The 72,089-nt window shown below is 36.8% G+C and overlaps 1 pseudogene; it reads left to right on the forward strand.

The window, feature by feature from the left end:
• Positions 1–25,050: 25,050 nt before the first annotated feature.
• LOC129511200 (U4 spliceosomal RNA) lies at positions 25,051–25,182 on the forward strand (annotated as a pseudogene).
• The last annotated feature ends 46,907 nt before the right edge of the window (positions 25,183–72,089 follow it).

The raw sequence follows: 72,089 nt of genomic DNA on the forward strand, positions 1-72,089 counted from the left end.
TCCAAACTAAAAGGAGCCAGAAGAAAGACTCACCTATACCACAGACTATTCAGGCAGAAAATCTACTACTGAGACTACACAATTGGGCAGCCAGAACTGGGACTCAACACATGAACCTATATCAGACCTGCCCCAGAAGATCCAAATGTCCCCAGCATCACTCATTAGAGAAGAACTGACCTTTCCACATACAGCTATGTCTCACCTGGCTCTTCCTTTTCTCATTATGTCAGCCCAGGAGAACCTTGACCACATCCGGAACTCAAGAGACACATGAGCTTGTGATATACAGTTTCTGCCTTTCTAGTCTCACATGTCCACAGAGGCATGCTTAAAAAAAAAAAAAAGTTAGACTAGACCTTGCATAAGCCAACACAAAGTATCCGCCTCATATTCTGTATAATTTTTTGGCAATTTTCTCTTTCGATTTAATAGCTGATGTTTTCCTAAGTCAGTACACTTAAAGCTATGTGATGGTTAATTTTACGTGTCAACTTGACTAAGATATAATATCCAGCTGTTTAATCAAACACTAATCAGGGTGTTGCTGTAAAGGTATTTTGTAGACATCTTAACATCTGCAGTCAGCTGGCTTTAAGTAAATGAATTACTCCTGATATTGTAGGTGGGACTCATCCAATCAGTTGCAGACTTTAGAACAAAACTGATAAACATTTTTCACAACAAATAAAAGCTCAGGTGCATCACACAATAAATGATTATTTCTTAACGGTGTAAATCTGACATGGGTGGGGCAGTCCTCCTCCATATTGTAACTATGCCCTCTGGGACACACTCCCTCCAAGGCCCACATGGCAGAGGAAAAGAAGAATGGGAAAAGTCACACCTCTACCGACTGCCTTTACATGTCAGTCCTTTTGCTTACATTCATAGGCCAGGAGTAGTCATGTGGTCTTAAGCTAATTGCAAGGACATTTGGGAAATGTAAATAATGCTATGGATATTTGAAAACACCATGAAGTTCTGCCATAAAACCTTTCATTATGGAGGGACATTTAATTAAACCATGTTAAATGCATGTTTCTTTAAAAAATACATTTTTTTAACATGAAGGGAGAAGGAGGAGAGGGGGGAGAGGAAAGAAAGAAGATAGGATTTTTTTATATAGTTTATTGCATTCCTATAAGGTTATATTTCTAAATGGAATAATGGGACAAACTATATTCACATTTTAAGTGTAGTATTTACTTGAAAAATAATTTCTGATAACATGTAACAGGTTCACCCCGACCAGCAGTAGGAAAGCACTTGTTTTTGCACACCCTCATCATCACTGGATCTTACTAATATTTCAAAAGTTTTCCATTCTGATATTTTCAAGTTATAAGTGTTTATTAGGTATAACATGTCTTCATATACTTATTACTTAAATTCCCTTTCTGGAATTTCCTGTACATACAATTTCCCCATTTCTCTATTTGATGGTATGATCTTTTCTTACTTTTAGAGAATAGCTTTATTTATTTTATAGGAACTGATCTTCTGTGTATTATTTTGTTGCAGATATTTTCTTGCTGTTATATACCTTTTTTTGTTTGTTATCCCTGGCAATCCAGACTTTATTTTCATCCGCTCAAATCCATTACATTTATCGTTTATGACATGTCCTATTTAATTTAGGAAATTCAGTCAAAACCAGAGTTATAAAAAATAGTCTACTATAGTTTTTCACATATATATTTCCTTTTTAGTTTTTTAGTTTTCCTCTTTTAGTTTTTTCACTTATTTGAAATTTATTTTTAAATTGTATGAGTTGAATATCACTTTATTTTCTTCCAAATCAATGGTCAAATAGCTAAAAATTTCTATTGAGCAACCATTCTTTCCTCTACATAATGAGATAGAAACTCTAACGTAAATTTAATTGCCGTATATACTAAAGCTTATTTGGGGTCCTCTGTTCAATTCTCTTGCTCTGTTTGCTTATTCTTTTTCTTAATCTGCACATTTATTGCAAATTTTAAAATCTGGAATGAGACAAGTCCTCTTCTGTTACATGTTGTTTTCAATATTTTCTTAAGCAATGTTATACTTGATTTTTTCCTATGGTGGTGGACATCTGTGTTTCTCTCTCCAGCTTCACTTGCCTCTCTTCACTACCTTGTTCTATATCCTAGAAGTCTGGCATCTGTGGACTGCTTCACTCTGAATCTCTTGCCTGTTGCCATTTGGGTTTGGTCAAGGAGAGGTACCCACAGGGAGACTGAAGGACAGATATGGCATTTATTCACTCAGCCCCTTCTCAGTCCTCAGTCACTGCCAACCAGTGGCCACAATGTTCTTCTGAGGTGGTCTTCTCCTACAGCTAGAGTTTGAACTCCCTGGATGCCCTCTCTCTCTTCATTGGTTTAGGACTGATGATGGTAATGTGAGTCTAGGGCTTCACTGTCTCCTGCAGGTTCCACTTCACCCTACCAAAACCTTTGTAAATCATCCCTTTATTAAACTTTGCTCAATTACTCCCTTTGAAGTTTGAATGTGCCATCTATTATTTTCTGCCACAAAGCTAATGATATACTAAGGAAATGTGAATGGAACGCAAGAGATACCACTGGGACTATTACTAGAACCATGCAAATGCATACACTAATTTGGGAAGGATTTATGTTTATTAGTAAATCTCCATTGGGAACATCATCACTTTTCATTTCATTTGTCATTTAATAAATGTTTTCTTTACACAAATTTTTTAAGATTCTTGTTAGTTCATTCCTGTTGATATTGGGATTTTTTAAATTTCCATTCTAACAGGTTTTTGTTACTATAAAGGAAGTCATTAAACTGTGTATTTCTCATGTATCCAGGTAACTTAAGTTACTATATCCTCTTATTATTTATAACAATTTTTTCTGACTGGTGGAATTACCTAGCTATACAAACAAATCAAATGAAAATCATGATAATTTTATTTCTGGTTTTCAAGTATTGATACAACATAGCTTATTCTCTTGTTATGCTACACCAACCAGAAAAACAATATAAAACTGAAAATAATGATTTATTGGAACCATCCCTCTCTTTTATTTGATTTTAAAATCAATGAATTTACTATTTCATCATTTATTGGGATTTTTCTTTTTTCTGAAAGATAATTTTTACCACTTTTATTCTCAATTTATTTATTGTTTTACTTTAAATCGGTTGTTTTACTTACATTATTCCCCAGAATCTATTGATACCAAGAAGGGTTTTTTTCCTACAATTTAATATTATAAATTGTATAGCTAGGTCTTAGCTTTGAAACATTCTTGAATCCTTGTAATAAACTGTTTGGCCACAGTATAACATTAGTGTTTTTAAAACACTCCTGTGATTCCATTTGCTAAGGTCACAGTTGGGATATTTCCATCTATATTCACATGTGACTAGACTAAATTTTGTACTACATTTTCAAATTTTTGTGCGAAGGGTTATGTTCACTTTATAAAATGAATTTTTGAAGCTTTTTTCCATGCTCTGGAAAATCTGAACACATAAAAAATGTCTGTTTCTGGAAGGCTAACTAGAACTTAACTATAAAACCAGCCAAGCCTTATATGTTTTAGTGGTAGATTTCTAGTACTCTTTTACACACACACAACACAAATATACATATGGCTATTAGACTGTTAAATATTTTATTTCTTCATGAGTAATTTTTTTATTTTACAGATTGCTACAAATCATTCACATTTATTCATTTGCTTTGACTTTCAGTGTTCCACTCTAGTTTTTGTTTTTCGATTATTTAACTTTTAAAATTTTAATATTTTGCTTTCTTTTACTTTTCTTTTTCCCTAAGTTGAACACTTAACCATGCAAGTTCTCTCCCTTTTGCTAAAAATAAGCTTCCAGGTTATACATTTTTTAAAAATTTCAGCCATATCCCATAGATATCAATAATTAGTGTTCTTATTCCTATCAACTTCTAGATTATTTCTAATTTCACTTTTGTTTTTCTCTTGACCCAGAAATTATTTTAAAGCCTTCTTAAGGGGCAGCCCTGGTGGCGCAGCGGTTTAGCGCTGTCTTTAGCCCAGGGCGTGATCCTGGAGACCTGGAATCAAGTCCCGCATCGGCTCCCTGCATGGAGCCTGCTTCTCCCTCTGCCTGTGTCTCTGCCTCTCTCTCTTTCTGTCTCTCATAAATAAATAAATAAAATATTTTTAAAAAATAAAGCCTTCTTAATTTCAGTTGCAGTTGTTTTAAGACTTGGTTAAACTTCTTAGTTATCTCATTCTTGAGATGTTATTATTTTTGTTTATATTTTTGTTTTGTAGCCAAATAATGAGATCCTGTAAATAGCCACATTTTGGAATTTTTAAGATTTATTTTTGTAGTCAATCTCATGATAATTTTATTGTAATTCATATATTTTCTGTATGAAATCCTTTTAATAGGGAGGCCTGGGTGGCTCAGCGGTTGAGTGCCTGCCTTCGGCTCAGGGCATGATCCTTGTCGGGGGATCGGGGATTGGGGGATCAAGTCCCGCATCAGTTTCCCTGCGGGGAGCCTGCTTCTCCCTCTGTCTGTCTCTCTGCCTTTCTCTGTGTGTCTCTCATGAATAAATAAATAAATAAAATCTTTAAAAAAAAATAAAGAAATCCTTTTAATAGAATTGCTTTTTTTCCCCCAATGTAATCTAACCATTCCCTGAGGGATATTAAATTTCCACTGTTGTCCTTGAATATTCTGCTAGCTATCAAGTTCTTGTTTCTCAGCTCCTAATGTACCCTTCATTACCCTATTGTAAAATGGGAGCTGGAATGCTATAAACGGTTCTCCTTTGCACCTGTCACAATATTACCCTTTGTCAGTAGAGGGTGGTGGAGGGACACTGCAGGAGAAAGGATTTCTCTAGTTCAATGAGCTTCCCTTTCATTTTGCTTGGCTACCTCATGCAGGGCCTTCTCACCCCTCATCCTCCTCATCCCCCCAACCCTCATCCTTGCTCCCACTGGCCCTGGGCCAGCATTAGCTGAGTTCCATGTAAGTTTCACAGGCACTCTAGACAGCTTCTAAGCAACTAGAAGTCTGCATGGGCAGCCTTCTGGCAACTTATGCTGCTATTCCAACAGGCAGTTCCTGCTTGCTGGCTGCAGTCTGCCATAAGGGTACCATGGTGAACTTCATCCAGGGGCTTTAGTCACATCCTTTCTCATGATATCTAAATCTTAGGCTGGAGTAAAAGGTAGAGTGAGGGAGGTAGGTTTCCCAAATTTGTTCTTTCCTTAGGTACTTAGTCTCAGCCCTTGGGTGGTAGCTGTTCCCTTTTTATCTGCCCTTTCTGCATTCTTTAGAGCTCACTTTACCTCTTAGTAGCTAATCTCCTGTTACTAGCTAAAAACTCTTCATATTAAATTTTCCCTGTTCGAATTGCAATGTGATTATTATCTCCTGATTGGACCCTTTCTGATATATATACCAAGTAGTTTTGCAGCTTTTAAAAAACATACTATTATGTGATGTGTCCTTGCTACATTTGATTCTTTATTTTTGTGTGGAATTCTCCATTTTTTTATATCATTATGACCACCCCCTTTTTCTTTGCACTTACTGTTTACATCTTTGCCCTTCCTTTTATTTAAAACCCCTGTGGTTGGTTTGTTTTTAAATTTCAGTTACATCTCTTAAAAAAAACAGACAACTGGACTATCTTTTTTTTAAGATTTTATTTATTTATTCATGAAAGACACAGAGACATAGGCAGAGGGAGAAGCAGGCTCCCTCCAGGGAACCTGATGCAGGACTCAATCCCAGCACCCCAGGACCATGACCAAAGGCAGATGCTTAACCACTGAGCCATGCAGGGACCCTGGACTTTGTCTTTTAATTGGAGAAGTCAGCATATTTACATTTATTGTGAAAAGTGATATGTTTGTTCTAATTCCCATCTAATTTCAGGTTAATTTCTTTGTTATACTCTCCTTCTCTTATGCTTTTCTACTTCCACAGGCTTGAACAAGTTGTATGCGTGTGTATGTTTGTGCTCTGTTTATTTTGTTTTGCATTTCGGTTGCCCTGAACAATAATTTAGAAATAGTGATATTTCTCTATTTGGTAGTTCATTAGCATGTATTTCAATCAGTCATATTAAAACCTATACTTCGGGATCCCTGGATGGCTCAGTGGTTTAGCGCCTGCCTTTGGCCCAGGGCGCGATCCTGGAGTCTGTAGATCAAGTCCCACGTCAGGCTCCCAGCAGGGAGCCTGCTTCTCCCTCCTCCTGTGTCTCTGCCTCTCTCTGTCGCTCTCTCTATGTCTATCATAAATAAATAAATAAATCTTTAAAAAAATAAAAATAAAAAATAAAACCTATATTTCTCTGAGATTTTATTAGAATTAATAGTCCTATTACCATTCCCCACAATGATGGAAACTTAAGAATATTTTACTTTCTCATTCATCCATACCATTTCCAAATCCTAGATTTTCTGAACTGCTTCAGAAATGTAATTTCGTATTATTTTTCACTTTTTCCTTTAGGATATGTCTTTTCTCAGTATACTTATTCAACAGTGATATTACAATTTGCAATCACTTTATTCTTATCCACATATTTTACTAGATTCATTGCTCATTGCTATTTCTTTTATTTTATATTTTCCACTTGCTTTAGATTTCCATTCAAATTTACTATCATTTATGCTGGAGTACATCCTTGAGTAATTTTGAATAGGAATATGAGTAGAATACTTTGAGTCCTTACATATGCAAAAAAAATGTCTTTCTTTTGTTATCATATGAAATGATAACTTTTCTAAGAGTAGGATTTTTATGGAATAGTGCTTTCTCTCTCAAAAGTTTATAAACATTATTCCACTAGCATCTAGTGTGGCATATAAGAAGTCAAAGTCAAACATTCCTTTTCTATTGCATTTAAACTTTTTTATCTGTCTGAAATGTTTTTTTCTCTTTCCATGGAGACCAGAAATTTTACAAAGATATGTCTTGATGTGTGTGGTGTTCCTTTTTTTCATCACGTCTGCCTGACATTTAGTAAACCTTTTGATCTTTAGATCAGGGAGTTGAAGATTATTGCTTTGATTATTGATTCCATTTCCATCTGCTCTTTTTCTCTTGGAATGCTGATTATTTGCATATTACTTCTCTTAGGACTGTCCTCCATATATCTTATATGTTCAGTCATGATTTACATTTCTTAGTATTTCCCCTTTGTGTTGAAATTTAGTTCTTCCATTTAACCTTCTGATCACAAACTCAGTTTTCAGCAGTATTGATTCTGTTTTTCACTTTTGAATGGTGGAATCTCCCCAATCAGAGCCAGTTTCCATTTTTCAGCCTTGTCTCCTTCCTGAGTTTTGTTTACATACTCCTGTTAGAAAGTGACAGTCTCATCAGCATGGGATTTCACCCTAGCTCTTCAGCAATGGTGGGTTGTCAGGCAGTGAAAGGTATGATAAGATTTTCTCCACCAGAAGATAGGAGGTGATAGGGTTAAATCAAGTCCTCTCCACTGGAGCTTGGGCAGGAGGCTCTTCCAGTGTAGAGAACCATACCTCCCAGCTATATGGAAAAGGAGTAATTCTACCCTCCTACACATTTTTCCCAGACAACTAGTATAAACTGGCAAAATATTTCTTCTGGAGACTGCATAGCGTAAGAAGATAGGTTGGTTCTTCTCTCTGTGTTAGCTCAAGTCCCCCACCTAAGTGAGCTGTGAGGCAGAAATTTTCACTATGGGTTTTGCCACAGGTGCAGAGCCACACTGAAATGACTGTGTCTTCGGTCATCTCAGCACTGACAACAGTAATGCCCTGACCTTGCATCTTCTCATCAGTGAATCTGAGGCCTCAAATGTCACATGTAGGATCTCTTCCACCTTTTCCAGTTTTAGGCTATGCTTAGCTTAGTAATTCAGTGCCTTAACAGAAGGGAAGTCATGGTGATTTATGCTTATGGGCACTTCCCCGTGTTGATGTCAATCTTCATTGTTTTGGTAATGGTTTATCTCTTATTACAAAAGAAATTATTCTTCTTGTAAAAAATTCAGACATTTAAGAAATACACAATACACTATGGGAAAATTGCTATAATCTCACATCCCATTTTACTCCATCCCAATCATCCCAAATCACCATGAGTGATTTGGTAGGATTTTTCTTCAGGTTCCCTTTCTGTATATATGCTAATATGATAAGTATAAAATTTATAATCAAAATCCTAAGCAAATTCTCTTCGTTTTTAAAATCAGTTCATACCTGGCTCTGAAATCCCAGCTTACCTAGTATGAATGTATTACTCAGATCAATTTCAGGATTTCTTGCAATCGAATACAATGATTTCTTGATGGCTTCAGGTTTATGAATCAGTTACATCCTAGATTCATATTCATTTCCAGGATTTTCTCTACATCTACCTATTCTGACTTGCCTATATAGTATCAGTTGGGTTTCTCCAAAGTAACAGAAACAATAAAACATATAGAGAGATATATAAAAGGATATTTATTATAGGAATTGGCTCATGTAGTAGTAGAGGCAGAGAAGTCCCATGATCTAATGTCTGTAAGCTAGAAAGCCTGAAAAACTGTTGGTGTAATTCAGTCCAAGTCTGAAGGCCTAAGAATTGGGGGGCTGCTAGTTGAAGTCCCAAGCTGTGTCCCAAAGTCGGAGAAGCAAGAAGGCAAGAAAAGATGGATGTCTCAACTCAAACAGAGAGAGCAAATTTGCCTTTCCTTCATCTTTTTGTTCTAATCAATCCCTCAACAGACTGGATGATGGCCACCCACACCTGAGCAGACCATCTGCTTTACTTAGTTCACCAACTGAAATATTAATCTTTTCCAGAAACATCTTCACAGACACACTCAGAAATAATGTTTTTACCAGCTACTTGGGCATGTTGTAGCCCAGTCAAGTTGATGCAGAAAATGAACCATTTCAACAACAAAAAAGAGATCATTTTTAGAGTTGGGCCATTGTTAGGACTCCACAGATATGCCTCTCTCATCTGTGCCTACACTTCCTAGAGCTTCCTTAAGCTTTCAGCCCAGCTGGTGTTTCCTGGAGTAACACTTCTTGGAGATCTCCACCACATATGCTGACTATGACCTAGGATGTCCTCTCCTCACACTGTTATGTGGTGATTTTCCCCTCACCTTACACTTCTTCAAATATTTGCAGGTCTCCTGGCATGCTCCTCTGCTACTTCTATATTCCACTCAGACAATTTGGCTCTGCCCATTGCTTTTGGAAGCCAAAAGAAATGCTCTCCTGTCTTTCACTCTGCTATCTCCACATGCCTCAGAGCTATTTCTTCTGCTTTTCATACTTTATGCTGGAGTACTCCAGCTAGCTTCCTACCTAAATAATTATACAGATTTTCCTAATCTTAGATATTTAGGTCTTCTCAAACAACAAGAGAAAATCTAGTTTTCTTCTCTCCTTCCTCCCATGAGAAGGGGGTGTTGGAAGGCAGAAAAAACCAACCCACTTACTCTATTTCATCCCAATTCTTCCTCCTTTTCTGCCAAATTCAGCCAAGGCTTCCAAATGTGTCTTTACTTTCACACTAGGAAAGAAGAACAAAACTAGCAGTTGTCATAACAAATTATTGTTATCAAAGTATTAGTCTACCACAAATTAAAACCTTACATAGCAATAAAGCATATCAACATTTTATTGTTGAACACCCGGATGTGCTGGCCTCCTGTGGATATTAGCTTTTTTCTTCACACACCTTAAACATTGCATGGGACATACTTATACTGAAAAATTGTTCATCGTTTATCTAAAATTCAAGCTCAGCTTGGTATCCTGTATTTTATCTGGCATCTCTACACCAATCCCTTTCAAACGGCTAGTCAGCCTCCTAATCTGTCTGCCTTCTCAAGAATCAGCACCTTCCCCCTTAGCATAAACCACCTCTGAGTGCTGTCTTTTTTTTCATATGGCACTGCCCTCCTCAGGATTCTGGTTTAGTAATTTATCATTAGTTTATATGTTTGTTTGTTTGTTTGTTTTTTCAGTACCTTAAAGTAGATTTTTAAAATATATTTTATCTATTGTCTGAGTTCAGTGAGAGAGTTGATTGATATAAATTGCCCACCATATTTAAAAATAAAAGTCTCCATGTTTATTTCTGAACCTGTCACCTACTGTGGTCCACAAGATGTTGAAAGGTTTGGCTGCTACTCAGGTGACATCCAAAGTTTTATTTTTGACCTGAATGACCGTCGCAATGTAAGGTTCTATCGGCCCCACCAAAGCCCCTGTGCTAGCTATTGATCACTTCTAATTGAGGGGATGTACTTCCTAGGACATAGTCTGTGTGACAGTCAAAGGGATGATCACCTCTGGACTACTTACAGCAACTCAAGTGAGCACTGAAGTTTCAATGACCAAGTACCAAGGGAGGGCCTGGGTGGGTCAGGCAGTTAAGCGTCCAACTACTGGTTTCAGCTCAAGTCATGATCTCAGGGTCATGGGATCCAGACCCATGAGGTCAGGCTCCGAGTTCAACATGGAGTCTGCTTGAGAATCTCTGGCTCTCTGTCTGCCCCTCCCCCATGTGCTCTTACTCTCACTCTCCAAAATAAATAAATAAACCTTAAAAAAGAAATTCTACTTGGGATTCTCCCTCTCCCTCTGTCCCACCAGCTCGTTGTCTGTCTCTCTCTCTCTCTTTCTCTCTCTCGCTCTCGCTCTCGCTCTCTCTTTCAAATAAATAAAATCTTAAAAACACAAAACAAAAAAAGACCAAGGACCGAAGACAGTTTTGATTCCCAGAATAATCAATAAAACCTCCCTTTCTCCCATCCTACAATGTTTCACTAATAATGGGAATCTAGGTGCTCCTCCATTTTCTGGCAAAGTACGAATTTTTTATTTTATTATTATTATTTTTTTAGTATGAATTTTTCCAGTAAGGCTCTGACCTGCTCCAGTCAGACCTAAATCTCCAAGCTCTACCCATATACTTTGTCAAATGGCTTCATCCAGACATATGATATAGTTAAGGTGGGTAGCCTCCCACGTTATATATCCTTCAGCAAAGGTTAGACATTCAACTGCAGAAACAAAGGAACATGCTGTTATAAAGCCATGTTCAGTTTCCCAAGTTGCACTCTGAAGACTTCTATCTGATACCTACAAACTGGTAACATTCCAGGGGTATGTTTTAGCCACAGCCTATTTACATCAAGGAGATCATATTATACATACTGTGTTGCATTTGATTTAATATCTCTGTGAAATCCTCTTGTGCAAGCACATACAGTCCTATCTTATTCTCCTTAATGTGTGTAGTATTCAATTGCGTTAATATGTTATGGTTTATTTGTCATTATTTTAAAATTCAAAATTAACAAAGCTTTCCTTATACTCTTGGGGGGAAATAGCCTCACTGCATCTATTTAATTTAATAGAGTAATAAAAAGTGAGAGAATGGACCTTTTTTAGCTCCGCCCCTCAAATTAATATCTGGGTGTATTTAAGCATTGACAGCCCAGAGGTTGCTTCATCAACATTCACCCTAAAATTATATCCTGGCTTTATAGCAAATCTGCATGGATTTAGGAACATGACAATTGCTTATTATTGCTTACCTTGCCCCTAACCACCCCCCTTCATGTTCCCCATGGGCTGCTCTAAGATGTTATGGTCCCTTTTAAGCTTGCTTTCCCAGCTATTCACCATAAGTCATAACATTACGATGTGCTCCGCTTAGAAAATAGAGGTATTTGAGTAGAATTTTCCTTACCTTACCTTACTGCAACCTCTGACTGACCTAAAACATTCTCATCCTTTCTCCTAGCATCTCATCTCACACAGATATTTCTCTTCTCTACTTGGACTCCACAAGATGATCAGATGTCATGTGAGTACCCAAATAAGAATACATTTGGTACCCAGGGGATTAAACTACATGAAAGTTTAACATGTGTGCCTGACCTCCAAGGTATGAAATAGAAGGAAAGTGTACATTTAAAGGAAAAAAATGGGAGGGGTTAATGTGCAATATATTAATAATACAACAACTAAAACACTGAGTTTTATGATACTGCAGACTGACAAAATTATAGAACAATATTTCGAGTAAAAATTCAATCACAGCTCTTAAAGTCTATTAATACTTAACATTCCTGACAACATTGTATGATATTAGCAGTAATTTTATAAGATGGAAACAATAGGGGGACTTCACAAACAGACAAAAAGCATCCTTTGTCCCGTTCAACTCCTCAAGTTTTGGGGTTCCCTGGGTAGCCCGCGCAGCGGTGTTTTTTGGCGCATTCCCTGCCGCTTTGGGCACAGGGCGCGATCCTGGTGACCCGGGATACAGAAATCCCTGTCGGGCTACATCCGGTAAGCTTGGAGTATGAGGATTAAAAGGGCTTATAAATTTTATATCGTAGAGATTAAAATAATCTTTATAGGATTAAAGAGAATAGGCACTAGATAGAAGGAAAATATAGAATCACAAACTCAAATAGCATTCATTCTTTTCAAGTATATCAAAACACATCTTTCATTTTTGCCAATGTATATAGCCCTTTTTATTGCAAATCATTTTTCTGATCTGATTATAATTGTTTCATGCTCCCTTTGGACCATTAGCCACTCACTAATGACTATCAATGGTCATTATTATTATACTGTTGGAGAAAAATGTATCTCCTTTTTATAATCACTTGTTTCAATTTATTAAAGAGTATTTTTCCTTTTAAATTAGGACATTTATGATGTAGAATATCTTCAAATAATAATAATTCTCCTAATAAAGTATATAAACATTTTGCAAAATTTAATCAGACATCACAAGATCATATGTATTTTTGAGTATGCAAACTGTATATTACAATCTTTACATATTAAAGGAGTGGATTTCACTGAAGTATCAGGAATTTAATGACTGGAATGTTCCATTTGAACAGGTAAAATTATGAGTCATAAACAATTTGAGCAAAGAGTATTCTTTATACAAGTTTTAAGTTTATTCAGTGACTGCCTGGACAAAAAATAGTTGTTCACTCATGCCTTGAACAGTTCCTAAAGAAAGCATTTTGCGGACGCTTAGGGAACCCGTGTGAGGAGTCATTTGGGCTTACTGCTAAAAAAACAGAACTATGAAATTAGACAAACCTGGATTCTAATCCCAATCAGGCCACTTGTGCACTGTACAATTTTCAATAGATTATCCAAATTAAACTTCCTCAAGCCTCAAGTTTTCCATACATACACAGCAATGAGAATACCCACTTCATAGCATTGCTGTTGAGGAGATTAAATGAGCGAGCACGTGTAAATAACACAGCTTCTCATAGAATTCCTTCAATAAATGGTAGGGACTATGACTAGCATAATCATTATTTAAACTGATGTCATTCGCGTATGCCTTGTTTACACTTGCTCCAAAAATTTGTTTAAAATTAAAGGCTTTTCTTGAAACATTTAAAAAAAAAACGAATTTTGCTACATTTACTAAATGTAAAATGCATATTTTAACCCAATCTCATTTGGATAATGAAAATTTATAAGTTTATTTATTTTTTTAAATCTTGTATTGTTATGGAAAAAATACTGCACCATGGAAGCAGAGAGCTCAGGAAACCTCAGAACTTAGTGAGAGGTATAGGGAATTAGCAAGAGAATAGTAGCACCATAAAATAGTTCAAGCCATGGTGATGCTGAGGGTACATTCATTTGGAGGCAATTATGTTTCTTCTTATTTTGTTTTACTTTTTCATGCTGCCATCCCTGGAAGTATAAAGAGCTAATAAGGCCTTTTAAATGGCTGGTGCTGGTAAGTAGTCAAATATTTAGAGGCCAAGGGTCTTTAATCACCTAAGTGCTTTTCAATGAATACTGATGTGACAAAGGTTCATATTTAATTGATTCCAAAGTGACTTTATGCTAAGTAATGGTTCGCTAAAGAATTTGAAATCGTAGCTACTCCCAATTAAAAAGTATACATCTTCTTCCATGTCAGAGTTGTTACCAGACATGTCAAAGCAAGTCACTGGGTCACTGAGACTCAGCAGACAGATAGTAAATATAAGCATGTCTGTGTGCACTTGTGCAGCTGTGAGAAGAAAATGAAGGAGGAGGAACTTCCAATTATTTTAAACTTGTCTTACGAATATAAGTGAATTTCCCTTGAAGGTCTCTAAAGACACAGCTAGTAGAACTGATAAAAATATAATATTTTGAGAATTGAATACAAAAACACAAGAGTAATCTAAGTTTGCCAATTACCAGGACTGGAAATAAATGTTTTGTTGCAGCAAAACGAATCCCAACAAGGCTTGTGTAGATTTCTAATTTTGCTAGAGGGCACATCTATATTTCAGATACTCATAAGTATTTCTTCTAGTATTAGAACTTTTTTATTATTGCGAGACATAATGTAAATCTAAGAAGCTCGGTGAGCATTAATGTATAAAATTACCATCCTCTCACATCGACTTATCACTGCAATCATTATTCTAACTAGAAGCATGCTAGAACAGTTTGAAAGCCAAAAGAGAGTAATCAGTGATTTAAATCACTGGTCTTATTACCTATTAACAGAAACCACCAACAGAAGTTGATTTTTAGGAGAATCAGAACAGCTGGAAAAGAAGATAAGGGCAAAGAAACTTGTGTTGAAATCCTATTTTCACTGAGCCCTTCTGTGAAGTTTAATGAGAAAGATGCTGTACTCTGTAAAGACATTTTAATCCAACTTTCATAAAGATGGAAGAGAACATTTATAATGCCATGTCTTTAACAAATACTCTACTTATGATAAATATAAAATTCAGCCAGTGTTGCCAAGAAAGCATCCACACAGGTGATGCATTACTATTGTATTAAGCAAAGTTAAGAGATTTTAATTGTCTTGGGTAATAATGGAGCCGAATTATCTTGAATCACATACCTGTTGCCTATTTCCCAGCTACTTACTGCTTCAGTAATTCCAGCTTTCTCCCCTCATCTCCCCAGCAAACATGTAAACCAACACAGACATAAGAATATAAATACATATATCAGAAGTACACTACTATAACCAAAAAGTTTGGTTTTGCTGTTTACAAATGAGTATAGTAGTTTTTGAAATGCATTTCTGTAAAAAAGACGATCATTCAAATCACCCAATTGACAATCATAAAGTGATGACTAACTATATCAAGAAAGGGGTCATGTTGTTTAGTCTCCTTAAATTTTCTGCTTATTAAGAAAAAAAGTAAGTGATGGCATTTTAAAAATCGATATTTTTGTTAAGAAAAATCTTTTTATTTCATTCTATTTAATATAGGAGTTTCATAGACTTAAGTCAGACTTGACAATATTTTTGGCACTGCAGAGGCTCTCTAACCCTGAAGAGCCTCATATCTGTTGAGAAAAAAAATAATGCAATAATTGAAGCACAATAGAAACTATAATATTCATGCACCAAAATGATTGCAAATATCTCACAATTAGAAACAAGAAAAGTTGCCATTATGGGCACTAAGGAGGGCACTTGATAGGATGAGCACTGGGTGTTATACGATATGTTGGCAAATTGAATTTTAATAATAAATTTTTAAAAAGAAGAAGAAGAAAGAAAGAAAGAAAGAAAGAAAGAAAGAAAGAAAGAAAGAAAGAAAGGTTACCACTGAGTAAAATTGAGTACTTAAAAGTCTGTGAAGAGAAAGTTGGGTTCAAACAGCTCCTTGAAGATTTAGGATTAGGAAGTCAGCAAGAAAGGATGGCATACTTCCTTCTCTCAGAATTACTAAGTTTCTAGAATATTTTCTGTTTTCCCAGAAAACTTATATTCACAATATTAGTACAAACTAGAACCAATATACCCTCAACATTTGAAAGAGATATACTGGAAGACTTTTGATCCTCGATTCACAAATGCTGTGCTATCCTAAAAATTTCTCCATAAAATAAATAAATTAAAAGTTGCCTTTTCTGACTCTTAATAAGATCTGCTATATAGAGAAGAAAACTCTGGAGCTGGGTGTAGGAAGACCCAGAGCTAAGACTTCTCTTCTTAGCTCAAAGAGAATGGGACCCGTTCACACAATGACCTCCATGAGATAACAACTGGCCTTTGGGGATGTTTGAGAATTCAGGAGAATCTCTAAGTCCCAAGGGTTTACTCTATAACCTAAAGTGAAGACTTTCACTTTGGGCACACTTGAATTAGGTCTAGAGCTCCTAGACAAATGCTTTTGCTCCCTTCTGGGGGTTCTGAGGAAGACCAAGGCATCTGCATTTTTTATAATTTCCTATATGAGTCTGATGTCCAGCTACTGGAACCACCTACTAGAGTTACCTGGACAAAAGTGATTCAGTAAGTCATATTAAAAACCTGTGAGTAATTTACTCCAATGTCTCAGAATTTCCTCCTGTAAATATTCCTGAAACATGAAAAAATAAATTTTAATGTCTGCATTGAAATATTTATTTGATTATCAAAGTAAGAATTGTAAAATACCAAATGCTTACCAAAGAAGAGTGTGAATAAAATGCCAGAATCTTCAGTTATGATGTCTTTGTGAAAAACACTATTTCAGTCTTTAAGAATTATTTTGGGTATACTCTAATGCAGTGTTGTTGAAATTATACTTTAGAGAGATAATGCAGCTTTATATTTCCATTGATTCATCATCTGTAATCATATAATGAACAAAATTTGCTCACAGAAGAGGCTTTCAAAACAATGAGATAACTTGGGGGAAATTGTACATTTATCTCTTAAGCTAACCTCTTTTAGAGAACCAAATTGTTGCTCCTTATATAATATTATAGAAGTTGACCTGTTAAATGCCCAACTCCTGCCAATCTTAATGACACTCATATTTCCTCTGTGTTTATCTACAAGAAAATCACTTTCTAAAAAACATGTTGCTGATTCTCTGAAAAATGAAAATCTCTTTCATTGGAAATATTAGCACAAGAAATTTCTCAAAAGGCTACAAAATTGTACTCAAAAATAAAAGAAATATTTTCAGGGCACCTGGATGGCTCTCACAACCATGAGTTCAAGCCCCATGATGGGCTCCACACTCAGGGTGAAGCCTATTTAAATAAAAAAATAAAAATAAAAAAAAGATATATTTTCTTGGAAGGGAATATTGAATATTTAAATTTTTCAATTCTTCAAATATTAATGAATGACATTAATAAAAATTCAAAAACATCTCAACTATGTTTTATTAAATTGACATATTAGTTCTCTATGGCTACTGTAATAAATTACCACAAACTTGATGGTTTAAATCAATACACATTGATTCTTACACAGTTGTAGAGGTAGAGATCCAAAATCAGTTTCACTGGGCTGAAATCAAGGTGTTGGTTAAGACCATGCCCCCTGAGAGGCTCTAGGGGATAATTGCTTTTCCCAGCATCTACAGCTGCATTCCTTGCATTCCTTGGTTTCTGGACCCTTGCTTCATCTTCAAAGCTAGCAACACAGCATTTTCAAATCTCTCTCTGCTCCACCATCACATGGCTTTCTTCTCTGTATTCAAATATCCCTCTGCCTCTCATTTAAATTCTCATGACTACAACTAGGGCCTGTCTACATAATCTAGGAAAATTTCCCCAACTCAAGGTCCTTAATTTAATTTCATCTGCAAGGGCCTCCCCCTGCCACCCACCCATAAGATAACATTCACTGATCACAAGGATTAGGACCTGGATATCTTTGAGGGCTTTAATTAAGCTAACCAGAGTTGACAAGATAGCTCTTTATCTGAAAGTATAAAACAGCAAAAATAGGTGAAAATTATTTGAGAAAGGAAAGTAAGGAGGGGAAATTTGTCTTGCTAGATATTAAAGTATGATTTAAACCTGCAGTAATTACAGAAAAAAAGCACCAGTGTAGGCCTTTACCTGGCCATTTTGTATACATGAGAACAGAATATGTGGTAAAACATCATAAACCAATAAGGAGGAAATCAATTATCTGGAAAATGCAGAGTATTTTCTTTCTTCAAAAAAGAAAAATTGGGGATCCCTGGGTGGGTCAGTGGTTTAGCGCCTGCCTTTGGCCCAGAGCGTGATCCTGGAGTCCCGGGATCAAGTCCTGCATCAGGTTCCCTGTGTGGAGCCTGCTTCTCCCTCTGCCTGTGTCTCTGCCTCTCCTTCTCTGTGTCTCTCATGAATAAATAAAAAAGTCTTTAAAGAAAAAAGAAAAATTAAAATATATTGTGTGACACCATACCTCAGGATATATTTTAGATGGCCTAAAGAGTTTAATTACAAGTGGAAAAAAGGTAAAATATGTCCAAGAAAAATGATAGGTATTTAACTGATTTAGTCATTTGTCAGTACCTGCTAAATTACACAGGAAGTGAGGCCATAAAAAGTTTGGTCGACTTGAGTGTACAAAAATTCTAAAAGCACGTCCAACAAAAATATAAACAAATTTAAGATTTAAGCAATAAATTGGAAAAATATTTCCAATAATGTTGTAAGCAACTGGTTAATATTCTTAATATAAAATTTGCTTTACATATTAATAAGAAAAACATAAAACCAAAATGAGAAAGTGAACAAAAGCCCACTGCTAGAATACAAATATCTAATAACATAAAAATATGATTACTCCTGATTAATCAAATAAATGCAAGTTATAATAAAGAATGCTATTTTTTGCCTATAAAATTGCATTATTTATAAAGAATAGAACTCATTTTTCTTAAAAGTATGTAAAACAGGTGTTTGCAAACACTGTCACAAGAATATAAATTGTTATAATTTCTCCAGAAAGAAATTTGGCAATATATACCTGGTCTTTATTTTTTTAATAAATTAATTTTTATTGGTGTTCAATTTACCAACATACAGAATAACACCCAGTGCTCATCCCGTCAAGTGTCCCCCTCTATACCTGGTCTTTAAAAAGGTATAATCTCTTTAATTCTGTAATTCCACATTCCCATAGTGTTCCCTAAAGACATAATCAAAGGTATAAATGGAGACAAATGTACAAACATATTCATAGCAATGTTTCTTAAAATAATTCTCAAATAGTGAAAGGAAGATAGGCAGTAAAACAGAAGTGGTTGAAGACGTGATCCATGTGACCAAATAATATACAAACATTAAAAGTCATAAACATATTTTTAATGATCAGAAAAAATATCCACAGTAAAATGCTAGGTTATTAAAGCAAAATCATAAATTAGATATACATATTTTCTTTGTCCTTTTTTAAAGATTGTATTTATTTATTCATGAGAGACACAGAGAGGGAGGCAGAGACATAGGCAGAGGGAGAAGCAGGATCCCTGCGGGGAGCCTGATGCGGGACTCAGTTCCAGAACCCCGGGGGATCACAATCTGAGCCAAACGCAGACAGTCAATTGCTGAGCCATCCAGATGCCCTTAATATACATATTTTCAACACAAATGCACACTATATACACACTGTATCTCAGAATACTGCCCGGCAAATCTTATGTGGATTAATGAATTGTACTCAGTAAATAATAAAATTTTAATGACAAACTACAATATTGACTATGAAGAAATGGAGACTAGTAATCGAGGGTAACTAGAGATGAAGGGTGTCTCCTTAGATGGGGCAGGCACCAGAGACCTCTGTGAAGTCATGACATTTAACCTGAGACCAGAAGGAGGGAAGGAAGGAAGGAAGGAAGGAAGGAAGGAAGGAAGGAAGGAAGGAAGGAAGGAAGGAAGGAAGGAAGGAAGGAAGGAAGGAAAGGAGGGAGGGAGGGAGGGAGGGAGGGAAGGAAGGAAGGAAGGAAGGAAGGAAGGAAGGAAGGAAGGAAGGAAGGAAGGAATAGTGGGAGGGAGGGAGGGGAGGGAGGAAAGAAAGGAAAGAGGGAAGGATCCAGCAAAGAGCCAATTGCACAATATTCTAGGCAGAAGGACCAGTGTCTGGAAAGGCTCTGTGGAAGGGAAAGTGCTTAGTAGGTTCAAAGCTTTTAAAAGAGGCTAATGGGTTGGGAGGTGGGAGGTAAGAGAAAGAGGGGCTTGGCACGCAGTTAGTAGAGGTAAAAGTGCTCAGATGGTACAGTCATTGAGGTCACAGTGGTACTTACACCTAACGTTAATATCTCCAGGTATTTATTTAATATGCCATTGTAAATATCTATATTCTTCAACTACAATCAAGATTGAGCAATATTTTCAATGTTAAAAAAAAAAGCCTCGCTTTATGTTTATGATTTCCCCTTTTATAAGTGAGGAAACCAAGGCTTTGGCAGTACCAGTATGTAGCTAGCACATGCCAGAGTGGGATTTGGTTGGGCGGGGGGCGGGGGGAGCCACTGCAGTTCCATGCCTGTGTGTTCGCAATTCTTTTATACTGCTTTTCTGGAACATTACTCATTAACACATAATTTATAAATTGTGCATTTGTGATAAAAAGAAGTAAGTACTAAACTTCCAGTTGTAGGGGATCCCTGGGTGGCGCAGCAGTTTGGCGCCTGCCTTTGGCCCAGGGCGCGATCCTGGAGACCTGGGATCGAATCCCACGTCAGGCTCCCGGTGCATGGAGCCTGCTTCTCCCTCTGCCTGTGTCTCTGCCTCTCTCTCTCTCTCTCTCTCTCTCTCTCTCTCTATCATAAATAAATTTAAAAAAAATTAAAAAAAAATAAATAAACTTCCAGTTGTAAGATAAATGAGTACTAGAGATGTGATGTATAACATGAGGACTATGGCTAGTACTGCTGTGTGACAGACAGGACAGTTGTTAAGAGATTAAATTCTAAATTCTCATCACGAGTTTTTTTTCCCTTTTTCTTTCACCTTTATTGTATCTATATGAGAAGATGAATGCTTGGTGAACCTATTATGGTACTCATTTCACAATATATGTAAATCAAACCACCATGCTATGCCTTCTACTTATATAATGATGTATGTTGGTTATTCCTCAATAAAACTATAAAACTTCAAATGAGGGTGTGAGTACTGGTCTTTGCACAGCCATTCACTAATTGTGTAATCTTAAACTACATATCTCTGGGTCTCAACTTTTCTCATCTCTAAAGTAAGACTGATTGGGGCCCCTGGGTGACTCAGTGGTTGAGCATCTGCCTTTGGCTTAGGTCATGAGCCTGGGGTCCTGGGATCGAGTCCTGCATCAGGCTCCCAATGGGAAGCCTGCTTCTCCCGCTACTATGTTCTGCCTCTCTCTCTGTGCCTTCCATGAATAAATGAATTTTTAAAAAATCTAAAATAGGACTGATTATCCAGTCCTTCCTACTTTATAAGCCTCTAATATCAGACAATATATGCAGTTGTTCTTTGTAATCTGTATGTGTAGGACACTGTGATATACCTCTGAAAGAAACTAGATCTACTCAGCATATGGTCACTATATGAGGAAGCTCAGAGAAGAAACAATATGCATGAGATAATATAAAAATTCAAGAAATAAGTTCACAGTAATAATTCTAAAGACGTCCTTCAAATAACAGAGCTCCATTAAATCAATTGTAACATTTCTGTTATTACCACATTATATGACCGTAATGAACATAATAAATACCTGGCATTTACAGAGTTTCTTTCGTCTAAATATTCCCATAGAGCTCAATCAACTTTATGTGCAAATTGATTATGAGCTATATATACAGGTGATACAAAGCAAGTAGCATAAATCACACTAACAACAATGCAGATCTCTCTTCTTTCCACCAACTCCTTTTATCCAAGCTTACTAATTGGTGTAAGAACAAGAGCCAAATATTTTTTAAAATAATGAAAATGGAAGATAATTCTAAGAAGCCTCTTATCAATGGCATATTCTAGAGAAAGGGCTTGGAAAATAGAGTGAATAATTTGATAATATAGTTATCATCATTTGCATTTTATGCTTAAGGCAGGGATATACTTTTAGAAGACAGGTCAGCTTTATAAATCATCTGTATATGAGAGAAAACACAGGAACTTTCTTCCAGTCTAGTTATAATAATGCCGGTCTATTCTATATATGTCTCCTTTCACTTTCCTCATCTACAAGAATCAGATGCCCCATTTTCTCATGCTTTCATGATTTTATTTTCTAAAGGGCAGTGTCTAGTTTTCACCTCTTAATCTCAATAAAATAGTACATAAACCCCAATAAGAACCAATAACTGCTTAATAATATTGGCAGTTACCAGGACGCCTGGGTGGCTCAGTAGTTGAGGAGTTGGAATTTCTGTACTTCCTCTTGATGGTAGGAGTCACTGAGACAACTCAAGGAGCTCTTAGCCCAGGGGAAGGATCATAACATATTTCTAATGTTGACTTCATCTATGGAATGGTCCTTCCATATTTTTATTGTTATCCCACTCTCACCATAACCGAGCCCATCCTTCAGCCTCCAGACCTTTACCTTTTCTATTTCTTGGCCCTTACCTTGCTGCCATCCACTTCCTCAGTTCTCCTTACTAGCATTTTCCATGAGCTCTTACTCATGAGTCCCAATAACTCAACCATAAGCACTTATTGAGTGCCCCACAGGAATAGTTGAAAATCGTTTTAGTTCTTTCCAAGTTCTTAAACTTTTACCCCATCAACAGTTCGAGAGAAATGTAAGGCTAGTGGATCTCTTAGCTCACTTCCATTCAGCCTCAAACATTTTCTAAATCATTCCTTTCTGCCTCTTTTCTCCATTTGTTCTGCCTCATTCCAAATCCAATGACTTTTTCTTTACCCATGTTTGTGACTGAATCTCCTTCCTCACCCTAAGTAGCTTCCGGGTCTCCTAACTTCATTCTCCCCATCTGATGATTACATTTCCCCAACCCTTCAGATGGAGAAGCCCTAGTCTTCCTGGACTCTGAGTCAGAGCAGGCAGAGTGACCTAAGCAGCAGGTTTTTTTGGCTTCTGTGACCTAGGTCCCCTTTCCAGGGTGCGGGGGAGTCATGCGTCCCTGCGGCCCAAGACTCACTCCAGTCAGTATTGCTGACTAGTAAAACAGTAAGCAACCTAGTTTCATAATGACATGATTTCTAATTGAATACTGATTTCGACCAGGATCAGAGTGAAGTGACAAGCCTGCAATACCTGGATAATCCCAGAATACTAACTTGGAGTCATGTGCTTCTGCTAAACCCAAACGTCTCCCTCCTTTGTTCTCTTGCTTTACTCTCTCCAGGCTCCTGCTGGAACCATATCAGGCCACACTTCCTGTCATTATCATGTCATCATAGTATGGGGAGTGGTTGGTGCCCAGGCTCCCAAGCTCAGCCCCTCCTTAGTCCTGCCTTGAAGATAACCCTGTTGCTGGTTGGTTTCCCTCCAAGTGTGTGCACACCACATGTGACCCAAACTGCTGTGATCAAAACTACTTAAGAGCCTAATATCCTTTTCTGGCAGAGTTCTCTGATGCCCACTGATGTTAAATCAACCTGTTTTCCACCGTTCTCATCTTTGGGTCTGTTTTTTGCCACAGGTCTTCTTTCATTTGCTTATATCAACTTATTTCTACAGCATGATTATTATTAATTTTCTATGTAGTTTATTTTCTGTGCTGATTCTTTCATTCCTTCTCCTTCACCTAAAAACACATTCAAAACATTATTCCAAGAACCAGCCTCTTTCCTCTTTCCTATTTCTCCTCAAGCTCCTAACCCATTTCTCCTCTTTTATTAACTCTTCAACTTCATAAGATCTGAGTTCCACTCTATTTCTTCTAGGGAAATTATTTTTCTAGATCATTAGTATATGCCTGATTTGCAAATTCAAGACTTCAAATTCTTTATCTACTTAATCTGTCTGCTATTCATAACTCTCTCTCTTGACCTCCTAGTTTTGTGTTTGGGCTTAGTCACCCAGACTTTTCTTCAGCCAGACTCTCTATAGGTATCTGTAAGGGTTCTAGGTTCTCTCTTTGCATCTTCCCTCTCCACATCTTAATTATCACTATAATAATGATTCCCAAATATGCTCCCTACTCCTGATTCAGACCATGCATCTTTAATCACCTGTGGGATATCATTTCGTAGATAACTTATAGGCATTTGAAATATAATATTTGTACCACTAAATACAACATCTTCAGAAAGCCTGGGTGGCTCAGCAGTTGAGTATTTGCCTTCGGCTCAGGTTGTGATCCTGGAGTCCCGGGATCGAGTTCCTCATGGGGCTCCCTGCATGGAGCCTGCTTCTGCCTCTGCCTATGTCTCTGCCTCTCTCTGTGTGTGTCTCTCATGAATCAACCAATAAAATCTTTTTTAAAAACAAGCAACAACAACAGAATACAACATCTTCCTCCACTAGTTATTCTTCTTTACCCCCCATTTCCTCTATCTGTTACATTCTGAATCTCAACAAATCACCATCCCTCAGTATGTTAAGCTCAAAACTTTGGAGACATCTTCAATAACTTTATTTTTGTATTAAAGTATTTTCTTTCTTCATCCCATCCCATTCCATGTCTCATTCAAATCCTGTCAATTGGTTCCTGAGATATCTCTCACCCTCAGTTCTTCAATCTGGTCTCCTTGCCATTGTCCTGGATCCTGTCATCATTAGGTTTGTCAGAGCATTCCAACGGTTTCCTGAGTGCTCTATCCTCTTCTATCTTGTCACCAAAGTTAGCTCCAAACCCAAACTTGATCATGTCAGTCATTCCCCGTCTGAAAACATTTAATGGCCCTCAATTGCATATAAAACAAAATCAAATATCCTGTACAAACTGGCTGTGGCAGACTTTCCATGATACCTCTTATATGCCACTCCCATTTTAACTGGTGCTGTGGTCACACATGTGATTCACCACATCACAAACATTTCCTACAGTTTCCTGACTCTGCCTTTCCCATCATATCCCCGGAGCCCTCAATACTCTGACCTCATTTCCCCCTATTGAATTGCTGCACAGTCTTTAGGTAATGCTTCCTCTATCAGATCTGCTAGGGATTCCTTTCAGACAAAACTAATCTCTCCCTCCTCTATTATTGCCCTTTCTACTTCCACTCTAATTCTTAAAGTAGGTTGCAGTGTTTCTTCTCTTTGCCCTGCTCTCTCCACTAAATTGTGAGTCTCATTCAATTTCATTTCCCTCTTACTCCTCAAAGTAAGTAGATGCATAGTAAACTTTTCCTGACTTGTTGTAATAGAAGAAACTAGATTATGAGCTTTGCGCAGTGGCAGTATCGTAGCCAACAAGATTTATCTGAGGCGCGACTATTGCTAATAGAAACTGGATTATAACAAAAGGCAATCTTTCCTTAGAAATTATAGAATTCTAAGAAGAGTTCCAGTATTTGCCAAACTGGCCCAGGTAGGGAATTAAGGTCCTTTAAAGCTAAAAAGATATTCAGCGGTCCTGAATATAGCATAGCTCTTAGATATTAGAATTGCTTTCCATTGAAGAAAACTGTTTAGCTTTTCCTCTACTCCCTCTTCCATTCTTCCTATTCTTCTAAGTAAAAAATGAAATTGTACAAACTTTTCAAAAGTCAGATTAAAAAATGAAAGTCGATACACGTCCTATAGCTAAACTCACAGGGGTTGTCGTCCTTCAGATAACATCCAGATTTCTTTTCTATTTTATCATTTTTACATGCTCAATCAGCCAACACATATCTACTAAGGACACAATGGGATCATAGCTTTATGCTCAATGTTTTGATGATTAAAAGAAAACAATTACAGACTCAGGTAAGAGTTTTTAAGAAAGCTTCCATGGAACTGGCCTTGGAAGGGGGATCTCCCATGGGAAGATACATGGTAAACAGAGAAAATGGAAAGAGCTGTCCAAGTGGGAAAAAAGAAAGAGAAATAATAAGCAAACACATGCAAACTATTGCAACGTGAGCACTTTTGAGGGATGCAGACAACACAGTAAGTAATCTAACTAGAAAAGATGGTCTATTTTAGAATCATAATTTTCAAATATATTAGTCGCTGATTCCTTCCAGTGGAATCAGACAAGGGAGCACAATATGTAAAATGAAACCACCTCAGTCAAAGGTTGGGGAATGAAAGATTGGAGGCCCGGCTGCTGAGTTGTCTCCCCATGATAGCTCCTTCCCTGCAGGCCCAGACTTCCTTCTCTGGAGCTCCTCTCAGTAAATTTAGAAAATCCTTAGCCACATGAAAAATAGAAAAGAAGAAATAAGTAGGATGGGGGCCAAAGGGTAGAGTGCTATGTCACCTGACCCCAGCTCATATTCATCATTTATGCTTCTTTCTCACACAGTACGTAGTCCACTGCACATACAGGTCCTTTATAATTTGTAAGCTAAAGAAATCATTTTTATGTCCACATGGCTAGTTCCATGTTTTGCACATATCTGCACCCAAAATTATTTTAGAAATTTTGCAGTGAATGGACAAATAGAGAGCTGAATGAATGAATGCCAGTCTCTGCTAAAATAAAAAGTTTCTCTCCAAAGTCTTCCTCAATAGTTCTCCTTACTCCAGTTTATCCCCACCCATTTCCAGTGGGGAATTAAGCTTTGAATGTGAATGCACAGCCTCAGGCTAGCCAGCCTGAACAGAAGACTTTACTGTAACTCCACCTCTATCAGAGTTTAAAGATGCACATGCAAAGGCTTTATGGTAACTCCTGAAAAAAGAGAAGCATCCCAAAGCACACTTCTTTTTCATTGCCTTAATTAGTAATTCACAAGCTTCCTCAAGGTGCAGAGACCACATGGGCTACTTTGCAGATCTCAGAAGAAATGGCAGGTCCTTTATTTAGAGTAAGAAATACTCTAAAGGCACAATGCGGACAGAGGTTTAGCCAATTCTCAGCGCATGCAAATACACTTACTATATGGAAGGGACATCTGGGAATGGACTTGAAAGGATGACAACAGGCTGTTTTCTATTATGTCCTTGTAACCTGTTGGGCCATAGCATACATACACTTGTGTTCTTTATCTTGGGGATAATACAAGTAGAGAGGCATCATGATTAAGGGAGCATTGCACATGGACAGGCTGATTAAAAACCACAGACTTGGTATTTCATCTAAATAGAAAAACTGGAAGAAAAAAAAAAACCTCCTGGATGTATAAGGGAAATAAGAGAAATAAGAGCAGCAGTTTGATTTTTTTTAATGAAGATATTAAAAAAAACACTGCCAGAATTTTTAGATATCCAAAATTTCCCTTAAAGTAGCTATTACACCCCCCGAAATGTTCCTTAAGTGTGAGAAGAGTGTTGCTCATTGAAAATGATAGTTTTCTTTTCCTTGTCTCTTTTTCCTTTGCCTTATATCTAATTACCAGTTAGAGTTCTCTAACTATATAGCTCACAGGCCCCTAAATTTCACTTTCTGACAAATAAATCTCATTATCTTCTAGGAAAAGTATTTCTTTAACACATTTTTATGAGGCATCTACCTGGTGCCACACAGTGTGTCAGTTGCTGAGGATGTATTAATTAAAAATAAGTGAATAAATAAACAAGCAAGCAGGCATGCAAACCCCTCTTCAAATTTAGAATCTAGTGTGAGAGACAGACATCAATCCAATACTAATAAAAATAAATGTAATGTTACAACTTTCACATAAGATGTATGATATTATGCAAGGATAAAAGGAGAACTCACCTCTTTTGTAAGCTCAGGGGAACTTTCCCTAAAATGTGACAGTTGTCCTGATAGTGGAAAGATAAGTAAGAATAAACCAGGCAAAGGGAATTAGAGAAAATGAAGTGTGGTGGGGATGAAGATCATAATTAGCAGAATAGAATGTCACAGACAAAGCTTTCAAGGCTCTCAATAGGACTAGTGGGGTTAGTGCAGACGGTGTTAGGGGCATGGTTCCAGATGAGACTGAAGTAGTAAGTAAAGGACAGCCATAGAGAACATTGTAGGTCATGATAAAAAAAAAATAAAAAAAATAAAAAACACTTTGATTTTAAGCACAACGCATATCTATTGGGAAGTTTTCAGGAAGTTCTGGGGATGATGTTACATGATTAGATTTGCCTTTTGAAAAGATTGCTGTGATTGCATCATTTAGGAGTCAAGAGAGCCTTGAGGTGATTTAGAAGTAATGACAGATTGGACTAGGTAGCAGCTATTAAGATGGAGAGTAGATAAATGGAAAGATATGTAAAAGGAACATCTGCAGAAAAATATATGATAGAAGCTAAGGAAGAGAAAAGTGTTAAAGAGGACTGAAGAGTCTGCCTCGTAAAACTAGATGGATGTCAACAAAGAGCTACCACTACATTTCTGCTAGAATGACCAAAATCTAAAACACTGACCAAATACTGGAAAGAATATGGAGCAATGGGACCTCTCATTCATTGCTGGTGGGAATGCAGAATGAAATAGCCTCTTTGCAATTCAGTCTGGCAGTTTCTTTCTTTCTTTTTTTTTTTTTTAAGATTTTATTATTTATTTATTTCAGACAGAGCAAGCGAGAGAGATAGTGCGAGAGCAAGAGAGAGAGCACAAGCAAGGGGATAGAACAGAGGGAGAAGCAGGCTCCCCACTGAGCAGAGAGCCTGACATGGGCTCAATCCTAGGACTTTAGGATCATGACCTGAACTGAAATCAAGAGTTGGATGCTTAGCCAACTAAGCCACCCAGGCACTCCAATTCAATCTGGCAGTTTCTTACAATGCTAAACATAGCCTAACATAAGATCCGGTTATTATGCTCATAATTATTTATCCAAATGAGATGAAGAATTAGGTCCACACAAAAACCTGCACACTAATATTAATAATAGCATTTTAATAATTGCCAAAAATGGGAAGCAGTCAAGGTGGGCTTCACTATGTGAATGACTAAACAAATTGTGGTCATCCATATATTGAAATATTATTTAACAATAAAAAGAAATGATCTATCAAGCTAGAAAAAAGATTTGGAAGAAACTTAAATGCATTTTGCTAAGTGAAAGAAGCTAACATTCTGTATGATTTCAAATACATGACATCCTGGAAAATGTAAAATTATGGAGACAGTAAAAAGATCAGATCAATGGTTGCAGGAGAGAGGGGAATGAGCAGGTGAAACGGGGGATTTCAGAGCAGTGCAAGTACCCTATATGATCCTGTGATCATGGATACATTTGGCAAAACCCATGGAACTATTCAATACAGTGTGAACCTTAATGTAACCAATATAATTTCATTAATCATATCAATGTTAGTTCATCACTTGTAACATATCCACCACATCAATGCAAAATATGAACAATGGGATAAACAGGGCAGGAAGAGAGGAAGAATATGGGAACTTCCTGACTTTCTACTCAATTTTCTTTAAACCAAAAACTGTTCTATGAAATTAAGCCTATTATTTATTTTTTTAAAGATTTTATTGGAGGGAGAGAGAGAGAACAAGAGAGAGCAAGCATGAGCCGGGAGGAGGGCAGAGGGAAAGGGAGAAGCAGGCTTCCCACTGAGCAGGAACCCCCCCCCCCCAATACAAGGCTCAATCCCAGGACCCTGGGATCATGACATGAGCCAAAGGTAGATGCTTAGCTACTGAGCCACCCAGGTACTGCTAAGTCTATTAATTAAAAAACAAAACAAAAACAAAACTTCAAAAACATATTTTAAAAGGAAAAGGACAGTAGTGATATTTATTTAAATATGAATGCCTGGAAAAAAGTCAGGTTTGGGAAAAGACCATTATTTTGGCTTCAGATATATAGAGTTTAAAGTACCTTCCAATACATAAAGGATATGTCAAGGAGTAATTGAATATATAGGTCTTGAGTTCAGAGGAGAGGTCTAAGCTGGAACTATAAATGTTAATCATTTGCAAATAGAGATAATTTATGTTAAAATATTGATGGAATCTCCCAGGTGAAATATAGATCATGCTTTGGCATTGGTTACTAAAAACATGGACAAGAAAGGAAATAAAGGAGGATTGGCTGCATTTGGTATTAGTTTTGTTTGGTTTATTTTGCTTGATTTTGTAAAAAGTGGGTGTTGGAGAAATTTTGGAAGCAAGTATCTCAGAAAATGGCCAAGAAATAAAGAGAAAAAGATGATACTGGGAACCAGAAACATCTTTTTCAGGCAAGTAAAAGTCACAGAGGAGAGAGAAACAAGGTGATAAAGATCAGCAACAGTTAAGAAGATTAAGTAGAATAATGAGATGCCTGGCTGGCTCAATCAGTTAAGCATCTGCCTTCAGCTCAGCTCATGATCCTTCAGATCAGGTCCTAGGATCAAGCCCTGAATCAGGTTCCATGCTCAGTGGGGAGTCAGCTTGTCCTTCTCCCTCTACCCCTCTCCCCAACTCCTGCTCCCTCTCGCTCTCTTATATAATAATAATAATAATAATAATAATAATAATAATAAAAAGCTTAAATAGAATATTGGTAATTCATTCAAAACTGTGTAAGTTCTGATTAACATATTACCTGTGGATTCTTGAAAGGGGGGAGGAAAGTGGTGGATTGAGGGTTCTACAAACCAATGGAGTGATGAGAGCCAGTGATAGTGGAAAAAGGAGCAAGAAAGTTAGCCAGAATAGATTTCAGTGGATATTCCTATGCTGAGACTTATGATAAATATGAACAGCCCTGAAATAGTTGTCCTCTGAAAATATATTCAGTTTGACTTCCAAATGGAGCAGAAGTTGGTGCATAAAGGGATTTTTGGAAATTTGGGAAGATAGGCAGCCTGGAAACAGAAACAAGTTGCACCTCACAGTTTGACATACCAGTTTAGGAGTACTTACATAATCATCTCAAGGTAAGGTAAGTAGAGTTCACATAAAATCTCAGATTTCCAGGGTCTCCCAAGTATCTAAAGGTAGCCTGTACGATTTATGTCCCACAGCTAAGTTTTTTCTATGTGAATAAAACTTTTCAATATAATTCTTGGTAACAGTGTATGCCTAATATTTCACACCTTCCTAGGAGTAATAATAAGGAGACTATGGCACTCCAGGAATAACCCATAAAACAAATTACCTGGAGAAAAAAGTATATATACATATTCATTGAGACAGTAACATCTGGTAATAGCAGATAGGTAATTCAAACCAACATTACCTCTTAGAATAATTGAAAAAAAATAGACACCAGAGAGCTAATGAGATAGTGAACAATAAGGGCCTGACATGGGTGAGCACTGATTTCAAGAAGGGGAGCCTGGCTTTTTAAACTTCTTTAGAAACATTTATTGGTTTCAGAGAGGATGACTAAGAAGTGCTTTAGGCCCCTTTCTGAGGCTAAAGGGAAAGAGATCAAAAGCTGTAACCCACAATGGAGGCCCCCATTACTCCTTTTTCCTTTGGATTAGAATCACAAAAGAATGACAACTAAAAGTATGAGTGAACTGGAAGGAGGAGGTACTCTGGTCTTCACAGGTATTATAGCTCAGTTCGAAACAATTTTAATCTATAAAGTTGGATTATCTATAAAATCAGCAGTACCCTCAGGCACCTGGCAGAAGCAAACTATACATCCTTCTCTAGGAGGAGATAACATCCTAGGTCACACATTTTTTTCTATAAACAATTTTGCAAATATAATGTCTCGCATGGTATCATAAAGAATAGAGCATATGAGAGTTAGGAGACATGACAACATGAACAAAAACAACAGAAACAATAGACAACAGAAGATTCGTTAGGAAGGGCTCAATATCCTCAAATCATCATACACACTTTTAAAAAACTATACTTACTGTGTTCAAGAAATAAGACTAGACTAAAAAGTTTTAACATAACATTAACAAGTATTGAAAGAGAACAAATATAAGTTCTAGCACTGAAAAATAAAATAAAATAAGAAATGGATGGATGGGTTAAACAGCAGATTAGACATAGCTGAAGAGATTGTTGGTAAATTAGAAGATAAATCAGAAAAAAAAAAATGTTTTCAAGGAAAACCAGAGAACAGAGTGTTTAAAAAATAAGAGAAAGAAATAGACTGTACTATACAGTCATAAGATCTAATAGACATATATTTGGGGAGACAGATAAGATACTATGGGACAAAAGAAACAGGAAAAGATAGTAGCTGAAATCTTTCCAAAACAAATGAAAACCATCAAGCCAAAAAGTCAAGAAAACATGGAAAGCTTCAAGAAAAATAAATAGAATAAAATAACAAAATAAAGTAAAAGTACCCAGAGGCATATCATACAAAAATTACTGGACACCAAGAAAACAAACTATTAAAACAGCTTGAGAGAGAGAGAGACTATCTTTTACAGAGCAACAATTAGAGTAACCACTGATCTCTCAACAAAAACTATACAATTCAGAAGCCATAGAATACCTTCAAAATGCTAAGAAAAAACCTCAGGTAGTGAAAACTCTATTTCAAGTGAAAACACCATTCAAATAATAAGGTAACCATAAATAGATTTTCAGACAAACAAAGATGAGAGAATTTATTGCCATCAGGCCCACACTAAAATAAATACTAAAGGTATTTTATAGGCAGAAAGATAATGATCCCAGGTGGAAGATGAGAGATGGAGAAAGGAAAAAGAAACATTGAAATAACAAGTTTCCAGGAAAATATAAATTAATATTGACTGAATAAATCAATATTAATAATGCCTTGGAATTAAAATATTCAATGATATAAAATACAGGACAACAATAGCATGTAGATTGGAAGACCACTGCATTGTCTGGGTAAAAGGGCCAGTTAATATTAGCCATTGACAAATTAAGAATGAGGGGTGCCTGGGTGGCTCAGTTGTTTAAGCGTCTGCCTTCAGCTCAGGTCATGATCCCAGAGACCTGAGATCCAGCCCTGTGTCTGGCTCCCTGCTCAGTGGGGGGGTCTGCTTATCCCTCTGCTGTCAGTCCCCCTGCTTATGCTCTCTTTCTCTCTCTGTCAAATAAATAAATAAAATCTTAAAAAAATAAAAAAGAAGAATGAATGCTCTAATCTCCAGGTAACCACTGAGAGGACAGTAAAAGAATATATATCCTCTGAGTGCATAGAAGAAAAAATAGTAAGAAAAGGAACATAGAGCATGAAGATCGCAAATGTAAACCAAAATACATGAGTATTACATTAAAGCAAATTAACTAAATATTCCAATTCAAAGATATATATTGTCAGATTGCATTTTAAAATAACCTTATATGCTTGTTCATAAAGGAAAAAGGACATACTAAACTTAAGAAGCAAAAAATGGAAGGTCTTGAAAATACTAACCAACAAAAAGCTGGGGTCATTATATTAATATCAAAATCAGTTTTAAGTAAAAAAGCATTACTAGGGAGAAGGAAGTACACATCATACAAACAAAACATTTAATTGACCAGGAAGATACAAAAACACTATTTTTTTTTTTGCACCGAATAAAGTAGCTTTAAATCTTTAAAGCAAAATTTTCACAGGGGTAAAAGAAGAAATAAGTAATTCCAAAATCGTACTGGAAGATTTTTAACACATCTCTCTCGGTTATTCATAGAACCAAGCAGACAAAAATTCAATAAAGATGTAGAATATTTGCATAACACATTGATCAATTTTACCTATTGTATATATATAGAACAATTTACCCAGCAGCTGCAGAACAAACATTTTTTAAAAATACACAGAACATTCACAAAAATTAATGATCATCTGGGTAACAGACAAGTATTAACAAATTTCAAAAAATTAAAATCATGTAAGATACGGTCTCTGACAACAATGACATTTAGCTAGAAATTAATAACAAAAAGATAACTAGAAAATCGTTTTATTTTGAAATTAAGAAATACAGTTCCAAATAACCCACAGGTCAATAAAAACAATCACCATTAAAAATCAGTGATAAAATACTTTGAACTGAAAAATAGTCCCAAATATACTACACATCAAAACCAGTGTAATACAAGTAAGTTACCATAGAGTAATAATTTAGAGCTTCAACTGCATACATGAAGTGAAGTGAAACTTATGGATAAATTTCACTCAAAATAGGAAAAATCCTAAATGAGATATATACGAACCAAATTTAGTGGTATTTTGAAAAGTAGATAACATACCAGACCAAACTGCTTTATTTTAGGAACTCAACAGAACTCAACGTTCAAAATGCAATTAATATAATTCAAACATCAGTGGAATCAAGAAGAGAAATCACATGATTGTCTTAGTAGCTGCAGAAAAATGGTTTGGTAGAATTCACTATCCATTTGTATATAGCAAATTTGGTATAGAAAGGAATTTCCTAAATCTGATAAATCATGTCTACTAGAAAACACCTTCACCAAGCATCGTATTTAATCATGACACGTTGAGAAGCTTGCCACTGAGACTGCTAATACCATTTCTATTAAAATTCTACAGGGGTTTTGTGGCATTCAGATTCCTGACAGGAAACAGAACACACGCAAGCAGCTTAATTGAAAAGAGGTGCTCGCAGTGAGAGGGGCACCCACAAGGACTGGTGAAGTGTCAGAAATGGGAAAAGTGAGGCCGCATTACCATCACTGGGCCAGAAGAGCAAAAGGAGCAGGGATGGGGGCATTCAATGGGGGAAGTTTCACTTCTGGAAATTTGGCAATGTTCCATTTCCTGGACTCTGGATGGCTGCTTTGTGACAGAATCACTGACTGTATCTGTTTGCTCTCTGCACAATAAGAAGGTTAAACATCAAAATCAGAGAATTGCTGATGCGGATGTTGTTATCTACATGTCAAGGAAAGTAAGTGCATGTCACATGCAGATAGAATAAAGGTAATTATTATTCACAAACAGGTTAATTAAAGCAATTATAAGGAAGGGCATGAAAGCAGTTTCCTAAGACTTAAAAGGAACACTCAAAATTTTAAAAAAGCAAATGCAGGAAAGCAAAAACAAAAATGAGTGAATTTATCCCTTAAGATCTTAATTCACAGCTTTCATTCTTTCCTCTCTCAGGAGTGTTTAAGGGCACTTCCTGAAGTGTAACGATTTTGTGGCCAAAATCTCAAAGACTAAACTAAAACAGGATCTAAGAGAAAGACTCGTGGGCAGGGTTCAAGGATGACCCATCACCTGACTTCAAGCAGAGAGTAACGCTGCTTTCATCTGTCCCAGTATATGAGGTTTCTCTACAAGACTAGATCTGAAGAAAGGAATTATTCTTTTTTTAAAAAAAAAAGTACCAATTTTTTGAATAAGTAAACCAAGTCATCAAGGATGAAGTGATCAACCCAAGGTCGTTATACACAAATACTAGCAGAGTCATTTGGCTAACCAGGTCTTTTGAGGCCCCAGCACATGCTTTTTCTACCACAGCGCAGATCACTCAAGCATCGTGTTCTCTCGGGGTACAAAAATGATCCTAAAATAAAATGAACCAAGAAAAGAAACAAAAATCCATTCTGTTAATGACCATGACTTGTGCTTATTTTCATATGTCATCCTTTTTGTCAGGAAGATCTCTGAACTTCACCTTGTCAAGTCTATAGCAATTGCTTTTGCTCCCTGCCCTTGAATCCATCCCATCATTCCCTAAACTTGTCAGACCCTCTCGAAACTCAGCTAGCCAATATTAAACTTTTGGTGATCACACTCTGTGACTCATACTAGAAAAGGGAAAAGAAATACTATCTTATTTGATGAACTTTGGGAAAGTTCACCCACGTAATTAAACTACTGAACACCATATAATTAATGTTAAAAAAAGTTTTGGAGGCATTTTTAATTTAAAGGGTAAAAAAGTTCTATGAAATAAATAACAAATTGTAAAAATATAGCTTACAAAGAGTAGCTAAATATACTGTACCTCTATTGTTTTCTGGCTGCAAATAGTTCCCTTAAAAAACTTTCATGTAATGGTCCAAAGAGGCCAGTCTAATATATGTTTCAGTTTAGTTGAAAAGGAGAGTCAATGGTGTTTTAACCCCAAATACTGATGGATAATGAGAGCCTATTGCCTAAGGCACAATTAAGTCTAACAAAATAAAATCAAATTCAGAGAAATCAGTATTTAAACACAGTTACTAATACATCCTATCTACCTATTTTTTTCTGGCAGATCTGCACACAGACATACTTGTCGTCATTTATCAATAGGAATGTTAGGGAGTTGGCCTTGGGAGCTTACTTCTAAGTTAACACTAATTAAAAACCACAAAGCCTCTTAAGAAAACAATTTCAAGGATGTCAGTCTTGAAGATGAGTTTATAAATACAACAGCTCATGTTTACCACCAGGTTAGTTAAAGCATCATTTATACAAATTCTATAGAAACTGACTGTCATAGGCACTCTAAGCTAGTAAAACAGCTTAAGATCCTTTTGTTGAGGGCAGGAATGTGACTAGATCCAAGTGATAGTTTAGCTTTTCCAGGGTCCACAGGAGGGAGACAGGGTGACTCATCATTCTGAAAGGGAGCATGAGCAAAGAATGTTGGTGTGGCCTCTGGAAAGGCATGAATACCCAACAAAGGGGATATATACTTGTAGTAAGTTCTTTCCCCTTCTTAGTGCATTGTAAAGCATGCTGCTAGAATTGGGGATATTTTACAGCCATGAGGCAATATGCTTTAGAAAACTAAGAAAAGGAATTCCCCATTTGCCTGCCTCCAAACCATTTGTTATATGAAAAAAATAGATTTATAATGTTAAGCCTCTGTAAGTTGAATATGCCATTCATTATTTATAGCTGAGAGCATTTCTAATAGGCTTTTTATAATTTCATTTCTATTTGATAGAAATCTTTCTAAAATAACACATTTTCCTCCCTTACTAAAAATAAGAGATTGGATTTTTGTTTTACATTCGTTGCTTAATGACTCAACATTGTATTAAGACATAAGGTTAGTTCTTTTCTAAATTACACCAGCCAGAAAATACCATTTTCATTGTTATATCCTGGGCTGGGACTAGAGTAAGGACTAGTGAGGCATTCACCTAGAGTACACAATTTGAGAGGGATTCAAAAAGTTCAATAATCCATATAATTTTCTTTTCTTTAGAGAGAAACAGTGTATGCATGCATAAGAGAAAGAGAGAAAAAGAGAGGGGACTGGGGGAGCAGGTAGGAAGGCAGATGGAGAGGGATAGAGAGAATCCTAAGCAGGACCCACACTCAGCATTGAACCCAAGGCAGGGCTCAATCTCATGACTCCATGACCTGTGCCAAAATCAAGAGTCAGGCACTTAACTCACTGAGCATCCCCAGATAAATATTTTAATAAAAAATATTTTTAAAACTCAAAATTAATTAATAATATTCATGATAAGCAAAAGCTATCAAAGTACTGAAAACTTCAAGATCAATATTACTGATTTTTTCTTTCATCTTGGGCTCCACTCTATTCCAGCATAGTGTTACTCTCACTATTCTCTCACTAGTACCATTTATTTCATAATAGAACAAATCTCTTCTCTTGACGGGGAAGAATTGAAAATGAAGAAAGAAATTAAGAACAATCTCTCCTGTATGTTTTCTGTAATGTGCATAGGTTTTGTGACAGTTTCTTTCCCTCCTTGTTATTTAGAAGCCATAGTTCAATTACATGTGGAATTCTGGTTGTGTTTCCAGATGGTTATAGTCACCAGAATTCTCTATTCCATATCAATGGAGTATTATATTAATTCCACAGTGCCCTAATCAGGTCCAAAATTCATGAAGTTATCAAAATATAAACATGTCTTTAAACCCATAAGTGTATACAAGCATTCCTGGAATGAAAATTCCTTAAGATTTTGATTTGATTCAGTAAACATTTATTGAGCACTTTATCGTCATCAGGAGCTGTAGACTTTGAGGATGCAAAAATGAGGGATAAAAAGATCTCTATGTTGTTTGCAATATTTTTAAACACTCATTTTTCAATTGCCTGTGGGACTGAAATGTAACACTGCCTTATGATTAAATATCAGGTGAACCGATGATGGAATAGCTAATATTTCAAGAACAAAGAGACTGCTTTTTGCAGTAAATGTGAAATTACACCATGTTTATCTAAGTCTTCTAACTGTCCCAGGAGGATAACAACTGAGAGCAGGTGCAAATGTGGAACAAATGTCTGGAAGGATAATAATGGAGTATGGCATCTGGGTATTCTCCAATCCACCAGGAATAAAATTGACTGGATTAGAGCTTTTGTGGGAAGGAGGGTCAAAGAACAATGATCATCTCCTTTCTGTCCCTAGGCAAGTTCATCCGGTTCAGAAAGGACAGAGTCAAGCTCTATGTGTCAGACGTAGGTCTTTTCATGCCACCAATCAGTGAGATGAGAGGCTCTTTATGTTCCCTATAGGATATCAGTGGAATTGGTGATGAGAGGCAACATGCATCAGTGAAAACTCATTATGACTCATCCCTTTTCAATTATCTAAAAGTCTCCCTCTGTGATAAAGGAATCATCAAAGAACTGGGACTAAGTGATCTAAAATGTTTTTTTAAAAGTCATAAAGAATGGTAGGTTCTATAAAATTGAATCACATCAAAGGTAAGTTACTTGTCGGTATTACTAACAAGCTTTTTTTCCCTGTCAATAGAGTCATAAAACCACATTTATCTGGCTCTGAAATGGTATCTTCAACCTCCATCTCCCAAACACAGGTAGAGCATCAGTAATCATCACTTGAATTTCATGTGTCAATAAATACTTAAATACTATATCGGAATCCCCAAGCAGGGCTCAGCTAATGTTCTGTAGATTGGAAAGAGCTATACAATTATTAATTTAATTTAGAAGCAGCTTGACACCATGGAAAAGCATGGACATTGGTGTCTGGAAGACCTGTGTTTTTTTTTTTTTCATTTTGTTAGGGGATTTCTCCACCCTCACCCACCACCCCTGCTGCACATCCCATCTTCCTGTTTACCATCCTGCTCTTCATCCTTTCTCCCCAAAGATCAGATAATCTACAGTCTGCATCCTTATAGATCCAGGTGCCCTGTCAAGATCATATCCATGATATATACACGGTACCTCTTTGATCCTCATCTATTATGTTAGACTTTCCAATTCATTCACTATTAACACCTATTGAGAAGCACACGTATCTGTTTTTAATGGTGCTCTGATCTTCCAATTAACCATGATTCTGGATTTCATAGAGGCATTCAGAAATCTGGACTAGAGATATAAACTTGGGAGTTGTATAGATGGTACATGAAGCTATGAAAATGAAGGTGATCATTAAGGAAGAGAGGGTAAATAGAGACATGAAATGCTCAGATGACTATATGCAGGGATGTTACTAAATGATTGGAATATGCAAAGAATTCAGCAGAGACTCAGAAAAAGAGACCAGAGAAAAAAGGAGGAAACAAAAATGAGAATTATGCAAAAAGGAATAACTTTAGAAGGAAGTAAAGATATAATTATGATAATAGATTAGAATTTTTACTGTTGATTTAACCTTGAAACTTAAAATTATGACATTAAAATTTTCAATTTACTTAGTTTTTATTTTGTTTTTAAAATAAAGCTGAGCATTTTATAAAATCTGACAATATTTCTTTCCATGCTACTCTGATGCAGACATACTGTTTGATGGTAAATTAATACCAATACATCCATCCCTTGTTCTTATCTCAATGCCTTTCCCTAGATTTTAAAGTCTTTTTATTCCTATAATAGTGTAAGGCCATTTTTCAACAATAACAAAAAGTTAAAAAAGCAATTGTACACCTTCTTCAAATAAAACCTCCTTCCCCATTTACATTCCTTGTGTACTGACTTTATTTGATGTCCCAAAAGCCACATAGTAAAAGCCAAATCTGGATGTAATATTTCAGTGCCTACGTATTATTAATGACTGACAGTATTTCACTTTACAGTTTGTGAATTTCTTTCACATTTTCTCTTTTAATCTTCACAATAACCCTGTAAGACATTAATGCATGGGTGATTGTTAACCTCTCAACAATATAAATGTGACTTATCTTGACATAGAATATTATGGGCATATAAAAATAAAGGGCATTAGCTGTGAATTTCTGAATTATTTAGATTATTATTATGATTTCATTACTTGGATTCAAAAGGGGACTTTATGGATCCTCCAGACCAACTACTTTATTTTCCAGAAAAGAAAGCAATTCCCAGTGAGTTAGTAGCAGAACCAGGGCAGGAAACAGTGTCCTGATTCCCATTTCAGATTTCTTTTCCACTCTAACATACCTTATTTTCTGAAAATAAAAAGGTGGAAAAATATATAGTTTCCCTCCATTTGCAAAAACAGGTCCTATTTACAGAGGTAAGCTATAAGGGAAAAATTTTAAACAACCATGAAACATTCTTAGAACACCAATATGAGTGAAAAGCAGATTTTTTTTTCTTCAGTTATAAGAGATGGGGATTGGGAGTAGGTAATAACTCCCATTGCACAGACTAAGAATCTCACTTCTGAAAGAGAAAGTCACACTAAATATCCATGTCATAGGTTACCATGCAGATTTTTAATTGTCACAGTTTATTAACACTGCTCATTCAGCTCTTCAGTCATGTTCTTCTTGATAGCAAAAGGGTAATTCCCTGCATAGCCTCCATGTTCGACATCATTAACCATTACTCACTGGAATTTACACTATGTTTAGCAGTATTCCGTGTGTGCAGATCCAGAATAAATAGTATCTCTGCCACCAGTCAGCTAGCTAGCATCCCAGCCTCTTAATAACTTGAGAGTTGCAGCCGTGGGTGGATTGTTTGTGCTCCCAGGAGCAACACTCCACCTTTGCCAGGTCTCATAGCCTCACATTTATGCCTCAGCAATGCTGCAGCTTTCATCAACCTGAAAACACTGCAGCTTTTTCCACCTTAAACATTAAAAAATTCCTTTGATCCTACATCGTTCCCCAACTGTCACCAGATTTCTCTGCTCTATTCCATAGAAAAACTAGGAAAATGTGTTAATACTCAATTTTCTTTCCTCCCTCCTCTAGTAAACCATCACCAACCAGGCAACTCTGTCACAGCCACATAGCCACTAATTGGCTCCTGATCCAGTGGTCAATTCTCAGTCTTCTTCTCCTTCTTCTTCTTCCTCTTCTCCTTCTTCCTCTCCTCCTCCTCCTCCTCCTCCTCCTCCTCCTCCTCCTCCTCCTCCTTCTGCTTCTTCTGCTTCTGCTTCTTCTTCCTCTTCCTCTTCTTCTTCTTCTTCTTTATACTCCTGAGCAATATTTGATTCAAGTGATCATCCTTCCATCTTGAAACACATTCTTCACATGGCTTTGATGATATCATACTTTTGGTTTTCCTCCTTTTTTCTCTGGTCTCTTTTTCTGAGTCTCTGCTGAATTCTTTGCATATTCCAATCATTTAGTAACATCCCTGCATATAGTCATCTGAGCATTTCATGTCTCTATCTACCCTCTCTTCCTTAATGATCACCTTCATTTTCATAGCTTCATGTACCATCTATACAACTCCCAAGTTTATATCTCTAGTCCAGATTTCTGAATGCCTCTATGAAATCCAGAATCTGATATCCAATCTTTACTTGCTACTCAATAATCCTCTTGGATGTCTGATGAACATCCCAAAATTAGTTGGTCAAATATATAAGTCCTAATTCTCAGACCTAACAAAACTACACACCTCCCACACACTTCTCCTCACCTTTGAAAATGATTACTAAATCCTTTTGGCCATAATGGCTCCTCACTGATCCCTAATCACTTTTATAGCAGTTATATCCCTTGCCCTGACAATATCTATTCTCCTTACCTGTGTAATTTTTATTTTCCTTAGGCACTCATCACTACCTGATATATGGATGCCAGAATGCACACTTCATGAGGAAAGCAACTTCTGTTTTGCCCACTGTTACCTCCTGAAAGCCTAGAACTCCATCTTATAGCAGGAACAAAAATGTCTGCTCAGTGAAAACTCTCATTTAGAAATACATAGAACTAACACAGTTCTATATAAATAGGACTCTGCCATAATTTCTTGAACCACTTGTATCCTCCTGAGTCCTTCATTTTCTCTCTACACCCACCCCTCCAGCTACTCATACCAATGGCCACTACTTGAATCTTGTCATCACTCTGAAACATACCTGAGGTCAGAAACCTCCAGCACCCTGTTCTCTGCCCATAATCTTCCTATAGAGCTGTCATGCTTCCATTTCTTTTACAGCTCCTCCCTAGACTCAGAGACCGTAAGTTCCTTGGTCTTCCACTTCCAGTAGTTTTCATTCCTAGCCTTCTTTATTCAGCCTGGATTGCAAGATTGTGGCCATGAACAGTTTAGTCTCCTTGTATTATTGAAACTTCTTGTTGTGTTTGGTCTTGAATATTGCAAGTCTCTGATTTAAAACAATGTACTTCCAAACCTAAACAGCCCTGCAGAAGCTTAATCTCTAAGTCAGACTGCCTAAGTTCAAGTAACTAGTAGTATGTAAATATGGGGTAAGTTCTTAGCCTCAAAAGCTTTCATTTTCTCATTGAAATAATAATTGTGCTCCTTTCAGAGGCTATGAAGACTAAATGAACCAACCTAAATAAAGTGCTTATCACAGTAAGTTACTATTATCATTATCATACCCATTGAGCACAACGAAAGAATATCATAAAACCACCGTCCATATTAGTGCCCCTACAGTATGTGGGCCCTCCAGTCCTGCTCAGCAATGTGTTTTTTTATTTTTTTTTGCCCCACTCATTTTTCTGACCCCTTTTGTAAATGTTCACCCTCTCATTAATCACTTAACTTCTAAGAGTATCTATGTATCCACCCATATTTTCCTCTTCCTTCCAGTCTCAAGGCTAAAAAATCATCATTTTATTCTAGGACAATTTATGTATGCTGCTCTTGATACCTGAAACTCTGATCAATTACTCCTTTCTCTTGATCCTCAGTCTCGTCTTCTCTCCTGGTACTATTGCTCAGCTTATTAAAATAATCAGGCTGATCCTACATACCTCTTTTTTTTTTTAAGTTGTCTTTACTCTGCGATCTCATTTAGATACTGTCCTCATGATCTCACAGTCTTTTCAGCCATGCTTTTGGAAAGAGTAGTGCCATCTTACATTAACCACTCTTGATTTCCCACTAAATTAACTCTTAAAACTTGTATTTTTAAAAAGGGTGTTGCCTGTGTTCTCCTCTAGGATTTTGATGGAATCTTGTCTCACATTTAGATCTTTCATCCATTTTGAGTTTATCTTTGTGTATGGTGCAAGAGAGTGGTCTAGTTTCATTCTTCTGCATGTGGATGTCCAATTTTCCCAGCACCATTTATTGAAGAGACTTTCTTCCAGTGGATAGTCTTTCCTCCTTTATCGAATATTAGTTGACCATAAAGTTCAGGGTCCACTTCTGGGTTCTCTATTCTGTTCCATTGATCTATGTGTCTGTTTTTGTGCCAGTACCACACTGTCTTGATGACCACAGCTTTGTAGTACAACCTGAAATCTGGCATTGTGATGCCCCCAGATATGGTTTTCTTTTTTAAAATTCCCCTGGCTATTCGGGGTCTTTTCTGGTTCCACACAAATCTTAAAATAATTTGTTCTAACTCTCTGAAGAAAGTCCATGGTATTTTGATAGGGATTGCATTAAACGTGTAAATTGCCCTGGGTAACATTGACATTTTCACAATATTAATTCTGCCAATCCATGAGCATGGAATATTTTTCCATCTCTTTGTGTCTTCCTCAATTTCTTTCAGAAGTGTTCAATAGTTTTTAGGGTATAGATCCTTTACCTCTTTGGTTGGGTTTATTCCTAGGTATCTTATGCTTTTGAACTCAGCCACAGTAACTTCTTGCAAGATACATCCACGAAGGCAAAAGAAACAAAAGCAAAAAAGAACTATTGGGACTTCATCAAGATAAGAAGCTTTTGCACAGCAAAGGATACAGTCAACAAAACTAAAAGACAACCTACAGAATGGGAGAAGATATTTGCAAATGACCTATCAGATAAAGGGCTAGTTTCCAAGATCTATAAAGAACTTCTTAAACTCAACACCAAAGAAACAAACAATCCAATCATGAAATGGGCAAAGGACATGAAGAGAAATCTCACAGAGGAAGACATAGACATGGCCAACATGCACATGAGAAAATGCTCCGCATCACTGGCCATCAGGGAAATACAAATCAAAACCACAATGAGATCCCACCTCACACCAGTGAGAATGGGGAACATTAACAAGGCAGGAAACCACAAATGTTGGAGAGGATGTGGAGAAAAGGGAACCCTCTTACACTGTTGGTGGGAATGTGAACTGGTGCAGCCACTCTGGAAAACTGTGTGGAGGTTCCTCAAAGAGTTAAAAATAAACCTGCCCTACGACCCAGCAATTGCACTGCTGGGGATTTACTCCAAAGATTCAGATGCAATGAAACGCCGGGACACCTGCACCCCGATGTTTCTAGCAGCCATGTCCACAATAGCCAAACTGTGGAAGGAGCCTCAGTGTCCATCGAAAGATGAATGGATAAAGAAGATGTGGTTTATGTATACGATGGAATATTACTCAGCCATTAGAAACGACAAATACCCACCATTTGCTTCAACGTGGATGGAACTGGAGGGTATTATGCTGAGTGAAGTAAGTCAATCAGAGAAGGACAAACAGTGTATGTTCTCATTCATTTGGGGAATATAAATAATAGTGAAAGGGAATATAAGGGAAGGGAGAAGAAATGTGTGGGAAATATCAGAAAGGGAGACAGAACATAAAGACTCCTAACTCTGGGAAAGGAGCTGGGGGGGGTGGAAGGGGAGGAGGGCGGGGGTGGGGATGAATGGGTGATGGGCACTGAGAGGGGCACTTGACGGGATGAGCACTGGGTGTTATTCTGTATGTTGGCAAATTGAACACCAATAAAAAATAAATTTATTATTAAAAAACTTGTATTGTTATCATTTTCCATGACTAATATTCTTGAACACATGACTTAAAGGTTGCATAATATCTTCCAAATTTTCACGTTGTTTTGAGATTACAATCTCACACAATAGAAGTGTTTTTGTGGTATAATAAACTAGTAATTATTTATCTTGATAAGGATAGTAGACTTAGTGATTATAATCTTTCCAGTCCAGTTTTCATAAATTTTCACTTAAAAGTTTTTGCATCTATTTTCAGTGAAATAAGGCCAGATACTTTCTTTTGCATTTGGTCACAATGTAAATTTTACTCTCTTTAGGTATTTATTGAATTTTTATTAAACAAGTAAATTAATAATAAATTCTAGTTAGGAAACCTTATGAATAGATTCAAACAATACTTGTGAAGATCGATAATATATTTGATTTTTATTTTCAGTGCTGCTCTATGGGACTGTACTCCATTTAATAAAAGAACTCTGTGACAATCATCATGAAAGTTCCTTTCTGGGGCAGCTATGGAGCACTAAACCCATTAGTCAATTTAGCCAAGTAAAACTCACCAAGTAGTTAATTGGCACAATGGGAAGAAAAAGATTGATTTATTTTCCACCTTTTCAATAAGTTAATTTTACTTTGTGAAATAATCTTTTGAAGAGAACTTTCTGAAGCTTCAGACATTGGCTTCAGACTGTTCATCATTCAACACTTTCTAAGTTAGAAGTGGAGACTGCAAGAGACTCATTTGGCAGGAAGGGAAATTACTTAAGAGGAGTGGAGTGTGCCAGTCAATTTGTCAGGTGCTTTCTCATTAAAGACTTTAGAGATAAGGGTCAGTCTTTGAGCTAAGAACAGATTCTAAACACACCCTTTCCTATTAAATGGTTTCACAAAAAGCCAAATTCCAAACCATTTGGAACTTTGAAGATAAGGATATATACATTGCCAAGTTCCTATCAACTGAGCTGCCATTATTATTAATTATTGTAATAATGGTTCACACACAAGAGGTATTACCCAACATGCATTGATTCAGTGCTTTATCAACCACAAATGGAAAGATCACAATACTAACATATAGGGAAAATGTAACAGTCCTTTTCCATCAAATGACTTCTGTTATGAATAATTAAGTCTTTACTTTTAGTTTAATCCAATAGATTTTGGTTTCAAGATTTTCTCTTAATTGAAAATGTCTAACATTGATAAAATTCATTAATTCAACCTTCTAAAATATATGAAGGGAACCATGGGAAATGCAAAGATGCACAAATCAAGGCCCCACTTTCAAAATATTTAATAACCAATAGGGAAGCTATATATAATATACTATAATACAAATTATGATTGACATGAGAAGTTCAGAGCAACTTTGTGGATTAGGGGAGGATGGGATCTCTTGCAGCTGAGAAAATCAAGGAAAGCTAAGGAACTTTTATTAGGATGGTTAGAACTTCAGTATGGATAGTTAGACTTGCAAGAGGAAAGTGCATTCAAGTGAAGGGAACAACTTTGAGCATAAGAGTCTTGTGATATTTAGCAGAGGTGAATAGATCAGTTTGCCTGGAAGACAGATTCATTTAAATGAGTGGGAGATGAGAATGGAAAGGTAATTTTGGAATATATGGGTAAAAAAATAGAAATAAGGCAATGGTAGTAAAAATCAAATGAAAGGGAACTTTATTTTCACATATATGAAGGGTAATTCCCAAACCTGCAGTATGTCCCCACAGATGTAAAACCAAAGTGTTCACAGTCATTCCACAATTCTATAGATGCTTCTCTCTTGATATTTTTCTGTCTTCCTTTGCCTTTGTGATGTTATTATCACAACACTTCTGAAACATTATTTATGGGCTAAATTCAGGTTATATTCACACCCTTCTTTTTTGTTTGTTTTTAAAATAAGCTTTTTATTTTAGGGTAGTTTTAGATTTATAGAAAAATTGAAAAAATAGTACAAAAGTTCCCATGTACCCAGCACCTAGTTTCCTCTATTGTTAAGATTTTATATTAGTATTGGGGCATCTGGCTTGTTGCCTAAACATTCAACTCTTGATTTCAGCTGAGGTCATGTTCTTAGGGTTGCAAGATTGAACCCCACATTGGGCTCTGTGCTGGTCATGAAACCTGCTAAAGATTCTCTCTTTCTCTCTCTTCCCTCAACGCCAGCATGTGCACCCTATCTCTCTCTCTCAAAAAAAAACATATATATATATATGTATATATATATATTATATATAATAACATATATATATATATATATTAGTATGGTACATTTGTCACAATGAATGTCACAATACTGACACCTTATTACTAATGTCCATGCTTTTTTCAGATTTATTTAGGTTTTACCTAATATTATTTTTCTGTTCCAGAATCTCATCCAGAGTGCCACACTGTATTTGGTTGTCATGTCTCCTTGGGCTCCCCTACCCTGTGATAGTTTCCCAGATTTTTCTTTTTTTTGATGACCTTGAGTAGTAGTTGTCATCTGTTTTGTAGAATATCCCTTGATATAGGTCTGTCTGGTATTTTTCTAATAGTTAGACAGGGTTTATGAGTTTCAGGGAGGAACACTATAGCAATAAAGTGCCATTTTTATCACATCATATCAAAGGGCACAAATTATCAATTATTGATGTTAAGCTTGGTTACATGGCTAAGATAGTGTTTCTCAGGCTTCCACACTATAAAGTTATTCGTCTTCTCCCCTTTTCCATAATGAACTGTTTGGAAGGAAATCATTATGTTTAGTCCATGCATAAGGGATAGAAGATGAGTCAGAGTTATGTTCTACTTTCTTGAGAGTAAAGAGAAGTATATACATAAATTATTTGAAATGCTACACAGGAGATTTGTATATTCCCCCTCATTAATTAACTTATTCAATCAAATATTTATGTTAGAATGGAGTCATGAATATTTATTTTATACTTTGGGATTATGATCCAATACTATGCTATATTTTATTGCTCAATTGTTCCAACTTTAGCCATTGGGAGCTCTTACAGTTGGTTCTTGTGTCCCTTTGAAATACTCTATTGGATATTTTTTCTTGAGCCCTTTCTTATTTTTTAGTATTACAGTATGGTCCAAGCTCATCCTGTGTATTTCATGCTCCTGCTTTTGAGGTAGCCATTTCTCCAAGAATCCCTGGTTCCTTTTATTGGAGAATAGTATTTGAAACCATGATATGGGCTCTGGATGTGGTCATTGCTGCTAGGGTGTTGTTGCTTCCAGGCCTTCTCAACAAACAGAACTTGGAAATATATGTCTGTATACTAATCCATGAGTAAACACATATCTGTAATTGTTTCTATATTCAGCCATCTGTAGCTGTATAAAACTAAATGTGAGTTCATATCAATGTATCCCATCAATAATCCAGTTCCAAATGATTTTTTTCTAGCCTTCTTCCTTTATGTATATGTAACCTTCTCCTCCATCAGTGGCTCCCACCATCCAGACATTTATTTACATATTTTTCAATCCAAATATACATGCATAGTAATTTCAAAATTGCTAAACTCTTCTCCTATGAGAAATAATTTTGTTAACAAGACTCCAGTGTTTATGTATAGTTACTTTTTTGTCTTTAGTTTTAAAATCTCCACTCATCCCCATAGTTACTTAGGTCAGCATCATGTTTTAAAATTAATAAATTGTTTTTTAAGTTTGCAGAAAAAGTTAACTAAAAGTAGAAAACTCCCATGTACCTCTTCCTTCCATTCCTGCACAGTTTCCCTATTATTTCTCAATTGTTAACATTTTCCATTAGTGTGATACAATTGGTGAACAAACATTGATATATTATTATTAACTAGAGTCCATAGTTTACATTAGGGTTAGCTGTGTATGCTGTACAGTTTTATAGGCTTTGACAAATGTATGTCATATGTCCACCATTACAGTATTATATAGAATAGTTCCACTGCCCCTAAAAATATCTCCTGTGTTCCTGGAAACCACGGATCTTTTTATTATCCCTACCTTGTTTATTGTTTTGCTTTTTCCTATAACTTTTTTTATTGTGGTAAAATATACATAATAAAATTTACCAGTTTAATCACTTAAGTGTACAATTTCTTCTCATGCATTTTAATTATGGTAAAATATACATAATATCATTTTAAGCACTTATATAATTCATGGCATTAAATACATTTACAATGTTGTATAGCCCTCACCACTCTCTACTCAAAACTTTTTCATCATCTCCAACAAAAACTCTGTATTCATTAGACAATTATTTCTCCACCTTTCCCATTTCAGTGAGTTTATATCACACATTTCCAGTGATATCATTAGATTTTCTTGTAACAATCTGCTTTCTAGCCTGGGATTCCTTAACTTCCCAATTGATTTTTTTATTTGCATACAATAAGTTTCACTTTTTGTGCTGTAAAGTTGTATGGTTTTGATAAATGCACAATGTCATGTATCTGCCATTATGATATCATACATAGTTGCATAACCTTTTAAAAAAATCCCCTGGGCTTTATGTATTCAATCCTACTCCCTCCCCAAGTCCCTGATAACCACTAAATGATCTGATGTCTCTATACTTTTGCTTTTTCCAGAATATTATAAAAAACAGAATCATAGAGCATGTAGCCTTTTCAAACTGTAGAGGTTTTTTTCACTTAAAAACATACATTTAAGGTAACTCCACATCTTTTTGTGGCTTGATAACTCATTTATTTTTATCACTAAGCAATATTGCATTGTATAGATTTACCACAATTTATCCATTCACCTACTAAAGAACATTATAGCTGTTTCCAGTTTCTGGTGATTATGAATAATACTGCTATAAACATATTGCAAAGGTTTTTGTGTGAACATAACTTTTCAAGTCAGTTGGGTAAATATCTATCTTTGTCAAGTATTTAGCTTTGTCAAAAACTGCCAAACTGTCTTCCAAAGTGACTGTACCATTTTGCATTTCCACTAGCAATGAATCAAATTTCCTGTTGAGCCACATCCTCATCAGCAATTGGTACTGTCAGGTTTAGGATTTTAGCTATTCAAATAGGTACACAGTGATATCTCATTTTTGTTTTAATTTGCAGTTCCTTAATGACAGTTGATATTGGGCATCTACTCATATGCTTATTTTGCATCTGCACATCTTTGGTGAGGTGACTATTCAAATTTTTGCCCATTTCTCATTGAGTTGTTTGTTTTCTTTTTGTTTGGTTTTAAAAGGGTTTTATGTTTCTTTAATGTTTTCAATACGTACTTCTGCATATTCTGGGTATTTATTAGGTATGTGATTTGCAAATATCTGTGGCTTGTCTATTCATTCTCTTAACAATGTATTCTGTAGAGTTCACCTGTTTTTAAAACTTTGATTTAATTAATAATTCAACACTGACAAAATTCAGCCTTGTTTTTGTACTAGTCTAGGTGTAAATTTACACTTTGTTCATACCTTCCAATTATTCAAGTTTTAAAAGTCTGTTCAGATGGAGTTAGTTTCCCAACAATATCCTTAGCTCACATTGGTTCAAAACGTCAGGGAACTAGGGAGAACCCATCATTGCAGAAGATCATCGCAACCTGAGTGGGTCCTTAGCAATGACACCATTCTTACTGCTCATTTGGGACTATATCAAAGGAGAAAGCTTGTTTGTTTCTGAGGGTCATCTACAAATACAATTCCATCAAAGAAAAACAAGAAGCCAATGAAGTGAAAAGAAAATAGATTCCATACCATTTAAAACGATTGCACTAATTTTATGTAGCGGTAAACATCAATTTATTCAGCAGTAGATTTCAATTATGTTTCTAATTTGCAAATGTTGCCCTCCAGTAGATCTCAAATTAGAGGGCTAAGCACTAAGGAATGGCAAGACAATGACATTGCAATTAGAAATTCCCCTAAAATATTCAATTAACTATTTGGGAAAGCAATAAAAGTTCACCTTATTTATTGGTAAAGGATATATATGAAATGTGATTTAAACTGAATTCATAACTGTGTTTCCTAGACTTGTTATGACCTATTTTCAATGTAGGGGTATCTAGTTATACCTGAATCTGCTCTGGGATGGTTGGGATTTAGTAAGTTTCAGGATATCATGGAAAATTAACTATTTGGCTACTCTAAAAGACATTAAAGAAATATATCTAATTTTTACTATAATGGGGTTTGTTATGTTCAACAGCACTGGAAAAACAAGAAAGCCTTTTCTATCATATTCCTAGCATTGTGAGAAAATACCTAAAAGAGATTCTTGTCTAATCCCTTTTATGTTCTTTCTCAGATTCCCTTATCACCTTTTCTAACCTCTCTAATCCCAAAGAAATGTGAGATTCAGACAAACCTGTGTTTATAGTCATATTTTAACTTAGACAATGTGTGAATCTCTGTCTCTGAGTTTTAGTTTCTACAACAAAAAGAAATAGGGGAAAGACATGCCTTTTAGGGTTATCATAAGACCTCATGGAAATAATGAAGGTGAGGGACACTTGTGGCTCCGTGATTGAGGGCCTCCCTTCCACCCAGTGCGTGATCCTGGAGTCCCGGGATCGAGTCCCACATCGGGCTCCCTGCATGGAGCCTGCTTCTCCCTCTGCCTGTGTCTCTGTCTCTCTGTGCCTCTCATGAATAAACAAATAAAATCTTAAAAAAAAAAAAAAGGAATGAAGGTGAAATGTGCATAATCCCCAGGACAATCTTAGCTTCCCCTCCTCTGTAAGTTAATTTTCTTTCACCTGAAATATATTCAGCAAATGCCTTCATAATTTATATAGGATCCCAGAGTCATGAATTTAGTGTTACTTTTTGTTTCTTTGTTAAGAATACCCTACTTCTTGTAGCATCTGGGTGGCTCAGTTGGTTAAACCTCTGACTCTTGATTTCAGCTCAGGTCATGATCTTAGGGTTGTGAGATAAAGCCCTGCATCACTGAGCTCCACACTCAGCGGGGAGTCTGCTTGAGATTCTTTCCCTCCCTCTCCCCTCTGCCCCTCTCCCTGCTCGAGCTCACTCTCACTCTGTCTCTCTCTCTCTCTCAAATAAATTTAAAAAAAAAAAGACTACCTTACCTTGTACACACCACTCTTTAGCTGTTCCATTGTTCACATTGTCCATGTGCTTCAGGTTAGAACCCCTTTGCCAGGTACTGCCACACTCCCCACAATCCCTTCTAACAAGCATGCTGGGAAGGAAGGACATAACATTTTCAGGCATATTTTGAATATTTAGTTGTATATCTTTATTTCCATGAAAGCAAGAATCATGTCCTATATACCTCAAAATATCTGACACCATCATAGTAGTTTCTTGGAAAATGTTTAGGAATGGTTGGATAAAGTCAGGAAAGGAGTCAGGGAGAAAAGGAGGGACAGAAGAGAGAAAGGAAGGTTGTAGCTAGATGACAAGCATAGAGAGCCTTTTCTCTCTTTTACAAGCACCTACCTGGGGAATAAAGCAAATTTGTGTTTATTGATTAGAGCACTCATTTTTTAAGAAACCTGGAGCGCATTAGTTTGGAGTAGCATGGAAGTTAGCAGCCTCTACTAGACAGAAATGCCACCTCATCATTTGTCTTGTTATCACCCTCAGTGCTTATGGTAAGATCTGGGCAAAACTTTGAAGGCTTCAGATTTTCTGAGCCCTCAAAGTTCTTCCATTACTTTTCTAGTAATGCAAAGCTCTCCAGTTTCCTCTACACCCTCCCTTACAAGACCTGCAAAGGATCTCATAAGCAATATGTGTGCATGCAGCTGCAATGAAAGGACACAGCCTTCACTCCCCCCGTGCAAGTTTGGTTTTGCCAGATACCCGACTTCCACGGAAGCCTGTAGAATAAAATTTAAATTCCAGAGAAAGCTTTTTTTTTTTAATTGCATATGGGTTTGGGGACGATATTGAAAAATTTCCCCTTCACCCTGAAAGCTTATTTCTCCCAAGCCAGTGCTGAAGTTCGGTTGTTTTCTGGGTTGGTGGATTAGGCGGAATCTTAAATGGATCTTTATAATCAGAAAGCTGAGAGTTTGAGAGAATTTTTCAGGATGAAATGGGACCAAAGGACCATTTTTTTAAAAAATTTATTTATTTATTCATGAGAGACACAGAGAGAGAGGCAGAGACACAGGCAGAGGGAGAAGCAGGCTCCATGCAGGTAGCCCGATGTGGGACTCAATCCTGCGACCCCAGGGTCATACCCTGAGCCAAAGGCAGATGCTCAACCACTGAGCCACCCAGGCACTCTGCCAAAGGCCCATTTATGTACTGGAAATACTGGTGTCCTGGCATCACATCCCTGAGGGTCATCTGATTTCACAGAGGAGGTTCTTGGACCTGAGCCCCTTTACCAAATAAACAAACCTTCGAGAACACCTAGTCTCCTAGGCATGCCCTGCCCTTGCCCTTCTCTCCTTGTTGACCTCAGTTCCATTGCACACTGTAATCTGCTTCCCAATCTCCCTTTGGGAATGTGAAAGGCATTTGTTTTGAAAAATTCCCTCTGAATAAGTAAACTGTCATTAAGACTTTAGAATGTAGTTTACTCATTCAAAAGTATTGATTGGATACACAACAAAACTAGGCACTTTGGTGTAGAAAATAAGAGCTTAGACAAAATTCTCATCCTTGAAATACTTATATTCATAAAAGATCTTATGGTTCAGTGGGGATTTTTTATTCATTTATTAATTTATGACTCTCTCAGTAATGACATTTTCTATTTCCAATATGCTATGATTTATGTGAAGCAACAAAAAAATGGTTTTCCCTTTCCTCCATCTTTTGTCAACTGCTTGCTTTGTTCAAAGCTAGTACAACGCTATTTCAGTCAAATCACATTTGTTTCCATACAATATAACTGTCATGTCAAAGTTATTGTGTTATTATGGAAGTTAGTAAATATAAATAAAATGTATTTTCAAAATAAAATGACATAAAACTCATTTTATTTTTCTATTTTCCCTAAGAAAGTATGGATTTCCCAGCAAAGTACTTTTTTTTCCCTCCTTAATTTTTCTGTCTCTCCCTTCCTTATTCAAAAGCACAGATACATGCCAACGGCAGCCTTTGAGGCCCTGGCTGGATCAGAGGCAGTCAGTCATGGACACTTTGGCAGGACACCTCAAGGTTCAGGACCACACATGTCTTCTGCTCCCTCTTCAGAGATAGTGAGTGATCTTGGAGATGTTGCACGTTGTGAAGTTCCTAGAAATGGAAAAGCCGTGGGTCATTTAATCATCACATTCTTTATGACATGGCTTCTTTTCATTGAATTCCTTTCTGGAACATTGTATTAAGTGTATTAATGTTGTCATGGGAGTAGAACTGTGCTAAGTGTTCACTGGGATGTGGATTTCCCCTGCTGTTGATAGACTCCAAGTGCAAAATGAGGAACCCTCAAAATGGATCTTGATCCTTCATGTTAGAATCTTCTTTATCCCAAGGCTTATGTATTTTAGCAAGCAATTCCTCTATGGGTGTTTGATGTGTAAACATAAAAAGTAGTGAAAACAACTGCTCCTCCCCAGTCTGTGGGTCTATTTGTATTTGAAATAAAACTTAAAAATTTATTTCACCAGGATCTTTATTGGATTGGCCAGTGCTGTCTAAAATAAATGTTTCTCTTGTCAGTTTTTCAGTGAACTTGTCAAAAACAAATAAAGAGATTTTCAGCGATCTTCATTCTGTGTGTAAACACAGCACTATTTATCCACTAAAGGAAACTGCTTCATGAAAATCAAATTATTACTGTGCCAACTAGTTTTTCAAAGCTCTCTTTAGGCCTATGAAATTTTTTTGCAGTGCATTTTGTTTTTAAAAAGATGCCGGTGATTCCTTCCTGCAGGTAATGTGAAAGCAACAGGCTCTGATCTATGTGACTACAAGGAGACATAAAGCATAGTTCGACCCTTTCTAGCCACCTCTAACTTCAGTCAATATTGCAATTATAACCAAACATAATCAAATCATTTGGGGTGTTAAGACCCAGAAGATTGCAAAAGGCTCTGTAGGGGGTGTAAGGGCTCTTTTGATTCTTTCAGATTGACTGGGGAGCTGCCTCATCTCAATGCTTCAAACTCTAACCGAAACCACTCCAAAAGGAGAGAAATGGATATTAGGAAGCAGATGACCTTTGAATCTATTTACACCTCTGGGCAGACACAGCAGTGAGGCTGTGAGGAGCTGTGAAGGCCATTCTTCAATAGGAATCTTATGTCACTTGCACCTGCTTGAAAGACGGGAAGAGCCACAGGAAGGTTTTCACAGTGATGGCCTTCTGTCTCCCAGAAAAACTCTGCCCCTAAACAAACAAACAAGAAATCTTTTACTTTGCCCTGCTTTGTTGTATTTTTCAAGAATAATATCATCCTATCATCCTGCTGTATTATTTTCACCAGTAAGCAGACCCAGCCTCTGACGCCTGTCAAGAGCACTGTACTAGTTAGCCATCAAGTCAGTTTGATTAAATTCAATAAATAAGGCAGTAAACATGGTTTATGGTTTATTAAAAGTACAATTGATTGCACACTGAAATATTCAGAGACCTCTGAATATATCAACTAGTTAGCAAATTCAATATTTTCAGACAGGGCAAATTTATCCTATAAGTACTCTGCAAAATAAAAATGCTCTCCTTGTAGCCTTATATATTCACTCTTAATGGAGTAAGAGCCAAAGACTTAAAGGGGAATTCAGAGACATTCTTCAAATAAGACTAACTTAACTCCAGTTTAAAATATCCACATCTTTATTCTTGAAACTCTCCCACATGAGAGATTCAAAGCTCCATTAATCTATCCCTATGTCTCATAAAAACAATTAAGACATTCTTCCCATTTAACTTAAATCCTTTCATATGTAATTGTAATCTTTGGAAATGAAGAGAATGCGAGCCAGGAAGAATCATAATGTTAAGGTGTGTATTGATCTAGATCTTGATTTCTGCAGCATCTGATTCTTTTTATAAAGCTCTGCACCTTTCCACCGGAACGACTCTAGCTAAGGTCTTCCATGACTTGAGTGAGTACTGTCATCCCCACAGCCTCTTTAAATCCTCATCTGATTTGACCTTCTTGTCAAATTTAACCAGCTCACTGTCCCTCCACACCTCACTTCCCCACACAACTGCACTTTTGGATCTCTGATAGTTTCTCCTTATTTACTATTGCCTCCTCTGTCTTCCATCCCTTATGAACTTGGGTGTTAGGTCCTCTGTCTGTACCCTGATTTTCTTAGGTGATACTACCACCTCCAAAGACTTCATCGGTCAATTGACATTAACTCTTTGATCAATAACTTGGACTTAAATTTCTGTCTAAGCTCCTCATATATGCTGACTCCTGGAAGCACAAAGAGTGTAGCAACTATCTCACACCTAACAAGATCATCTTTCTCTGCAAACCTGCTATGTCTTGATTAGTGACATCATCTTCCATCTAGCTGCCCAAGCCAGGGACCTCAGAGTCACCTTAAGGAGCCCCTACTTCCTCACCCTCCGTTTGAACTAGTATCAGATGACACTAGTTCTCCTTCTAAAATGCCTTTCAATAGATCTGCTCTTCTCTTTCCACTGCCACCAGGTCAGCACAGGCCTTCTTTAGTGGCTCTGACTTGGTCTTCTTTAATCTGATCATTCCAACATCATTCTTACACCCATCCACTCTCACTTCTGCCTCAGAGATCAGGGAAAAGTGAAAATTCACTTTACAAAACCATAATAGAGCAGAGAAATTTTCTTTGATGGCTCTCTTTGGCCTACAGAAACAAATTCAGCCAACCTGGGTCAAGTACATTAGATACTATAGTTGGTGTCACTGCATGCATTATGTCTAAAGATATCACACTAGAAGTTAGGAAAATTGGATTTTCATCCCACATATGGGTCCATATACTTCTTCTCCAGTCCTAAGTTTTACCATCAGTAAATGATAAGGTTGGTTTAGATGATTTCTGAGGATCTTTCCACTCCTGACATCTTTATTAAAAAGGCAGTTAAATGTACTAAGTTAATATCTGAAGACCAGATATTACAGATATTATGAGCTCAATTCTTATTTTAGTTCTATTAACTAACAAGTGTCTTTTTTTTTTTTTTGTCATCTGTTCTGTGTCAGGCAGAGGGACCAATAGAAGCAGGAGTCAGTTCTAATTCCCTAGGAACATCTCATCTAGTTGTAAGAAAAAAATGGACTATTATTCAAAGAGGAGAACATCCATAAATCCATATGATTTAAATGAATTATTGAATAAACAAATAAATGAGAGAACACATAACTTTCCTATGCAGGAGAATACCAAATTCTGACCTACTACCTTTATCAATAAGAAGGTAAAGCACAGTGCCCCACCCCTTGAGCCTGGGCACACTGCAATGTCAGAGTTTGGAAAGAGGAAGAAGGGCAGACTATGGGTGACCAGCCTGAAGAGGTGAGAAGAGGGTTATCCAGGTTATCCACCAGTCCAACACACTCATCTGATAATGGGTGAGCCTGGACTTAATAAAGTTTGGCATCAAAATCTAAGTCAATTCAATTTGGTACACAAAGCATGAAGACATAAACATGGGTTGGGTTCCAGGCAAGTTTTGAAGGCAGATGGGATTAAAACATTGTTATTCAGTGCAAGGTAAACAAATTCATTGAAATCTGGACTTGGTGATACTGAGGACAGAATCCAGGCTCCTCACACACCAACAACAGGGAACAGAGAAGGTGAGAACACCATCCAAGCAAGCTGGAGTTCAATCTCCAATCCCTGCAAGAGAACTGAGATACTAAACCAGAGCCTGAGACCGGACCAACAAGGCAGGGCTTAGAGAATGGCTGAAACCCAATAAAGATGTATCTGTGAACTTATTTTGGCCACACTGAACGTCAGACTGCATAAGCATGTCTAGCTTGGACCCCACTCATTGTTGGAGAAGAGATTCCCCAAGTGTTCTTTGATTTGCTCACCACCAGATTTGATGCTGGGTGGAGCCAAGCCTAAGCAAAGGTGCTTCAGATGTGCAAGGCGCAAAGGGCCAGGGCCTGGCAAGCAAGGTCTTTAGCCACACAAGGTACGGGTGGATCCCAAGAAGACCCAGAGTTAGATTGGAGAGTTTCTGTTGCCACCCCACAATTATAACTCTACACAAGTACCTACTCATAGGGAAGAGACCTATGTGAAATGAATATACAATAAGATCCAAGCAAAAAAAAGATATGAGCCACCTTTTCAAATAATAAGTTTCTTGAGTCTCTCTTGCTAAAGGACAGCATCATCTTCAAAACATTCAGTGTTACAAGGAAGGAAGAGGGAAAATCAATTCCCTTATCATATAAAAACAACAACAGAAAATTAGGATAGGGTACATAGCTGAACTCTAATTTTGGCCAGAGTCTTGTTGTTTAGAACACTTGTTTCAAATAAAAATTGCCCTCAAGAAAGAAAGTGATTTTCCAACCATATATCTTATAGATTGTATCCTGTGTTAAAGTATCAAATAAAGCCAAACAATCTGAGGGCTCATTCAGTTCTTTTAAAATCAAGCCAGTCAAACACCATTATTTTTTAGGGCCCCACAGTGATTTACCCAGGAGGAATATTCCCTTCACTGAAAGCAAAATGTTCACCCCTGTGTCTAATTAGGTTTTCCAGGGCACCCGCAGACAGTGGCAATAGTCACACTGTGAAAGTGAAATTAAGAGTCAGATCATTTTCCAGCAAGTTGAGAAGTATGTCTGGCCAACCTAGAGAGTACCTTGGTTCCCACAAGTTCTAAGATTTTCTTAGCAAACAATCTCCATTTTATTCCCCGAAAATTGGAGTTATATGGGCCTGGGGTGGAAGTGTGAGCAGATGGTAGTACATATCTGTTGATAATGCAAGACAAGGGATGGGCAAGACATTCTTTCCTCATCAGTTCTCTCAGCCAGGCAAGGTGGCAGGTATTAGCACATGTTCCTTCTACAAGAAGTGCCTGTGAGGTACGGAGGAGACAGACATGTCACAGCAGCCTCCATCTCAAAACAGACCAGTTGTGGACTCTGTCCTAAGGTAACCTGGATAAGTTATTTAGCATTGAACACCCTGTCTTGTCTTTTTTGTTTTGTTTTGTTTCCACTGTAAAAGAATATATTTTGATTAGTTCATTTCAAAGATCAAAGATATTTTTGGTGCTTGCGGGGGTGCTGGCGATTGGAAGACAATACCCTACTGCTGGTTCTCTTCATCTCAGTTCCCAGTATATAGTAGTCAACTGTGTTCACATTTACCAAGAGGAATGTTTCCTGAAAAGGGATTGAAGAGGGATGATTTACTGAGAGGGGCTAAAATAATTCCAGGCACATGGATTTATACCAGAAGAACATCTGCTTTACAGATCCTTAGAGTGGTACATAGGAATAGCTCGAATCTTGAAAGTAAGGATACAAACTCAGTTTGATCAAGAAGATGATGAGACTCAAGCAGCAGCTATAACGTGGTATGGGTGGTTGTGTTTTGTTTTGTTTTGTTTGTTTTGTTTTGTTTCCCTGTAGATCTAGAAAGTAACTATGAAAGCTAATCTGTTGTTTAACAAAAGAAACATGTACTGATTTATGTGCTGCCCAAACATAGTTTTGTAGTTCTCCAGTTACCTGTGAATGTTGCATATTTATTTCTATCCCATCTGCTCTTTAAGGGAAGCTCCTCTAAGGGAAAGAGGAAGCTGTTTTGGTTCTGATGAATATATGCCAACTCCCCAGTGAGGGAACCTGAGAGAACACACTAACCATTTGCTCACTTATAGCCTATCACTCTCTATCATTCAGTCTCTCAGAAATTAAAGACTTACATGCACTCATGAGCATACAATGCCTTGGATTTTATTTCCTTGTATTAGGATTTCTGGATCTGGGAAAAACTAGCAATTATTTCTTTTCCAAAGAATATTTAATTCTAATATTCATGTAACAAACAATAAATACATAGTAAACAATATTGATATAAACAAATATGATTTTTACTTTGAAAGGGGGCTTATAAGCCACAGGAATAAATAAGTTCTTAGAATACACAATAGAGTCATGAATAATATGCATTTTTTATAAATATATATTACAACATAAGTCTCTTTTCTTAAACTTATTTATATTCTCATTTCCTCAGTTCACTCTAGAGAGATTAATTAGCAAATCTCATCTTCTAAAATTAAGTTCAGTTTTCATCTCTTTAAAAGATTATGAATAATATAGATATTAATTTTCAGATTTGTTGATTTCCAGAAGAATAAGATGCAGAGAGGACCTTAATTTTCACATAAGTGATTTTTTAGACAACCCATTTCTACAAATAATTCTTTGAGAAAAGATTTGTTAAAATTATATGGAAATAATACTGACATGTCAGCATAAAAATATGGTGTATATAATATTTTGCACTCTTACACAAGTGTTATTTTCTTCAAAATAAAAAATTTTTTAAACTACAAGTTCCCAGGGTTCCTAAGTGGCTCAGTCAGTTAATATCTGCCTTCGGTTCAGGTCATGATCCCAGGGTCCTGGTATTGAACCTAGTGTCTGGGCTCCCCCACTCAGCTTCTCCCTCTCCCTCTGCCTCTCCCCCCAGTTGTGCTCTCTCTCTCACTCACTCTATCTCTCTCAACAAATAAATAAATAAGTAAAGTATTAAACAAACAAAAACTATCAGTTTCCTACACAATTGCAGAGTCAAGTAGCTACTTGATCCAATAAACATCCATCCAGAGCTTTAGGAGGGGTTGTAGACCATGTTTGCTGCTGTCAGAGCATAATATGCTTCCTTCCCAGCTGGAGTTCATATTAAGAAAGTAACATGAGAATGGAAGTGTAGTCTAGTATGAAAAACAATAAGATGTTTCTTGAAATGTCATATTTATTCTAAGACATTTTTTTTTATTTGTGACAATGGAGAAGAAAAGTACTTTGGACTAGGACTCAGGTGATAACTTGGAGTACAGTGAAGATTAAATTAGAAAATATGTGTTACCCCTTGCTAATTCCACTTTGCACAGCATTTTCCAGCTTGTTCAGGAAAATAAGGAGTGAATTTGATCATTATGCAAATATGCAAAACTGTGGAAGACCTGTTTAAAATGCTTTAAAGAATATGTATCTAATCTTCTAAATGCTGGGGAGGGGGACATTGCAGGAAGGGGAAGGTCTCCACCCAGATTGCTTGGAAAAAGTAGGTCCTTCTGTCACTGTGTGAAAAGGGCATTGGGGAGATTGGAACCTAGAAGAGAGAGGATCAGGGGTGGAAGATTGTCTTCCCTGGCTTGTTGTAGGGCTGGCCTTCTTTAAAATTGAAAAGCTTATGTTTCTTCTAGATGAGTTCAGTGGCCTTTTTGGAATTACCCACATCTAAGCCTGCCCTCCTGACTAAACTTTAAGCTTTTAAAATAATGTAATTTATCTGATTATTCCCTTCTCTTAGCACTGTTGTAGATTTCCAAAGTAACAATAAATGATCAGATATACCTTTTTCCATTAAGTGCTACAAATTGAGTTGGTTTCTTGGTTCATCAGTAGTAACTAGCTTTTGAAAAAAGAAAAAAGGACACCCCAAACCTAAAGAATTATCACTGAGATTCCAAGCAGTGGAGGTGAATGTGTCTGCATGGAGGTATTGATTCGAGGATAGAGTTTCAGGGAAATATTAGTCCTCATTTTTAGCATTTACTATTCACTGCAAGTAGATGGCACCTATTTTACTTACCATCAGCACCAGCCCTCAATGACACTTTGCTGTGAGTCTGGAACAATAATTTTCCCAACACAACTAGAATTTTCTTTTGCCATTTGCTGGCTATTTCTTTAGAAATTCTGAGGCAAATGTCCATACTTAGCTCTTTAAGCAACTGTGTAGAACAGAATACTGATCTTGCCATAGGAAGAACTGAAGTATTCCTATCAGTAGTTGTGTGACATTAGTGAGTTACTTAAATTCTTCTCAGTTGCAAAATTCCCTCCTGTAAAATCCTTAATATAATACCTACCTCATAGGTCATATGAGATGGAAGGTCATTAGGGATATACAGTGACCTTATCTAAAGCAGAGAGGACAACCTGATTTCAATTTAAGTAATACATCTAGTTAACTTATCATAACTATCTGAAATGCTTAGAAGGAGTTTGGAAACATATCCATGTTGAGCAGGAAAGAGTATTATGATTGATTAGTGATGTCTGTCATTAGAGCCAAGTATAGGAACGAGGCATATAAAAGACATCCCTGGGATGCCTGTGTGGCTCAGCGGTTGAGTGCCTTTGGCTCAGGGTATGACCCCGGAGTCCCAGGATCGAGTCCCACATTGGGTTTCCTGTATGGAGACTGCTTCTCCCTCTGCCTATGTCTCTCTCTCATCTCTATCTCTCTGTATCTCATGAATAAATAAATAAATACAATCTTTAAAAAAAATAAAGGACATCCCTGATATATTATTTATTATTTAACCATCTTGGGTGGCACTCCTTCCATGAAGCCTTAATTGATTGAACCTATTCAGTCTATACCTTATTGTAATGGAGAAGTAAGCTCTGTAAGTTTACTCAGTCAATGAGAAGTTATTTGAATAAGAATATCAATCCTAAATGCAAATAGCAACATGCATCATTATCTTCCTTATTCATCAAAAGCAGATAGTCTATTATGGTAAGCCACACGGATCAAAGACATTCAGCAAAACTCTTTTTTGACACTCTTTTCCTTTTTCACAATCAATGGGACTGATTTAAAAGAAGGATTCAGTGCAGTAGAAAAAAAAAGATGCTAGGGAAGTAAAGAAGGAAGTTTCAAATTAAACAAGAATGGAGTGGGAATTATAAGGAAATGCAGATCAAAGTGATAGGGCTGAGGGGCGAAGAAGGGACAAAAGAAATGGCAGATAAGAGCAGAAAGACCAAAGACAGTGTGAAGAGCAGTTAGAAGGAAGGAAGTCAGAAAAATATGTTTTCATTTATGCTACTCCGGAAGGATATTTTAAAAAATGATGTCACTTCCATGTCAGTATAGCAAAGATATTTCATAAAACAGAACTGTATTTCTTTTTTCCATCAGGACTAGATTATTGCCCCCTGCAGATTTGATTTTTCTTTCTTTCTTTTTTTTTTTCGCATAAGTTTTACAGAGAAATGCTGAAATGATTTACTTTCAAAAAACTTACGGCTTGCTTAGGACACCCTTAAGAATATTCCTAAAATCAAGATAATCTAATCTTACTTTCACTTTGTGTATCCAGTGAAGCTATTTAATTCTGAATTTAAATTCTCTGAAATATCTGTATCATATAAAGGGAATCACTGCCAAACCTGATCTCATACTTTTAAGAATCATAAATCTTTTCTTTTTCATGAACATCCAAGCAACAATGACATCTTTGACACAGAAGCAATCTTTTCTTTTTAAGATTTTATTCATTTATTCATGAGAGACACAGAGAGAAGAGAGAGAGAAAGAGAGACACAGGCAGAAGGAGAAGCAGACTCCATGCAGGGAGCCCGACGTGGGACTCAATCCCGAGTCTCCAGGATCAAGCCCTGGGCTGAAGTAAGGCACCAAACCGCTGAGGTACCCAGGGATCCCGGCACAGAAGCAATTTCACTTTATAATAGCGCTTTCCTTCATAAATTTGCAAATCCAAACATAACACTTTTGATCTTATTAGAAATACAAAAGAAATTTGCAGTTATTTTTATTTTTATTTCTATTTGACTCAGTAAATCAGAATTTGGGGATTTTCTTGAACTACAGAATTTTTCTTAGAGAAGTATAGATACGTGTTTCCCTTGTACCAAAGAGCAAATCCCTATCATGCTCTGTGTGTTACAACCCCCAGATGCATCCCTTCCAGGATCTGTGCAGATGCATACACACATCTAGTTCAGTGCATGGGCGTCCCTCTGTCCTCAGCCTGCCTCCCAAGTTGTGACCCATGACAATGCAGTTCCTTTGAGCATCTTACAGCCAACTCCTGCCTCAACTACTGATGGGTTTTGCTGAAATGATTCATTTCCCAGGAGTGGGATCTGATATAACACATGATATGGATTATATAATAGGCCTATAAACATTTACATGAACATATGATCTGCTAAACAATGCAAATGTTCATAGTAAGTGAAAGCCTGAAGAAACTAATGTATATCCATTAACTGGAATATTAGACAGCCATTATAGACTGTATTCAACTGTTTTTAAAGATCTGATACCAAAAAATCAGGATTCAAAATTGTATATACAGTATGAATATTATAATTGGACACAGCATGGGGCAAAAAAAAAATCATTATAAAAAGGCCAAAAGGAAATAATACCATCACTGTGACTGGGTGGCTACATTATAAGTGATTGTTTTCCTTCTATGTTTCTGTTGTCAACATTAATAAGCTTATGCAATTTTGGTAGTATGCCTGTACTTAAAATATTTAACAAAACTAGTTTTTTTTTTTTTACTTCTAAGTGAACTTTTAAAAAATTATTTAAATTCAATTTAATTAACATATAGTGTGTTATTATTTTCAGAGGTAGAATTTAGAGATTCATAGTTGCATATAATACCTGGTGCTCATTACTTCAAATGCCCTCCTTAATGCCTATCATCCAATTACTCCATCCCCCCCACCTACCTCATCTCCAGCAACTCTGTTTGTTCCCTATAGTTAAGTCTCTTATGGTTTGCCTCCCTCCTATTATTTTATTTTTCCTTCCTTTCCCCTATGTTCATCTATTTTGTTTCTTAAATTCCAACATATAAGTGAAATCATATGGTATTTGTCTTTCTCTGATTTATTTCACTTAGACCAGTTTTGTTTTTGTTTTCCTCCTAAATTCATCTTTTGCTATCAAATTAGAGAGGATCAAAGAACATTGTAGCAATGAATGATAAAAGAGACAAGAAGTGGGCATTCCAGTTGGGAACCTGGGATGAGACATGAAAGCTGCCATAAAGAGATCTGAAATCGGGATCCCTGGGTGGCGCAGCGGTTTGGCGCCTGCCTTTGGCCCAGGGCGCGATCCCGGAGACCCGGAATCGAATCCCACGTCGGGCTCCCGGTGCATGGAGCCTGCTTCTCCCTCTGCCTGTGTCTCTGCCTCTCTCTCTCTCTCTCTCTTCTCTCTCTCTCTCTGTGACTATCATAAATAAATAAAAATAAAAAAAAAGAGATCTGAAATCAACCAGGTTTGGCCGTAGATTTATCGTTATCTGATCAAAGTTGCAAACCGAGATTAGTCCATCTAGATATGGAAAGAGGGACAGAAGCCCAAATTACAGCCTAAAAGAAACAGGAAAAAAAAAAAAAAGGAACAGTAGACAATGTGCTGGCATATCATGGGATATCTCATATAATTAATAGAGTCCCCATACTCTCTCTGCCTCTTTGGAGAGGACTAAGTTACCAGCCAAGACTTATGACCAAAGGGCCACTTATTAATACAGAGTGCACAGAAGTATTCTTCCTCAGGGGTCATGGTGGCCTAGGATCCTCGCTTCAGAAATGAGGGAAACTCTTAGATGTCTTTTGAGTTCAGATGAGCAATCATGCTGATATTTAGGAGTTTGCAACTTCCATCCTTATTCTTGATGGTGATAAATTTGGTTTTCATTTATTTTCACTACATTTTGGCCATGTGCTACATGACTTTCAATACTTCATTCTCTGCATACCGATAAAACTGCTGCTGTAAGTTTCATTTTCCTTCACCTAGAATCATCTGGGACAGGCAAAAAGCAGCCATTGCCACCTCTTAGAAGGATAATCTTGCAGCATTTCATAGTCAGTAAGATTCAGTTCCATCAAATATGTGGACTTAGCACCATATCCTGCCCTCACCTCCCTGAGTACACATATCTGTCAGCAGGGCCTTACTATAAATATTAAGAGACTCAAGTCACAGTACACACCTGAATCTAACCCAGCCACCTGTCATGCACTGGGAAGGGAGATCGCTCTTTGTCCCCACTCACCATGCCTTTCCACTCAGTCCAGCTGAGGCATGAGAAGGAATAGAGCAAAGCGCGATCTAACCAAGATAAACAATTACGATGCACAACAGTTATTTTGATTGTAACCAGCGCTCGTGCTTTTTCTTTCTTTTTTTTGAACAACATGGTGTGACAATCAGAAGGAAGTTAATTTGCACATATTGAGTGGTCTGTTGAAACATATTAACCTATTCTATTAGCTCATTCCATGAACTTCTAATTCAATATAAATTCTGAGGTCTTTCTTTGGGCCAAGCACCATCTCAGGCACCAAGATTGCAACAATAAATAAAAAAGAAAGTTCTCACATTTGTGCCATTTAATCATAATCTTGATTGGAAAAGCTGATTTTCAAGAGAAAAAAATTCATGAACTAGATAACTAAATAGATTCAGGTATTGGCAATGATATGAAGACAGTAATAGAATGACATGACCAGGAAGTCTACTTCAGACAGTCAGGAAAAGGACTCTTTGAAGAGGTAACATCTGAGGTGAGTCATAAAGATACTAAAACCAGCAAAGACTTGGAGGGCTGGTATATCTTCAGAGGACAATCTCACATAGAGCCAGGACCTACAGAATGCAACTCTTCCATGAAAGCAGAGAAACTAGGGAAAAACAGGAGACAATGAAGACACATGGTGCTTCATCCTGGCTCTGGGTGGAGGCAAGGGACAGGTAGAAATGTTTCCCTGAGAATTTATAAGTCTGATTCACATGGGTTGCAGACAGAATTTGCACTGTTCACATGGAGGGGGCTGTGGAGCTTAAAAATTAGTTTAGAACGAGAATTTGCTTAACATAACAAATAAAAAGCATCTTAAAGCTGGTCCTTGAAAAAAAAATCCCATAAACTATTTTCCGTAAAACATATACTCAAAATTTCAAAACTGCAGAAACAGACCTAGAAAGACTTGCAACCATTAGAATTGTCAAATACATGCCCCAAAATAATTATGCTTAATATAGTTATAGAAATAAAATTATCTGTTGAAAATATAACAAAGAGGAGCCTATGAAAATAATGAGATAGACTTGGAAAAGAATTAATAAAGCTTATAGAAAAAATCAAAGTAATTTTTTAAAATGGCATTAGAATATCAACTAATGGCTTAAACAGGAGATGCGCCATAACTGGGAAAACATGTATAAATGTAATATGTTGGAGGCACTTGATAAAATTTGGGATTGGTAGATTTATGAATATAAAACTGGTTGCCCCTGATTATTGCCAATGGAATGTTAGAGAAGAGAGAGGTGAGCTTATCAAGCATACTCTCAGGGCAGAAATTTTCCCTGCATCTTCCTTCTATTATGAGAAGAATTTGAGCTCCAAAACATCAGGACTCCGTATAGCTTATTTATCAGTGGACCTGCAGCATTTGGAATAGTTCTTGGTCAGTGCTCACTACATATTTGTTAAAGAATGAATGAATGAATGAATGAATGAATGAATGAATGAATGATGCATTTAGTATAGTAGATAGAAATCCTGCAATACTATTTGGAGATTTTAGTTTAAGTCTGGAACTACACATCTCTAAAATATGTAGAGAAAAAAATGAAACTTTCATACCATTAGAAAATACTTTTGTGCCAATGCTAAATGCCCAGATGTTGCCATCTACAGAGATTTAGATTTCTGTACATCATTGGAAGGTTATAGCGGTCTCTCTTCTCATCCTCTTATTTGGTCACGTCGACAAAACCTGAGCAATACTCCAACAGTCTCTGTTCCATCCCCCTTCCTTGCACATTTTGAGATACTGAATTTAAAATATTTAAATGTCACACAGTGGGGCACTGATGTAGTCTTCAAAATTTCAAACCTCTTTATCAATTCTCACAGATTATTCTACACTTGTATTTAATGCAGCATATCAGCTGAGGAAGTGACAGCGGAAAGACACAAGTAAATAATTTTCACTACTAAGTCTCTTCCAGTCTATGCCACATTGTACATCACAAGTGTATTCTCCTCTGGCCACAGTCATTTTTTTTCTGGCTCTCAGTCAGATGTGATTCCATCAGTACAAAATCAGGTGAGAACCCAGCCTTTCCATCTCCAGAACAATCCGTAAATCTGCATACATGATGCCTTTCCTTCAAGATCAGCTTCAAACTGGGTACTTCATCAAGAAGTTTCAGGACTTCATCATTTACAAGTCCTGAAAGGAAACAAAATGGTGGCTCTGTGACTATGTCTTAACTGGAATCTCAATGCTGCTTTTTTTAAGCAGTGTCATTTTTGTTCAGAGGGATGGAATAGATTTCCTAAAATGGATGGAAGCCTAGCAAAACAGAAAATGAGTATGTTCTGCTAATCTGCTTTAATCTTTTTACCCTGAAAGCCTAATTGAACTATAAAACTCAGAGTAATAACCACAGTTACATATGAATGACAAGCTTATAACTAAATTACCAAAAGGTTAATATTGCTATAAGCTTTCATCCCCCGCTATAAGGGCCTATGCAAGAAGCCTACACAATTTTTCACTCTTTTCTAGGCACTACAGATAGAAGAAAACTGTTTACTATGTAGAAAGTTTTGGGAGAAAGAACAGGTATTCTAAAGTTCAAGTGATAGTTCTCCAAAGACCTCTGAAATTGAAATCAATCCGTGCAGATATTTACTAAATTCTAATCCCTCACAAATCTATAGCTTCACATAGTTTGAGGTTTGATTCTAAGTGAAGGGAAGTCTCAGTTCATTTGTATCCAGCTCAGAAACATTTTTTTTAATTTTTATTTATTTACGATAGTCACAGAGAGACACAGAGAGAGGCAGAGACACAGGCAGAGGGAGAAGCAGGCTCCATGCACCGGGAGCCCGACGTGGGATTCGATCCTGGGTCTCCAGGATCGCGCCCTGGGTCAAAGGCAGGCGCTAAACCGCTGCGCCACCCAGGGATCCCTCAGAAACATTTTTAACAATTATCATCACAAATCCCGTAGACAAGTGCTGGACAGAACCAACATGTGGAGCTCTTTGCAGCAACAGACATCAGAAAATGCCTGCAGCCATTGGGGTGAAATATCCCCTCTTGAAAGAGACAAATAAGTGTTGTGGGTCAATCTCTTATTCCAGTTCCCAGTTATATTGCAAAGCAAATAAGAAACCTAGTTTGCAAGCTAAATTTCTAAGCTGTATGACACAAAGTTCCATCATGTGTTATAAGAATGTGCTATTTGAGATATTAATGACTTCATTACTACATGCTGAGATGAGTACACATTGGAGGTAAGTTGCCCAAAAAAGTAAAAACATGTCCTATTTCTGATTATACTGATGCTTGTACCACAGCAAGTTCTTGAGATAAATGACTTGAAAGATTTAAAAACTGTTTGGATGCTATAGATATTTGTCCTGAGAACATAGGGAAAGGTTTATTACGACACTCTACTGGGCCTAAAATAATGCTAGAAAGAAATACAAGTATATAAGAGATGCATGAATGTTCATTAAAAGAACACTTTCGTGCAAATCTGAATACCAGCCGTGAGAAATGCGGAGTCCCAAGTTTGCCAGAAAATAAGTTATTATAGACAGAGGAGAATATACTATTAGGTTGTACAACATGATAGAGCTGCACAAATTTTCTACAAATACTTTTAACTATGAAGGATTATTTCTATCCCTGGTACCTTCTCAACTATTATGATAGGTCCCCCTGGAATCGATTCAGTGTTCTAAAATTCGTTAAATCTACATCAGCACCCTGGAGGCTGGATGGATTAAGATTCATTTTTTTAAGGTGTATAGAGTGCTTATGGAAGGTGGAAAAGAGGACGTGGCTTGGGATTTGGCAGCATGACATTAAAGTAATGGGAAAAAAGAAGGAAATTCTGTCAATCTTCTATGTATTTGATATATTCTAGAAACCATAAAACTCCAGACATTTAGACATTTAGAAACTTTTTCTTTTCTTTTCCTTTTTTTTTTTTTTTTTTTTTTTTGCATCCTGATCCAGTCTCTGGTCTGAATGTTTTATTTCCCCCACCACCCAGCTATTTTGGGGAGGCATAAACCCAGAGTTAAATTAAAGCCTTGAATCACATTTCAAAAATCATAGACAAAGTATTTGCAACTATTTTTCTCCACATTAAAAATCATGGCTAGGATCTAAGCTCACAGAAGTGAGTGACTTCACTTTTAGTATATTCCTCACCTCTGAAGAGAAAAAAAAAACTATTTTCGCATCATCTATAGTTTCATGCTTGAAGCAGCACCTAAGGTATATTCATGAACCAGACAAGGCCTTATTACTGTTATACAATTCCATTTTGGCATCTACTCAGCCATGAAAGCAGTTTCATTTTTATGCGAAATATGCCAGATGGCATATGCACTGCATGGTTAAAACAAACACGCGGAACTCAATTCTACTGCAAGCACTTTACTGGGGGGAACATTTGGTCATGTGGTTATATTATCTGCACGTGGTACTTTAAAAGTAACCAAAGCCCTATGTTGGAAGATGCTGTTGGTGTTGTTTGTTTGTTTTGGTAAGGGAGGAGTGTAGCTGGAGGAGTTACTGAGAATCATGCTGCCGATAACTGAACTGCCAGTTGGTGGTGATGTCTGGCCCAAGCAGAGCTTCTAAAGAACTCAGAAACTCAGATTGCTATTAAAAAAAAAAAAAAAATCCTATAGGAACTAATGCAAGTAGGAGGGGCTGGAAAAAAATACATTGGCTTGTCTCAGAATGGAGAAGGAAGTCTCCCAATAATTCAATTAAACCACATGGGGAAAAATTGCTGGGAGAGTTATTCTAATACAATTATTGCAAACACAGGAAAGAGAGATTCAAAAATAATTTCCACCAAAGAAACTAAATGTTAAAATAATATTATCTTTATAAGCAGGAACAACATTGATAGTATGAAGGCTACATATGTATGTGAGACAAATATACCCTGTATGTAATAAAATTCAATTAAAGTGAACAAATATTGACCACCTCATACCTTCCTAGCATCGTACCTGGTGAAAAGGGAGATACATGACCACAACTCAGTTATTATCTTAGAGGAAACACATTTTAAATGCATAAAACAGAACTAAAATTGAATAGTACATTGTCAAATATGCAATAAGGAGGGGTAATCTTAGTGGCTTTAGCCCAACAAGTTTCTGCAAGTCTATGGGGATTTGAGATAAGCCTTACCACTCTCAGTATCAGCCCCTTTGGCCAAACCCTGGGATAGGGTCAGAGGAGATCTAGTCTTTGTCTTTAGATCAAAGGAGCTTAACTTGGAGCTCACCTGTCCTGGTTCACCTGTTCTAAATACACTTCCAATCTGCCCACCTCTCTGTCCGTTTACTAACAACCCAAGTCTTACTTGTGCCTTCCCAGTTGCACATTCCCTGTAGAAGAATAGTACTTCAAATTGTCATTTCCATGCTGGCAAAAACAGGATTCAGATCAGAGTAAGGGAATGAGGGACCCATGAGGGCAACTGGAGCTTGAAACAACTGTTAAAAGGAACCATAAATATGAAAGAGGGAAACAAAATTAAGAGGATAGGATGGCTGAAAACAAACCTTATTCATGTCATAGTTACCCAGGCAGCCCTTTTGCTCTGCCCTACTGTGCAGAACCTACTGAGTAATCACCAGTGAGGAAATGTCTGAGATGCAGAACAACCCAGAAGAAAAAGACCTTGAAGATCAATGAGATTTTGATTTTCCACAGTCAAGAGTCTAGTAACTCACTCAAGGGCATGACCTTGAGTCCACGGTACTCTGCCCAATATCCTAGAATGCTTCCGGAGACAAAACTGTGCTGAACACTGTGGATGATACCTTTCCTGAGGAAGTAAAGAAAAAAGAAGGTGAATCTGGGAGCTCTGCTAAAGAATCCGTTTTAATTTTTCTTCAGGATTTTTCTTAATCCCACAGTTGATACATATATTATGTAGTTTTGGTACATATTCTCAATTGCCTAATTGGTACATCTACTATCTCATTTTCTAACTTGATACATGTGAACATCTCCCAACCTAGCTTGTAACATTTCAACAGAGCCAGGATGAGGATAGGATGAAGTGAAAGAGGCAACCTGTACAATCCTGAGACTGGGTGTTTTCTTATATTTTTCACCCTCCTGCTTCACTTACCTCATGTTAGACCCAGCCCTCCATTTCAACAAATCTAACCATTTTGACTGTGTGCCTGATTTATTTATAATACAAGTCAAGATAGAGAATTGGGGAGCCTATTATTCAGATAATTAGCTGAAAAGATGGCACATCTAAATTGAATCTCTAACGGCATTCCTGACCCTTTCTTGCATAATGATCATATTAGCAAAACAGAGATGGAGCATCGATGCCTTGAAACTAACTATGAAAAATATATAATTCACATTAGTATGTTAAAGGACTCAAAACCTGAAATAATCACATCTCCATCAGACTTATTTTAGATATGTTTCAAACATCAATCTCTTTCTCATGGGTTTTAAATTTAATTTGAAATACATTTTTTTGTCTAAATTATACCAGTAATAATTGCCTTGAAAAG

This window comes from Nyctereutes procyonoides, unplaced genomic scaffold, assembly GCF_905146905.1.
Source record: "Nyctereutes procyonoides isolate TBG_1078 unplaced genomic scaffold, NYPRO_anot_genome, whole genome shotgun sequence".
Taxonomy (NCBI): domain Eukaryota; kingdom Metazoa; phylum Chordata; class Mammalia; order Carnivora; family Canidae; genus Nyctereutes; species Nyctereutes procyonoides.